Raw genomic sequence first — 72089 nt, forward strand, 5'->3', positions numbered from 1 at the left:
ATCTTTTGATTATACAGCAAGTAGAATTGATTTATTTTATTTCATTAGAAAATTTAAATTGAGCTACTGGTATATGCAACAAGACCCTTTAAGAAAAATGTAGAAATTAAAAGAAGTCCTTCTAATTTAGAAATAGGTGACATAGAAGTTCTCCAAACAATGGAGGAACTAGCTGGAGATGACAGTTGGGTAGAGAATCCGATTCTGAATTTAGTAAGTGAAGGTATGCAAATTAATGTAAATTGTGGTATGATAAGTGGTTTTAAACCCAAATCAACCTTCTGTCCTCAAATAGCAAATGGACCAATTGATACATTTGAAAAATGCGTGATCAAGGAATTTCATAGAATTGCTAAGAAAAGAAAATATGGGCACAAAAAATTGAAAAAGGAACAACTTGAAGCTATTAATGAGTTAAAAGCTAATAAAAATATTGTCATTAAAAAATCAGATAAAGGAGGAAAAGTAGTGATTTGGCCATTGGATGCATACTTACGTGAATAGCTCAGACATCTAAGTGATACCAGTCAATATGAGGTCACAACCGAACAAAATTTCTTGACAACTAATGAATATTCAGAGAGAATAAAAAATGCGAAAGATGAAGGTCTGATTGAAAGGGATGAGTATCTTTTTCTGAAATGCGACTTCCCAAAAGTACCTGTGTTGTATCTCTTCCCAAAATTGCATAAAGATTTGCAAATCCACTTGGGAGGCCAATTGTCTCCTCCAGGAGACTTTTTAAGAAGAATAGATGGCATTACATGGGAAGAACAGTATATATTATTATGTTTGGATGTAGAGAAAGTTTATATACCTGCATACCTCATGATTTGGGTGTAAAAGCAAGCAAACACCTTTTGAGAACTAGGTCAATATCATTTTTACACCCCACAGAGATGCTCTTACAAATGATGTATATATGTTTGACAAATATTTTTTTTAATCTTTGATAAGGATGTCTATAGGCAGATCCGAGGGTCAGCGGTGGGCACTTGCTTTGCTCCCAGCTGTGCAGATTTGTACCTGGGCTGATGGGAAGAGCAGATAGTGTATAACATCTGTCAATTTGACGAACAAGTCACACTTTGGGTATGCTATATAGACGATATCTTCTGCAAACTGCGAGTCACAAAACCGGATGTACAACAGTGTCAATGACACAGTCATTTTTGCTGCCATTCACAAAGGAGAAGGGGTCCCTGGGGTACCCCTTCCCGTTTGCGAATTGGTTAGCGCAAGTTTAAAACTGGTGCTAACTGGCATTGTTTTGTTTTGTGCATTCACAGTCACAAAACAATGCTACATCACGCTGAGACTCTCAATTAGGAAGGGAACACCCCTTCCTAATTGTGAATTGCAAACCTATTTTGCGATTCAGTAAATAGATTACTGAATCGCAAAATAGGGTCTGTACATAACAAACTGTTTTTTTCCTGTCGCAAAAGTTCCGATTCGGTGAATCGGGCTATTTGCGCCAGGAAAAATGGTACGTACATGTGCCCCTTTGTCCCTTTCTAGCTCGGTGTCGATTTCACTGTGCTAATCCTATGCTTAAGAACTGTGCTAGAAAAACAGACATTTAAGGTGAGCCAGTCTAGAGTGTCTCTGGTGTTGCAGAGTCCTCCTTCCTGGAGCTGCTCTCCACCTAAACTTGGGAACTACCCAGAGTTCTCTTTTCTTTTTTGCATATATATATATATATATATATATATATATATACGTGTTTGTGTGTATATATATATATATATATAAATAAATGTGTGTATATATATACAGTATATATATCTATATATATTTATAGTGTCATTCCAAGACTGCTCCTCAGTCTTACCTGGGTCAACTCCTAAAAATAACGACGGCACCCCCAAGTTGGCGATTTGAAGATTCCTTTATTTCATTTCATAAAGTGCTAAGTGCTAGGTGTTTATTCAAGAAAATGGCAACGCATTTCGGCCTCAAACCTTCTACTGGCCGTAGAGTTGCACATTACCAGAGTGTATTTAACATGTGTAACACCCGCTCTACCAATTAAAGTGTGATTACCACTGACCGCTAACCGCTTCTCCATGTGGATGTCCCTCAGTCTTTCTTCAGTGGTGGTGAGACTGTTTTCCTTATCTCATTTTTAATGCATGTGTTATAGTGTACTATAAGCATCATTTATCTTTATATAAAATGTATTTAATTTTGACTTAATTTGCTTATTTTTAGTATTCATGTACAACACAAAAGTTATTTGAACTTAAAAAGTAAAGTACTTAAAGTCCACTGTATATCAAAGTACATACCAGAGTGTTACATGCATTGCTACTTTCTATTCTCCCTTAATTTACCCAACCTTAAAACTGATTCTACACTTTTTTAATCTTGAGGGGTAACCACACTGGCTGATTTTGTATCAGAGACTTCTGCTTCTCATTCTCTGTCTTTGTAAAGTACCCAATTATACTCAGATTCTCTCTGTATTTAGCGATTCTGACATTTCTGTCTTCTATAGGCTTAGTAGAAGACACATAAATACCATAATTTTCTAGAGCCTCTGTGGGTGCAGATAAATATATCATGATATCAATCAATCAGGAGTTTTTTGTAGAGCGTGGGCTTGTCACCCCGGGGGTTCTCCAGGTGCTGTGGTGGTGCTGCGATTCTGGCCTGGTGGGAGGTGGCAGTCGAAGAGGTTTCCAGTGAGGAGGATATGCATAGGTAGAGGTCATTCCAGGACTTGGCTGCGAGGTAGGAGAAAGAGTGCCCTCTGAATCGTTTGCGGCGGATGCGGGGAATGTGGGCATGGTCAAGGGTAGCTGTTTGGAGTTCCTTGGTTGGTCGGTGGAAAGTGAGGCGGTTATTAAGAAAGATAGGTCCGACATTGTGGAGGGCCTTGTAGGCATGGGTGAGGAGTATGAAGAGCCAGTGGAGGGGCCTGAGGTGGGGAGTGATGCTTAGTTCTTCTGGGGAGATTTAGGATGAGTCTTACCATGGTGTTTTGAATGGTCTGGAGGCAGTTAGTGAGCTGCTTTGTAGTTCTGGTGTAGAGAGCATTACCGTAGTCTAGGCCCCGTAGATGAGGGTCTGAGCGTGACCAGTGGTTCTGGTATAGAGAGGTATCCAGTGGAAAATCTTGAGGAGCATGCAAAGGGTGAGGAAGCAGGGGGAGGAGATAGCATTGATCTGTTGCTTTATGGTGAGTTGGGTGTCCAGGATGATTCCAATGTTACTGGTGTGGCTGGAGGGCGTGAGAGCGGGGTCGAAGGCGGTTGGCCACCATGAGTCATCCCAGGGGGGAGGCTTGTATTGAAAGATTTTTTTCAGGTCTGTGCAACATCTGCTAGAGGGGTCATGTAGGCATTGAATATGGTGAGGCTGAGGGAGGAGCCCTGAGCAACCCACAGATGATGTCTGTGGGGGTGGAGATGTAGGGTGGGAGACAGATCCTCTGTGTTTGACCAGAGAGGAAGGAGGAGATCCAGTTGAGAGCATTTCTTGCATGCCGATGCTCTGGAATCTGGTGATGAGAGTGTGGTGGGAGACGGTGTCAAAGGCTGCGGATAGGTTGAGGAGGATGAGGGTCGCTGTTCCATCCAGGTCTAGGAGACGTCTGATGTCGTCGGTTGTTGTGACCAGGGCGGTCTCGGTGCTGTGGTTTGGTCGGAAACCGGAATGGGATGGGTTGAGCAAATTGTTCTGTTCGAGGTAGTCCTTGAGCTGGCAGTTGATGGCCTTTTTAAGGACTTTAGAGGGAAATCGGAATGGCTAGATGGGGTGGTAATTCCTGAGGTCTTCTGAGGGCTTCCTTAAAAGGGGTTTAACCTCAGCGTGTTTACAGGTTTTGGTGACGGTGGCAGTGGTGAAGGTGGTGTTTATGATTTCTGTGATGGGTGCTCCTATTAACTCCATTCCTAGGTTGAAGAAGTGGTGTGGGCATGGGTCTGTTGGGGATTCAGAGTGGATGGACGTCATGATGATGAGGGTGTCTTCAGTGGAGAGCTGCTTCTATTTGGTGATTCAGAGGAGATCGGGAGGAGTGGGCGTGGAGGTCGAGTGTGGTAGGCTGGGGGTCAAGGTTGCTGTAGATATTGACAATTTTGTGGTGGAAGTAGTCTGAAAGCTTGTCCCAGAGTACTTGGGAGGGATTAATCGTATTCTCGGTACCGGGGGGCAAGAAAATTCTCTGACTATGTTGAAGAGTTTTCAGGCATGGTTGGTGCTTTCATCAATGATGGTGGAGAGTGTTTTTTTCTTGGTCTATCTGAGTGAGCAGTGGTGTATTTTGAGGGCAGGCCTGAAGGAGTCGAGGCTGGCAGGTATTTTGTTGGAGCGCCAGTGTCTCTCTAATATCCTGCTATGGCGTTTGAGGGTCCAAAGTTCTAGTGTGAACGATGTGGTTTGCTTGGAGGGCCCGTTGATTGTGGTGTTTTTCAAGGGGGCAACTGTGTCTGCTGCGAATGAGAGCCAGTTGGAGAGGTTTAGGATGCTTAGTTGGAGGGTGTCGGCTGGGTCTGGTATCTTTGAGGGCAGTGATCAGGGAGTTTTGGTGACTTTGCCCTCCTTGCGGAGGGAGAGAGTGGGGGCGTCTGGTTGAGGTGTTGTGCCTTTTCTCGATGGTGAAATGTACGATGTGGTTTTCGGGCCATGTTGCTTTGTTGGTGTGGGAGAATTTGGCCCCGTCACTAGTGGAGAAGATGGGGTCCAGTGTGTGTCCTGTGTTGGGGGTTGGGGTGGTGGCCAGCTGGGAGAGGCTAATGTTCTTTAGGTTTTCAAGGAGCGAGGTGAAGTTGGCGTTGCTTGGGTCTTCTTGGTGGAAGTTGAAGTCTCACAGGAAGATGTAGTGGTTGGAGTCGATAGCCAGGGGTGTGATGAAGTCTGGGATGGAGTTGCAGAAGTTAAGGCGGGGTCTGGGGTTCTGTAGGCAAGGGTTCCTCTGATGGTGGTATTGGAGCCGGGTCTGATCTCGAAGTTGAGGTGTTCCATGATCGGTGTTGTGTCATCGTCCAAGGCTGTGCAATGGAAGGAGTCCTTGTGGAAGATGACGTTGCCTCCGCCATGACTGTTGGGGCAGTCAATTTGTATCCGGGGAGGTCGTGGTGATGATGTCTGGTGCTAATGCAGGGGTCAGCCATGTTTCAGTGATGAACATTATGTCAGGGCCAAGGGTGGTGATGGTGTTCCAGGTTTCAATGGCATTTGCAGAGAGATCGGGCGTTAAGTAACACACAGTGGAGTTGTGGTTTGTTGCTGGCCATCAGGTTTGTGGCAGTGTTGGTGTCTCCTATGTTGCAGGAGAAGCGTCAGTTGTGGCACGAAAAGGAGTCTTTTGTGGCCTGAGGTGAGGCGATGCAGCAGTTTGTGTTGCGGATCTTCAACATGAGGTTTCGAATCTCATCAGGGGAGTACTAGCCTTGGGCTGCAGAACCAGGGGTCCTGACACCAGGCATAATCCAGGCACAGATGGGCGCTCGTTTGGTGCACCTTCAGCGCACCAGCAGCGCACACTGCACAATTGTGCAGCGACCGCCATTAAGTCGGTCTTCGGGAGCATGGTGCAGTGGGAGGAGGGTGGCTGAGGTGGGTCGGGCGAGGTTAGAAACAGTGGGAAAAAGCGTTGGGGGGCTGAGGCGCAGGGCAGGAACAATGGGCACAAAAACTGGGCAAAACAGCACAAGGCAGCACAAGCAAAAGAGACAACTGGACGGAAAAATGAAGGAAATAAACAAGGAAGCACAGAGCAGAACAGACGGCACAAAAACTGGGCAGGAAGGCTAAAAAGAGAATACACAGGAACAGAACTGGGCAGGAAAACAAAGGGTCACACAAGGCAGTACAAAACGCAACAGACGAGGGCAAACTGGGCAGGAAGATGATGGAAACACAAGGCAGCAGAACAGAATCGGCCAATGGATAACACAAGGCAGCGCAAGCAGAACAAGAGCAGGCACCAGTGGGCAGCATAGGGAGCAAAAACAAGGGCTCTGCAGCGGGCGAGTGGCAGCGTGGGGAGCTAGGTACAGGGCATACATATATATATATATATATATATATATATATATATATATATATATATATATACACACACATATATATATACATCTAAATATATGTATATATATATATGTATATATATATATATATATATATATATATATATATATATATATATATATATATATATATATATATATATATATAGATAGATAGAGAGAGAGAGAGAGCGCTTAGGGCCTTGCCACTGTGAAAATACGTGGCCCAATAACACATTATTTCCAGCATTTCCAGCAGGTGTGCTAATAAATGCACATGCACAAATGTTAAGATTATGTGACATATGAAAAGAGCTCTGCTAATAGTCATGACCACTACTTACTGTTATTGCATGGATTTAATCCTTTTTATTCTCGCTCTGGTTAAATATCTTTGTTTATAAGTACCTCACATGACAAACTAACATGTCACAAATCATATCTGCAGAGCCACTTAGCGTAATGCACTATTTATGACTATTGCTGAGGGAGAGGAAGGTCAACTCAAGACTTCCTCCCAAAACTCAATTATAGACTCTGCTGAACTGCGCACGCCCCATTCACCCCCCCACACAAACACGTGCAAATAATATATATCAAGTACGTTGCTTGCTTTTGCGAAAATGTGGACTGCTATCAATGTTGGTGCTGCGTTTGATTTGACAGTTAGCAAGCGTTTGCTGCTAATCACCCAAACCTTTCTGTTGCTTTCATTAAAAAGGCAGCATGATGCACACTCTCACGATGTGCATGCGTGTTCTCTGGCAACAAAGTAATGCTCTTTAGGTCTATCAGTGGGCAGGTAAGAGACCCCCTCCCATTTAGGAGTTGGCAATGTTAAGTAGCAATGTGTGCCACCACAATTGAAGTCTGAAAGCATTGAGGAGTTACTGACCATCAACTAGGTTTTAGCTGTAACGCAAACAGGAAGCTGCCCTCGTGGTACGGCTTCCACTTTGTGAATGCTGGCACACCTTGGATTATCCACCCGATGTCTTTCCTTCAACGTGAACATTAAAAAGAATAATAATAATAAAAAATATATATATATATACATATATAAATTTATTCACTTAAAAAAGCAAAGGTTACAGGGATGTTATAGTTAGGCACACACTTGAAACATACAAAAGCATATTTGCGTGCAAGGAAGCAGATGAAAACTCTGCTTTATGCAAGGGAGAGCTGTTTGACAGCTCTCTCTTGCAGCAAGCGGACTTAGTTTGCTTTTGCTTGGTTGAAGCTGTTAAATCTCCCACCAAGCAAAAGCAAACAGCTATGTCCTGAGGTGGGCACCCTGGGAATTGGTAGGAGCCGGCCCTGGGACGTGGTGGTCCCCAAGACCATCAGTGGCCCCCCACCAATGAGCATAGCCCTGGGGAGGTGGTGGTTCCCCGGGGATGCGAGGGTCCGAAACGGACCCCCTTCACTCTTTTATCATTCCCCCAGAAAGGTGGTGGTCCCCGGGGCATCTTGGTGCTGCGTGGCTCCCAGCATCAAATTAGTTTCAAGCCCCGGGGAGGTGGCGGTCCCTGGAGCAGGAGGGGGGTTTGCAGCCCCCCTGCTTTAAATTTGATTTACGCCCTGGAGAGGTAGCAGTCCCTAGGACTGTGGGGGTGGGGGTCGGGCACAATTTGGTTACACTTCTTTAAAGTCCTGGCACCATGCATATATAATTGTTTTGCCCCAGGGAGGTGATGGTACACGGGCTATCCCCCAGGATTAAAATAAGTATGCTCCCTGGACTTGGCCCACCCGGGGGCTTCAGAATTAGCAAGCGTGGGAGCCTGCGCTTCTTTTTTTGTGTGTAATTTTCACTGCATCCTCGGATGCGCAGTGAATCGCAGCAAAAATGTAAAAGAAAAATGCTTTTTAACTCTGGGGGCCTGTCTGGGACCCCAGCAGCAAAGCTAAGGGGTAAGGGTGTCCCTAACTTGGCCCCTTTTGTTCTTTTGCGTCTTTTTTTCTCAGACTCAGCTGAAGCAAAATCCCACTATGGCTGCCAACAATTCCTAACTCAAGTGTTGGCAGCCAATCAGATCTCAGCACGAGATCGAGAGGGTTTGCAAAGCCTTTGCCTCCCTATATTTACAAATCTGAATTTTCTTTGATTTCTGTAAAACTACTGAATGGATTTACACCAAATCACAAAAAAGGTTGGTTCTGGTTTAGACCGTAGCTTTCTGCAAAATTTGGTGTAATTTCGTTGAGTGGTTTCTGCACTATCGCTGTTCAAAACCCCTATGGAAAAATGAATCGGGAAAAAGCATTTTGGGACCCCCTCCTTTTCCTCGGCTCACGCTTGAGAGATCACCCTGAAACTTTGCAGACATCAGCTCAAATGAGAAGCAAATTTTGTAGGAACATTTTGTGAAGATTCGTCAACCGGTGCAAAAGATACAGGCAAGTTAAAAAAATGCTTTCTCTATAGAAACTAGGGCCCATATTTATACTTCTGTTGTGCAGAATTTGCATCATTTTTGTAATTCAAATTTGGTGCAAACCTAACTCCATATCGTCAAAATAAAGGAGTTTGGCACCAGTTTTTGGATGAGTGAACCTACCATGTGTCAATGAGATGCAAGGTAGGTGATCCCATACAAAAAATCGTGGTATACTCATAGCCCCATATTTGTACCCCATGCTAAAAATGACGCACAGGTGGGAGGAGGGGCTAAATTATGATGCTAAGCTAGCTTTTGGATCGGACCAGGCATTAAGGCACCTGTGTACCCATTTCCATGGTTAAACACCATGGAATGGGTCCACAGGTCCTCTCCCAAGCCCCAAAAACACCCCCACCCCCAAAAGAGGAACACCAAAGGATGGGGGACCTCATCCCAGGTGAGTTTCTTATATTTTGTTTGCCATCGGGGCCCTAACTTGGAGGCCCCTGCATGTCACGGGGTGCAATGGCCATGCCCAGGGGACACTTGTCCCCTGTGCTGGCCATTGGATGGTGGGCATGATTCCTGTCTTTCCTAAGACAGGATTCATGTTTTTGGTGGTTGTGCGCCAGGAAATGGCGCTAGTCTGGTTATAGGCATTTTTTTGCCTCTAACCAGGCTAACATCATTTTCTGATACACAACCCCCTCCTTCCCTACCTCCACCCCCACCACCCCCACCCGGCTAGCGTCTTTTGTTGAGGTGCTAGCTCAAGTTTAGTGCCAGCTTGCGCCATTCAATTAATACGGCACCCGTCTGATGTTGTGAATTGACGCAAGCCGGCGATAAACTTTTTGCTGCATAACTGTGTTAGCACAGTTTAGCGGCAAATAGTATAAATATGGGCCTAGATTATAAATATAACTACCTAGTGATGCGGCTACATTATTCAAATTGCGAAATGCAGGGCCCTGCACAAACCAGTTGGTGTGGAATTTACACATCTTGGTCTGCAAAATTCCATTTGTGCATCCGTCTGATGGTGTAGCTTTCTAAAACAAATAAATGGACATAGAAAAATCATCAGTGCCAAGTTTGTAATTCATGTAGTTTATTTGTACTTTTAGGCGTTAAATAAATACAGTCTAACCTGTTTTGTTTGGATTACTATTTTTTTTCTATATTTTAGGCGTTCTCCAGAGAGTTGGCTTAGTTTTTCGCATTCACTTTTCAAACCATTGGCAGGTGCTGCACTGTGTATAGAGAAGGTGATAGGTTATCCATCCAAAATGAGATGGGCTGCCTCTCCATCCTTATACACCAGGCTGGCAGGCACACAATAAAGCAATTCACAGCATCTTAGTCAGCGTGCAAGAGAAAGTGATGCCATGGTCGACTGAGAATTTAAGGAGTCCTGGCAAAAAATATCTGACCAGCCCTGCTTCGTTTCTGTACTCTATCTAGTTGCCTTTTATTTCCATCCATCAATCCATCATCTTTTTTCTCTATGATCTTTCTTTACTTGCTCTCTCCTGAAGATTCCTCGCTCCCTGCTGCATTTAAGCTCACAGAGATGGCTCAAAATCCATCCTGCAATGACTCCAGCCCCCTGGGAAAATGCCTCATTAAATAAATGGTGAGTAGGCCACTGCGTGGGTAGACATCCTTTGAGAACTGGAGCAATTCGTATTCAAAAATATTCACGATCACTTGAATTTGCTAATCTGACTAACTCGTTAAGTGGTCACAAGAGGAAAGAAAGCCCATCGCTGGAAAAACAAAAATAATACTGGAAATCTCTCCACGGTAAATTATTCCATGAACTCCTCGCCCTTTTCAGCACTTTGTTTCAATTTAAAATACAGATCATAAATCAGCAAACATTATACAGCACAATTGAAAAATACATAGATTTTCTTCTGCTGTGATCTCATTAAAGTCGTGTACTCCCCTCGTGTACTGGACATGCATGAACATTTCTTCGTGTTTGCTGTCAGCAGTCATGCTCCACTGGTCCAAGATGCTGCTTGGATGACTCCAATCTCGACATTGTGACTGCTGTGAGACCAGATCAATGCAGTGTTTGGCGAAGTGAACTGCTTATTTCTCAAGGTGAGTCCTTGGGGTGTGACCTCTAAAGTGTGCAGGAAAAGACAGGCACAATCAATCAATCAATCAATCAATCATTCAGCTAATTCCAGGGCCGACTACTTTTCAGCAATATATGATGTTGCCAAGTTTCCATACCTGGAGCAGTATTACCAAAACTGCCCGGCGGGTGCAGTGGGTGTGTCGTATTTTAGGCGCAGGCATTGAGGCAAAAGAGCGGTCAGTGGACTCACTGACTGTGCCACTTAGATCTGGTGCGCAGTCAGTGTGCCCTGAGGGTACCCATTAACTAGGAGGAAAAGAGGTCTCATGAACTCCCCAGACATCCCCCTGAAGGAAGGTTCTGTCACTCAGTTCACCCACCTTCAGGGTATTTCTGTCCCACTTTAAAATTCAGACCATTTGGGACTTGCACAGTAAAAGGTTGGTCCAAACAATGACCGGTGCGCCTTTCAATAATGCTCTGGTCCAGAGCAGGCACGACTCAATGGCTGCACTGGGGCTAGGCACATTGGTGCAATGACCTGGCATGTGCTCAACACACCCAGTTAAAGAGGCATCATGACATAGAGGAGGGCAGTGTGCCTTATATATAATAATAATACGGGCCCTGAAGAGTTTCCCTGAGCAGAAAAACTGCAAACCAGTCAATTGAGAAATTTCAGTAAAAACAGGGCTGTACAGCACATGATTTGGCATCATGTTTTGCCTCCTCATACCATGATATTTTTGAGGATGGATGCAGGTGAATCTTTCATCATGAGAAGTGGAGCTCTGCAGTGCTCCAGGATATTCCTTTGATGTCTGCCCTCTAAACGCCAGCTGTTATTTCTTGAAGCAATCCCTTTGTCCACTTTTAATGCATTTTCCTTAATTTCCCTGATTGATGCAAAGTGTATCTTCAAAATTGGTACGTTTGGTGCATAACATTCTACATAGACAGATTTACAAAGGCATTTATGAGTATATGAAAGAGTACTGCAGCAGTGATGATTCATATTCACATTCAAAGTCTGCTTTCATACTTATTAAAATCCAATTCCTTGGTGAAGTTGGATTTGAATTAAATATGTTGGAAAGTGACGTTTAGAAAGTATACCTTTCCTGCCTGAGTCCCAATAATGCTAATTAGTATTAATCTGGAACAGCTGGCTGTCCCTTTCTCCATGAGGATTAGGTGTGAAAACTGCTCTCACAGCAGACTATAGTCTAGGTGTGGGGTGGTGTTTTTTTTCCCTCTTGCAGGATGAACATTAACAGTGGGCCCCGGAGATTTATTAACTTGAAAGGGACCAAGATGAAGTCTATTCTTTCACAAGAAGATATATAGTGAGACCTGAAGGAAGGCAAGATTTTGTTCACCCAGGCCGACACTAGCCAGACTGGCTCCACACTCAGTGGCAGGTAAGCTAACCCCAAAACCAGTTTGAAGTGGGCACGGGCGGGGCTGCTCATTTCCCTGGCCACACCTCTAGGTAGACACAAAGGCTCTGAACAAGTTTCTTCCTCTTTTTACAATACTTTCAAAGAGTCTAAGAAGCAATGTCCAAATTCAAAAACAATCAACTCGACAAAGTGGCTTATTTCTGCTCTAGTGTAATCTCTTGCCAATAATAGTTTTGATAAACTTGCTCTATTTCTGAACTCCTAATTCTCAGGGGAGCACTTGGAAATATGTCTTTCCTTAATGTCTGTGTAGTGGTATCTTGGATTACAACCCAAATGATAAATCACACTAGTTCTTATTGTTACAAATTATTTAAAAGACAGAGCTCTCTTTTGTTTCATTGATTCATTTGAGCGCACATTAAGCAATTAATCTTTCTTTACACTGAAGTGAAGTTACTTGCTTGAAAACTTCAGAAGAACCCAAACTGGGTTTTTCCCCTTTCTTATTTTCTCTCTTTTACAGAAAATACGGGATCATCAGCATAAGACGGAAGACGAGAGCTTAGACTCCGCAGGAAGCCGACCGGAGGCTGTCTGAAGGACGAGAAATGCTGGAACTCGACTGGAAGCTTGTCGGAGAATGAGGAACACTGGAACTCGACGGTAGGCAGTCTGGAGGACAAGGAACTTGACTTGCCCTGGAACTCGACTGGAGGCAGGCTGGAGGACAAGGAACTTAAATTGAATGGGGACAGGTAAGCGGAGCAATAGGTACAAAGCCAAGCAAGCCTGCAAACTCACAAGCATCCTTAAATCATCAATTGTGCACATGTGCATATTGGCAGTTGATTGCTTGTTAAGGAAATGACCAATTATACTCCTGATTGTGGCACATGTTCAATACAGATTGTGAAAAGCACGTTTTAGCAGTTACAGTTGGCACAGGTTTAGCAGGTGGGATACAATGTGCATAATCAACAAGTATTGGTTATAATAAATAAGACATTTAACAAGCATTGGTTATTGAAAACTTGATATTCAAGGATGTAATACATTTACACAAATAAGTCTGAATGTTGCAAGCAACAGCACCTTACTGTAACTGAGCTCTTGGAAGTGTTAGTGTACCCACAACAAAGGGTTACTCCATCTTGGATTTTGGTAGCACTGTATTCTGTGAAATTGCTGTAGAATACAATTTGGACTGTTCCTGTACTGCACTCCTGTTTAATAGAATGTCAACTGACACTTAATCCATTTTGAGTTAGCAACCATGAAGAAATGTCCAAACACAGCTATTCTCAATTATAGGAATAGTCCCATGGTAAACAATCTATCATGTAGTCACCTTTTATCAGGCTTTTAAGTATATGAAACACCTCACATAGTAATTTTTCAATTTACTGGTGGTTTTGGGGGACATGCTACATTTCAATAATGCGAAACCTTTTTTCTTGACTGTAATATGAAAAAAAATTCTTGACTGCAATGCAGTCAAAAAAATGTTTCCCATTATTGAGATGAAGCAAGCCATCCAAAAGGATCAATACAATGAAAAAATGCTTTGTGAATTGTGTAATGCTTGTTTCAAATACATAAATGTAAAGTACCTGTGTGCAGAGATTGTTTACAGTATGCTAGAACAGGTACTGCTAGAAAAGTGGGCAGGGTTGCGCCTATAAGCATTTTCATAATTGGTTGGGGAGGAGCCAGATGTCTCCCCTACCCATAAATGTGGTACCTTGAGGAACACTTTATTGACCTATGGAAGATCAGAAGAGGGCTGGACCCTGCTGGCTGTAACCTAAGAAGTGCTCTGAAGGTCTGAATCTGCTCCCTTTTGTATCCAGGACAAAGAAGTAGGCTTCAAGGTATAGTTGGCTTACCACCTGGGCGGCTACAGGGACATAAAAAGTTGAAGCAGCACATTTTACTGGATTCCCAATTGCCAAGACCCAAACGGACCTGCATTGGCCCTGTTCAAGGCCTTTGCTCGATCAAGCCCCAGAGCCCCAAGAGTATCCTCTGAAGTCTGGGAGCCTTAGGTAAAAAGCTGATGGAAAAGTGATGTACCCTGGCCAGCATTTGGGACTAAGCAAAATTCTGACTTCCAGATACGATTCAAGACCATTTACAGTGAGACAGAGGTAAATGGTTAGTACCATGTAGAGATGCAGTCTTCCACTGAACAGCTTCTTTTTAGCACCTTTCTAAATAAAAAAGAGGGCAGGGGTGAGAAAACAGGCTCCTGCACCCAGAGAGATTAATTGTTTCCCAAGTTATCCATCTTGGTGGGGGGCCGTCAGCCCACTCTACAGTTAGTATAAAGTCATCGATTGAAAGACAAAAGGGACCAGGAAAGGAAAAGTCAACCAACAGGGAGAGGATGGGATGAGAGTGAGCGTGAACAGAGAAAGAGCAAGGGAAAGAGGAAGTGGGCAGAGGGAAAGAGAGATGAGAAAGAGAGAGGAGAGAGCGAGAACCGGCAGGGGAATAAGGAAAATATAAGATGGAGGGGACAACAGAGAAGTGAGAGAGTGCAAAGAGAATGAATGAGAAAGAGAAAATGAGTAGGGAGAAAGAGAGAAGCAACAGAGTCAGAGAAAGGGCTAAAGAGGCCACGAAGATGAGAGACTGAAAGACAGAGATGGAAAAAGAGACACATGCCCTATAAATGTTTCGGTGTGGGGGGACAGACTTCTGGTTTGTGGGAGCCTTAGATACATGTCATCTTCGCCATGACCAGCTGTATTTCATTAATACTGACATGGCCTGTCTTCTGTACTGTTTGTGTATAATGATCACTGAGCTGCTTCATCTTTAGCCTGACAAGGTATCAGCCAGTTGCTCTACTTTGCCCACCATTGCACGACTGCTGGTACACATGTATGCAGCTCAGCCTTGCACTCAAAGTAGTTGCACACAAATTGTTTGGAGGTAGAGCAACATAAACATCATGCCCATACTGTACTGTGAGGTCTCCCGTGCAGGTCTTTTGGTAACACATCTGTTAGTTTTATAGGCTGTATTACTAACTCCTGTAGTGAAACCTGGCCCTGGAGAACAGGAGGCTGCCCATATTTTATTTTATGACTGTTGGAGCGTTGGTCTTTTGCGTAGTCTCAAACCCATACTGTTTCTTTTGCCCCAGATGTTCGCAGAGTTTTTGTGCAGGCAGCCATTCTATCATGCTTGGACTACTGTAACATCTTATACTTGGGAGCCAGCAAATCTGTGGTCTGTAGCCTTCAGCAAGTCCAAATTGCTGCAGTCAGGGTGTTGTTCTCCTTCTCTAAGTTTTGTTCTGCCTCTGACCCGCTGAACAATCTCCACTGGCTGCTGGTGGGGAAGTGTATTATTTAGAGCCCTGTGCATTGCTCATAAAATCTTGTTCTCACAGGAGGTGCCCATTCTGGTGAGTATGTTGACTTTTAATCAATCCACTCGCCCACTTCGCTCAGCCAGTCTCAGGCAGGCTGTTGTTCCCCACTTCAAGAGAGCAGACGAGGGAGGCAGTTTGTTTCGGATTAAAGCCCTGTGTCTATGGAACTCTTTCCCCCTTGCTACTAGGAATCTACAAAATCATCTGTCTTTTAGGTAAGTCTTGAAGACCTGGCTTTTCTCGTCTTAACTCCCAGGACTTATTTTTCTTAAGGTCTTTCTGCAGTAATTTTCTCTGGATGAGCGTTGATGACCAGCGTTGGGAAGCCCTCTATCTGGGCAGCTATGCGCTTTACAAGTTTTCTAATATAACATAACACTGAAGTGCGAATTTAGGTAATACTTTTAGTGATCGAGACATCAGCAGAAGGTGACGATTTATTTCTCATGTTTGATAGCCTAACATAGAAAGCTGCACTGACACATGTATTAAATGTGCTTATATTTTCATTTGTTGGTGGTCACAAATGTGCCTTCCTTATTAAACAATATGTTAGTGAAATACAAATTATGGTAAAGTATATTTTAAACGTTAGACTAATCGCTAGTATCAAAACACATTTAATTTTCTAATGTTTAATGTGTGATTTATGAGTTTAAAAGTGCGTGCAAAAGGTAGCAATTGCACTTCTCTGCCACATTTATTAAAATGTACGGACAAAGTTATCATCTAGAGTAAAATGTATTGCTCATAGTTATGAAATATTAATAGGCTCATTGTTCAATTGCACAGAGACTTTTAATTTAATGACCTTGAAAGGAACATCCTGGCCTGTAGACTTAATGTGAAATAAAATGTTACCACTATTGTACAGATTCACACGGATGAAAGCTGGCTCTCAGGGAAAGTCTGAGAATTTGATGGACTGTTGCAAATTTGGAATCACCCGTTGTCGATGATTGGATGATGCCCCTCTTGCGTGACCTGATGCGATTAAATTGATGAATCAGTTTGATTTATTTGTTTTATATTAGGGATGGACTTTGAAAGGTTAGATCAGATTCTCAGACCCTCATCAGACTTTTCGGCAGTTCTCTCTCTGCACCTTTCCTGATGACACTTCTGACTGAATTTTGCTGCTGATCCAGACGCTTTGTGGATGAAGAATTCCTGAATGCGTTTCCCCTGGAAAGGTATACCTCTCTCAGCTGATTGCAATTTCCCCTTGACATGTCCCTTTTTCTAGAATAGAATCTATCATGCTGACACTCACTCCTTTTATTTTTCTAGCTACTATTCTATGGTCGGAGATATATTTTTTGTAAATTATTTTTGTGTCCTTCTGTACTTCACCCGCATCTGTCTGTCCCCACACATGATATGCATGATTCTTCTTGAATGCCTAATTGTGTTAATGCTAATTCGTTTGAACTTGTTTCACCGCTTTGGGCAGCCTATGGTGCTTATATACCTTTATAATATGATTTAACGCACTGTCTTTATGTAAAATAAAGCTTTCAACTTTATTACGGATTGGAGTTTTCCTTCTGTGGCCACATTAACCATGGTGTCTGAAGTGTTGGGGTGGTATTGATGAAGATTTGTGTATGGTTCACCACACTTCTTTCTGGGTCAAAAGGCCCATCGACCTCAGTGAAGCGTTTGATTCCTGCGAAAAATGAAGACATGCTTGGAAGATTGGTAGTCTAAGTAGCAGTGTAAAGAGATTGTAAACTAGTTCTGAGGGGGGTGAATAGCAATACAATAACTATCACTAGCTAAGTTTGAATGACACCCCATGTGGCATTTAGTGTATTTTAGTGTATAAGGGGGTTGCTAATTATACCCTGTTTAAAGGGACAGCCCACTGCTTTGGTTGGATCACCCCTTGCATGATGTTGGCTCTTTCATGTGCTAAGAGGGCCATGGAGAAATGAAGAATGATTTGGATAGTAGAAAATTGCAGCACATTTATTTCAAAGACGATCCCCACTACCCGGCCCCTTATCTGGTAGATATGATTTATTGTAAATGATTAATTCACTATGTTAAATTCTGCTTTTGCACTCTCATTTATGTTGCAGACTTCATAGAATGAACTTGAAAGGACTCGGCAATGTGTATATGGACCCACATTTATCTTCACACAGCTTATTGGGGGAACACCTTGTAATCATAATTTGGATCCTTTCCCGAAATATAGTACTTTGATTATCATCAACCATCAATATTGTGATCACCTGCAACTTAGTACACACGAACTCAAAATATTTGAAACAGGCACCAACTGCACAGAAGAGATATGTAATAAATGAGTGTTGAATTCTGGAGGCTGTGCAAGGATTCATAAGGTTCACCGCATAAAAAGAAGAATGCCTCCCTCCTGCTCAATCCCTCTTGGCGAAGCCTGGAGCTTAGAGGCTTTTATTACTGGAGCCTAGCACCATATATTGACAGCATCTGTTATTGACATCTGAAAGGGTTTGATAACAAAAATAAAACAAGCATGGGTAAATAAAATATATCTCACGTTGGCGGCAGCCTTTTGACTTTGTCAATGCTTGCTTTTTGTCATGTTTTTTGCAATAGTTTATTGTTGTGGAGGTGCTGGGCTATGGACAATATAAAAAAGGAAGAAGCGGCTAGAAGCAAACATATTTTTGGTATAAAAAAATTAAAAATTGTTATCGTAGTCCCTGGTACTGAGGGGCACTACTTTGTTTTGTGGATGTGCGCCTTTGGAAAGAGCTTGGGCCCGTATTTATACTTTTTTAGCGCTGCATTTGCGTCGTTTTTTGACGCAAAAACGGCGCAAACTTGCAAAATACCATTGTATTTTGTAGGTTTGCGCCGTTTTGCGTCAAAAAGCGGCGCAAAGGCGGCGCTAAAAAAAGTATAAATACGGGCCTTAATGTCATCACTTATAGTGAATTTAGCAGATAGCTGAAGAAGGCTGACCCACTGCCCCATTCTCTCAATCACGTGTTATTTGTATAGCATGGCTTGTCATCCGAGTGGGAATCCAGGTGCTTGCGGCAGGTGTCTATTCGAAAAGCCAGATTTTCAGTCCCTTTTTTAAGTGGATCAGCGAGGGTGCAGTGATGGAGATGGAGGCGTTCCAGGCTTTGGCGGTGAGGTGGGAGAAGGAGCATCCTCCAGCATGGCAATGGCATATGCGTGGTTTCTTTGAGAGGGCGATGTGTGCCGAGCGGAGGTTTCTGGTCAATTGGTGGAGGTGAAGGTGGTGGTTCAGGTAGGCAAGTTCTTGGTTAGGGAGGGTTTTGTAGGCATGGGTCAGGAGCTTGAAGTAGCCTCAGTTTTGGACCGGGAGCCAATGCAGGTCCTTCAGGTGCTGGGTGATGTGGGTTCTCTTATGCAGGTTGAGGATCAGTTTGGCAGCTGCATTCTGGATCGTCTGGAGTCTTTGCACGACTTAGGTGGTGGTGCCTGTGTAGAGTACATTGCTGTAGTCCAGTCGGCTGGTGATGAGGGCTTGCGTGACAGTCTTTCTCGTGCTGATGGGGAGCCACTTGAAGATCTATAGTATGGTGAAGGCAAACATGAAGGACACAGCAACAGACCAATGGATAAAAGGCTAGCTAAAACCTTTAGAAGAAACCATATTAAACATATAATTTACCATACCTAATTAATGTATAATAATATTAACAATTTCATTGACATGCTGCGCATGCTTTGTGCAGCGTAGCAAGTCGAAAGATAGAGGCTGCTGATAGGCCTTGCAGCACCGTCATATGTGCTCTTTGTGAAGAAGACTTGCTGTGGTACAGACTAGTTTAGAAGAGCAGGGTGAAGTCCAGCAGAGAAGTCAATTGATGAACCTTAGAGGGCACACCCATCAAGGCTTAGTAAAGACATTTTATGATTCAATTTAAAGTCTGAGGAACATACAGACCCTTCCTATAGTATAGTGTGCTATGTAAATGCAGATAGTTAATTATTCCATATTTCAATGAGGGGAAAATAAAAGTCATTTTAGAGGGGCTCTCTGATTACATTTGCAGTTTCCCCGAGGGGATAGATGCGGTGCGTTTTAAAATATACTACACACAAAATTTCGAGCTTAAGGCAAAGGTAGACCCAGGGTGTAGAATATCCTATATGACAGCAGAGGCAAGGCCCAGCAGGTAAATATATATTATGGAGGTTGAATATTCTACTTTACAGAGAAAGGCCAAGGTAGACATGGGTGTAATGTGTAGAGTATCCTGTATGATGGAAATGGCATTGCTTCAGCGGAGACAGGTATGGTGTGTGTGAAAGAGTGCGTGTGTGTGTGCGTGTGTGTTCTAACATCCTGGCCCTACATAGTAGAGTCTCTTGCAGTGACAGTCAAAGTGTGTAGAATATTCTGCACATTGGAGAGGTCAAAGCAGAAATAGTCACAGAGTGCAGAGTATCCTACTCAACAGAGATTGAGTCCCATGTGAAAGGACTGAGTCCCACATAATATAAAGTAGGCCTAAGGCAGATATCAATTCACATGTTTGTGGAATATGTTTCACCAATCTTAGGAGAAAGCAGTGAGGATCTGTGCATTTGTTTGTGTGCGTATGTGTGTTCTTCGGTTGTGCACTGTCCTTGTCACGATGTAAGTGGTACTGCCAAATTAGGCACATGTGGGACTACTACGGCAATGTCACTATCAGTGTCGAGTCACACAAAGCAATAGGAGGCAAACATTGTAAAATTAGGCATATTTGTTATGAAAATCAAGGCAGAGTCTGGACGGTAGACTGTCTGAAGAGGCTGAGTGCCATTGACAATCAAGCATATTATCTGAATGAGGATTTGAGTGCCAGTAGCTGATGCAAACAAGATAGAGGATGGTCATGTGTGTTGGCATGTCCCTGGGGAGACCGGTTGGTGATAAAGACTCTGGGCCCTATTACAAGCCCCAACATTCCGAGGGTGCTAGGGGGGGCCGCCTATGCAACTCGCCACGCTTTCCACTGGGCTGGGCGGCCGGCACCTTGGTTTCCACCGGTCAGCCCATTGGAAAACCCATAATGGGGACAATGGGGAGACAGCTAGCTCTACGGCCGTCTCCTCACCACGGGTCTGACGGTCGGGTTTTTCGACTGCCAAACTCGTAATCAGGCCCTAAGACTGTCATAACCAGACTTTAAAACTATCAACCCTGAAAAGCTGTTGTCTTGTCTTGGCTGTCTACCAGTATAGGCCAGGCAGTGTGCTCTATCTGGAACTTATTCTTCTCTTGGACGCTCATTGTCAAAAATGCCACCACTCAAGTAACCCTGCCCTGAGGCTCCATGCAAGGCATCAATGTGATGATTCATCTTCCAGCAATCAGGAGCAGAATATTGCATCTTTCATGTCACTTACAACTTACAACTAACAATATCTATGATATCCCCACTTCTGTCAGGCCCAAGCATGTACAACTGCTTAATCTGTTTTTATTGTTTAAGATCCATGTTATTAAGTAGTAGCCTATAAGATGTGTTTCTTAGGCCTGTGAGAACAAACCTTGCCAAAAGACTGCAGACAGCTGTTTAGGATCAAACATAATCATTGGCTGTTAGAGGGGTAGGCAGCTTCTGAGCCTGGACTTAGAGTGTGAGTTTGCTGTCATGTAGTGCTCTTTAAAGAGTTGTGTCACTCTCTAGCTCATTTTTAGGAAAATTGTTTTGTGCAATCTACAAATATGCCCTCCTGTTTACAAATATTCTCATAGGGAATACCCAACCAAACCCCCATAGAAAGACTTGTGCTCTCTAACTCGCTCAGTATTGTTAAAGGTAGGTATTTATGCCCAATCACTTTAAAAGTTCACCAGCCGCCACTGCTTCCAGGTCAAATAGACTTTCCTGCATTTTTGTGCTTGTCTGTCTTGAAGGTGTCTCCTCACTTGAAAGCAGCAGTTCCAGTTCCCAGTCTCTACAGGAAAGTTAAGACTTTTTTCATTTAATTGGGCTGTTAAAACAACTGAACATTTATTTGTGGAATTTCAGCAAATGTATGTGTGTCATTTCAGAAACTGGGCCACCCAACTTAAAATAAGGGGTTGTATGACTGAACATCAACCACCAGAATATTATGGTATAAGAATATCAAGGACAGAATATTGAGGGACAAAATACAAAAAGTAAGTGCATATGGGAAAGATTAGATTGACTAATTCTAACTCCATATCTATATATCTTAAAGATATATATACCACGTTGGCACATACATTAGGTATAGAAAATCAAGACTTAGGGCCAGATGTATGAAAAAAGCCTTTTGCGAATCGGAAATGGCGATTTCTTAAAAATCACAAATGCTATTACCGAATCGCAAATTGCGATAACGGCCCCCATTCGCATCTACGGGCCTGTCAGCCCATATTTGCGAATATTTTGCATGTCCCAAATTGCGAATTCCTAACTGGAATTCGCAATTCTGGGAAATGCAAAGTCCAGGGTGCTGGGGGCCTAAGGCCCCCTCTGCTGCACCCCAAAACATTTTTTAGCAACATGAAAGGTGCACACATGCCAAAAGGGCATGTGTGCTTTACATGTAAATTTTAAAAATGCATTTTAAATGCATTTTTAAAATTTGCAGATGGTTACCACCAAGCTCAACTTGGTGGTAATAGCGATTCCTTAATGCCCAATTTGCATTAAGGAATTGCTTCATACATGTGCTTTAGAAATCGCAAATAAGGATTCCTTATTTGCGATTTCTTATTTAGAGAGTCGCAATTTGCGACTCTCTAAACAGGGTCGCAATTTTGAGGAATCGCTATTTTAGCGATTCCTTAAAATTGCATTCAGAATGCCTTGGATACATTCTAAAAGGGCTTTTTGCATTTGCAAACGGGCATTCGCAGCGTTTGCGAATGCAAAAAGCTTTGATACATCTGGCCCTTACTTACCTCTTGATATTTCTTTTCATTATTTTGTCCTCAACATTTTGTCCCATCGATATTCTGGGGTCGATATACAGTGTGCACACAAAAGTAAGCAAATGGCACCTAAACAATTCTACTCAAACTTTCAGTTTCCTACTGAAAGAAAACAGAATAAAACAATCAGATTGCTCACCGAAGTCAAATAGCTACTGAAACCTGTGAGGAAACACGTATACTGAGAAATAAACAAAAGGACAGAACTGTCAAACTGACCAAAGACTACCTAAGCTGCAGGACACCTATAGAAATGTAAACATTTCTTAACAGTGTTATACAAGGTGCTGCAATTATTCCTTTCCATCCCTCCAGCCTTAGCCAAAATCCTTCCAAAAAGCATCCCGCCTCAACACAGTAATTCTATTCTTAATGTACTATGCAATGCCTGTCAAAGATATCACAAATCTTACTGATAGGAACCAAGAATCTAATCACAACAAACGAGCCTCGTTCACAAATGCATTGTGTAGTACCAAAAGCTGTAGTACAGTTGTACTACACACTAACTACATAATGTACTTCACAAACCTACAAGTGGAGATGTCCACCTCTGCCTCTCCTACCTTTTCTGTCAGATCTGTTCCCCAATGAAGGAGAGCTAAGCACACACAGGTATGAGTTATATGGAGAATAATTACTAAAAAATGGGTGGGGCAAAGGGGAATTTCAAGAGGGGTTTGAGATGGACAAGCTACCATAAAACACACACCTACATAAGAATATGATCATTACAATTCGCAAAATACACTTCTGAAGTTACTATGCCTCTGTAGGGGTTAAAACAAATTAAATATACTTCAGCCCAGCCTTGGAGTGAGTCAAGCACCACACATGACCGACCACTGGTCCTGCAACACACTCTCATAGGATGAGGTGGAGGCAGGGAATTAAACTAACAACCATAGGAATTACATTTTAATTCTAAACCTTATCACCAGTTGATAACTACCATTGTCCTCCCCATCACAATACCTTCAGACCTCCATTAATTAGTTAACTGATCTAAACCATAACTACAACATGATTACCTTCGCATACAGAAGACTACAGGTATTAACATAACCTGGTATCTATTTTTCCTGTATTACAGGCACAGAAGGGCCATGATCCAACAACTCTGAGCACAACATAGCATAGTCCAGACGAAGTAGCACAGGCAATATGTAGGCATGAATTACCAGCAAAGGAACCCCTGGGATTCCCAATTTTAGTGAGCACCTATGCGCATCAGCAAGATAATCGTCACGTATTACCAAGGTGCCTGAACCTACTGAGCCTCAGTGAATCCCTGGGATCGCTGGTGCATGCCTGCACAGCAGGGTGAGAGGGATCCTGTGGATTCCCAAGCCATATACATTGTTGCCAGGTGCGGAGTCGGCCAGACACCATCATGCTGCTATCTGGCCCGCCATTCTCCAGTCATGACCCCGTATAGGTAGGCAGTAGGCAGACTCAGATGGTCATCACAACCCTGGCAGTCGATGTTAAAGCGGCGGTAAAGAAAATGGAATTACGACCGTGGCGGAAACCGCCAACATAGATAGCCACTTTAACACTCCGACCGCCACGGCGGTACAAACAAACACCGCGGCGGGAACCGCCAACACACAGGCGGGAGACAATGTACCGCCCACAGCATTACAACCCACCAATCCGCCACCTTTTCCGGGGCGGATTCACTGCAAACATAAACATAGTGGAAACAGGACTTCAAAGGGAAAACGCTTACCTCTACACATCCCACGAGGAACCAGGAAGCCATGGAACCAGAACTTCAGATACTCCCAGCCTTTATCTTCCTGCTCCTCTACCAGGAGCAAGAAAGCCGGCGGCGAAGACAACGGTGAGTACTGCACCTACGACACAGGGGAGTGGGGAGGGAAAAGAGAGTGACACACATGCAACACCCCCACCCCTATCCCCACCCTCACCCACTACAACACACACGCTAATACATATTGATACATCACAGTTACACCCCCAAACCCCCCTGGAAGAAAGCAAGGACAAAAGGAAATGAGTTGAATAATTGTGATATATTCAATTACATACATCAAAAATATTTACAAATATATACATGTATACTATATACAATTATATAGACCAAGGGGCATATTTATACTTCGTTTGCGCCGAAATTGCGTCAAACAATTTGACGCACTTTCAGCGCAAACGTTGCCCCATATTTAAACCTTGACGCCCGATCCGGCGCACAAGGAAAATGGCGCTATGTGCGCCAGTTCTTGGAAGCGGCACCCTGCCCTTGCGTTAATGACATGCAGGGTAGGCGTTCCCGTCCAAAAACTGACGCACACAGCGGTGCGTGGTATTTATGCTTCCGGGCAAAAATCACTCCCGCGCGGCAGGCGGCGCAAAAAAATCACGCAAAACACGAATATCGTGAAATTTTAACGCCTGGGTCAGGGCAGGCGTTAAAATGGTGCAAACACACCTGTACTTAATCAGAACACACAGAACAAACAGCAGAGCAGCAGAACAGCAACAGGGAGACATGGAGGTGCTTTTTCTTCAGCGTGCACGTAGACGCAGAGCCCTGCAGCAACAACAGCAGCTACAACAACAACAGCAGGGACCCCAAAGACAGCGCAGAAGGCAGGAGAGGATATTCCGCACAAGAACAACCCTGCATGGCCTCAGGGAACGGGACATCATCCAGAGGTACCGGTTGAACTGGCAGGCCATTCAGCAGCTGCTCAGAAATATTGAGCAGCAATTGGCCCCCACTTATGTGACTCCACGTACTATCCCAACAGAAACAAAGCTGCTTGCCGTACTTCACATGCTGGCAAGTGGCTCCTTTCAGACAACTGGTGCCCTGGTTGGGGGAATATCACAACCATCTTTCTCCGCATTCCTGCCGAAAGTACTGGATGCCATCATTGGACTGACACCCCGCCACATTTGCTTCCCTAACACACCGCAGAAGCAGCAGGAAACCAAACAGGGGTTCTACGCCATCAGTGGCTTCCCGCATGTCCTTGGTGCAATCGACTGCACACACGTACGCCTTGTGCCACCTGCTGCGACGGAACACCTCTCCCTCAACAGGAAGCACACACATTCCATGAACGTGCAGGCCATAGTCGATCACCAAGGATTGATCAGCAACATTGTGGCTAAATATCCTGGAAGTGTACATGACGCATTCATCTTCCGTCACTGCACCATCAACCAACACTTCCAGGATGGACGGTATGGCAATGGACTACTTGTTGGTAAGCACAAAATTCTACTTATATACTCACTGCACAGCAACCCTCTAGGACAAACAACCCATACACCACAATAGCAACAACTAGACAGGAACACACTGAGGTACTCACATCACTAGCCATGTTTCACAAGTCACCATTGAACCTCACACACATTGGAATGTACTCTACAGCTTAGTGTGAAGACAGTAATGACTGTGGTTGCCTAAATGTCACCTTGCAAATTTGAAGGCTCACAATAACCTGTACACTAATACAATGCATACTTTTTAAGGGATGGGATGGCCTGGGTATGTACATATGAACGTTTCTAATACACTTACATGTTTCAACTCTGCATGGAACTATCATCACACCCCCAGTGAGGACACACGGACACCTGTGTCACAAGTCACAATGCAAGGGAGGGCACACTGTACTTGAGAAACCAATACATCCTGCTGACAAACAGTTAGCCAACAAACACTTGCCCAGCCAAGGAAAAAAAAAAATTCCAAAGTTTTCACCAACAACCATAGGTTGTCACATTAGTACACAAAAGAGTCACAGACAACACAACACAACTACTGCCATCAAAGATACGTACAACAGTTCTTCCTACATCTAATTGATACCATTCTGTGTTTCTCTTTCAGCTGATCAGGGGTATGGCATCCAGCCTTGGATAATGACACCATATGGGAAACCAAATACTGCTGCTGAGCGGGCATACAATGACGCACACAAGAGGACACGCAGCATTGTGGAGCGGACCTTTGGGATCCTAAAGTCAAGGTTCCGCTGCCTTGACATCACTGGCGGTAGCCTACTCTATTCCCCAGAGATGGTCTGCAAGATCATACTCACTTGTGCCATATTACACAATATTTGTGTGAAAAGGAACATTCCCCTCCTTGAACCGGACCCAGACATGCCTGAGGATGATGATGAGGAGGATGCTGGCCTGCAACAGGAGGGGGAACAACTTAACACGGCAGCAGGAGTGCGTAGGCGCCAACAGCTTGTCAACAATTTTTTTACCTAAGTTATTATATTCACTTGTATTCCACATTTGTAAATAAACACAGATAACAAACACCACATCATGCTTTGGCCTATTCATTTCTGACCATCTTTACTTTGAAATTGCTGAAGATGAATGTCGTCTCATTGAGCAAGAATGCTATAACATTCATCACAACAAAAATAAACATCACAAATGTATGCACAGAGGGCAGGATGTGACATGATACATTACCATACACAGAGCCCAACAAGAGTACACATGTGACAATTACAGATGCCGGATACAAACAACTGAAACAGTCTCTCATCCAGGCCAAAATTGGAGATCTTTTGAAAGTCACATCACACGTGTTCAGAGACATGGTGGAACCATCCATGTGTACGTGACCATGTCATCAATGGCTTCTCTCAAGTGTGTGATATGACCAATACACAATTGGTACAACATCAGCTGCCAGTAACTCAGGAGGAGACCTTGAAGTTACAGTGATAACATACACCCAGACAGGTGATAGTGGATCCACATTCCCACACACATGTACACATATGTCATACAATCAACCTAATATTTGAAAGTAGACCATCACAGTTGTGTCCCAGTATGGACCTAGCAGGAAGATTGTAACATGACACTAAACAAGTTTATGCAGAAAGGGACACAGACAACAAAAAAATTATTCTCATTATCACATCGGGAACGCTGAGAGTCTTGCAAACATAGTCATAGGAAAATGGTATGCAAGTTAGCTCAAATTCATCATTACTGCAAATGTCAAATGGGCTAATGAGATGAATGAATGGTCAACAGTCATTCATACCATCTGGCCTTACATTAGCCTGCTGCTGCAGGTTTGCCATGATATAATAAATATACTCCATGGATACAGTAGCTATTCGGGATGGTCAAATCCTAGGGTGCTGGGGGCCTAAGTCCACCTCTACCGCCCCCAAAACATACAAGAATCATGTACTTGTGAACTAAACACATGCATAAGGCACATGTGTGGCCTCCATGTCATTAGTCCAACACAAATCTGAAACACAAAATCATGATGGGACATGGTTAGCCCCATCAAAACTGTAAGTGACTCTTCCACTCCCTGTTAGGACTACAGATAAAAGCATCACCATCATAAATGTGGACACATTTTGGAGAAGGAATACATCATGGTATCCCATCCATCATTTCAAAATAGCCATCAGCAATTACACCAAATATGTCGTCAAATATGGTCAATACATTAGTTAACGTATCCCAAACATTACAGTGTGAATGCCTTCCATACATAAAACAACGGACATGTGTCATATCCAAACACAAATGTGTATCACATCGCACCGTTTGACCATGATAAGTCACCTTTCCAAAGGTAAAAACATGAAGACATAAGGATAAATGTGCTCCATATTCTACGCATACAGCATGGGCGTCATAATTTGTACACGTACATGAGCGCACACAATGCAGAGTCAAATACAAAGGTATCCAAAACTGTCTTAATATTTTGCCTTCAAAGTATAATTTACATCCACAATATTTTTGAGTCCGCATCATGTGCACTACTGTACGTGTAAAAAAAATGACGCCCATGATGTATGCGTGGTCAAAATGACGCTACATGGACATTATAATGGTCATCTCATGTACATTTAAAAATATCAATATTCATATCATATTTTTTCACTCCACATCATGTGCACTACTGTACGTGTAAAAAAAATGACGCCCATGATGTATGCGTGGTCAAAATGACGCTACATGGACAATATGTTGGTCATCTCATGTACATTTAAAAATATCAATATTCATATCATATTTTTTCACTCCGCATCATGTGCACTACTGTACGTGTAAAAAAAATGACGCACATGATGTATGCGTGGTCAAAATGACGCTACATGAACAATATGTTGGTCATCTCATGTACATTTAAAAATATCAATATTCATATCATATTTTTTCACTCCGCATCATGTGCACTACTGTACGTGTAAAAAAAATGACGCCCATGATGTATGCGTGGTCAAAATGACGCTACATGAACAATATGTTGGTCATCTCATGTACATTTAAAAATATCAATATTCATATCATATTTTTTCACTCCGCATCATGTGCACTACTGTACGTGTAAAAAAAATGACGCACATGATGTATGCGTGGTCAAAATGACGCTACATGAACAATATGTTGGTCATCTCATGTACATGTAAAAATATTAATATTCATATCATATTTTTACACTCCGCATCATGTGCACTGTAATGCGGCAAAAAAAATGACGCACATCTGTGTATGCGTGAAAATATGACGCATTACGCGAAAATAAAAACGGCGGCCATTTTATGCAGGAAGTGATGTAATAGGATATCCTGTTTACCAAATCTGTACTGGGAGTTGACTTTCACTTTCACTTTGCAGTCTCAGAGTTATCTAGACTGTGTGGTTGTGTGAAAGGTGTTGTCCTGTGTTTTACTGCTTTAGTGTCCTGTGTGCCTTGTATTTTGTCTTTGTGTCAATCTTTTATTGTTGTATAACATTGTCTCAGTCTGTTTAGTGTTATTTTGTCTATACCTGTGATAGTTTCTATTGTCTGTGGGAGTCTGTTGTGGGTAGCATAGTTTGGGGGGTTAGTTGGGCTATTTTTCTCCTTCTTTTTCTTTCACACCTCTACCTTTCCCCATTTCCCACTTTTTCTTTCTTTTTTCATTAGTACATTTTTACACCTCTCATTATGTCAGGTAGGCCTCGCCTGTCCAGGATGGGTGAAGACGAATTGGGGGGGTTCATATGGCTCGTAAGCCATTTCCTCCCACTGATGCTGGAGGCTGGGGGCCGTGTGATACAGGGGTATCACACGGAGGCCAGGAAAATCCGGTGGGAGAAGGTGCGCCATCACCTGGTCCGGGTCTACGGGAGTCTGAGAAATGTACATCAACTCAAGCACCGCTGGGCAGATCTGATCTCCAGGGAACAGGACCTGCAGGACCACCTGGGACTCCGGATTGGTGGCTATGTTGGTGAGTACAAATCAATTACATGGGAATAATAGGAATGTGTGTGTGAACATGTGATGATTGTTAGCCAATCTTCAAAATTAGTAGCTGACTGCGTGTTATGCTAGGGAAACCTAGGCCCATGGTTATACACATAAATCCCCATTTTTGCAACACATGTACACGCAATAACAGCAGTAAAATCCAACATCTATTTGTATTTTGCTAAGTAGCCCCCTCTCTGCGTCACAAAATGATGCAAATGCTGCGCTACAAAGGTATACATATGTGTCCGAATGTGTATTTGTTGCAGGATGTGTATGAAGACCTATGCTACCAGGCCGATGCCTCATTTTTGCAACACATACCAGATGGCTGTATCTGCATGTAATGTAGTGTTGCATTTGTGTCTGAAATGCAACACGTGAACTGCTCTATTTGTACTCTACTGGTCATAATGGCCAGTGAGTACGTCATGTAGAAACAACATACCTACATATGTAGATGCCATAGCTAGACAGAAAATTGCAAACACATGATGATGCTATACATGTGTGTTGCCTTCACGTCACATGAAGTTAGTCATGTTGTCCACACATATGTCACATGTGTGTGTGGTTGCTGTGTGTTGAACCTGTCCACATAGCCTGTTTGATTGTGAGTGGTCATGCAGTCCTCATGGAACCAGTTGTGGAATGTCTCTCTGGGATGCACATGCTGAGATGTATGGATCACATTATTGTTGGGGCATACTAATGGAGGATTAACTTGGACGACACATGACTGTCCTGGCCACTGCATGAGTGTAGTAGGGTGTGTCACTGGAGCAGGAGACTCATCCAATGATAATGTTGAATACAAAGTCAGCCAGGCAGGATGAGCATGTGTGAAAGTGTATCATTACCATGTCATATTCACACAGTGTCATTGTAACTGAAATTATTTGTCCGTTCACCCAGTCTGAGTATATTCTTCCTTTCATGCTTTACAGGTGGACCAGCCCCGTACACCGTGGGAGAGGTGGCCCATTTTGACGACCCCGATACCTACAGTGAGTGTCACCTAAGTGCTATTTTCATTGTTTGGAAATGAAGCATGATGGATTACTGTGTGTTCAGGAGAATTCATGATTTGATGTGCTGGCCGTTCATTGGCTTTGTTGTTTTGGTGTGATATCAAATTGGAATAATGTTTCTGTAAAACAATACCTAGTCATCTCTCAGATTGAGGGGCAGTAGGTCATTCAATTAGGGCGACAATTGGGAATGGTATGACCCATTTTGAATACACTGGTCAATGTTAGACTTGGTCAGGGACTTGCCATTAACTGAGTCTGCATATCAGACTGACAGTCTCCCAGATAGCTTAGGCACATGGCTTTGATGACAAGTGCTTCTTCCTAGTTGAGGATGGACTGTGTACACTGTAGGTCGGATCTTCCGGGGGCATGTACTTCCACAAGGTGACCTCGAAGTGTGTGTGACTTGAGTGCAATGGCCTAGGTGTTCTGTTGAATCATGTGAATGGGTGTTCTACCTCCTATGTGTGTGTTGTAAAACATGCCTCACTAATAGTATGTTATGTTGGGCTAAGTCATATCATTTAGACATGTGTGGACCTGGGATGTGACAAGGTTGGGCTGACTCCAACGTGTTGCTAGCCCTTCATAGGTGTTGTGTGTGAAGGCACATACTTGTTGAACTTTCTGTACACTCCTGGGTGTGCATTGATCATGGGATTGTTGGTTGTTCTTCCCACACCACCCACAAAGACTGGGATCTTACTGTGAAACAGGGTACCTAGGACTGTAGCAACCAGTATGTTACACGTACTTAACACCTTTTGTGACTTGAGTTCGTACCTAGGGCCAGATGTAGCAAAATGTCTACACATTGCAAATAGCATAATTTGATGTTAGTGAGTTGCAAACGTCTGTTTCGTAATCCAAAATGTATTTGGTGGTCATGTACATATTAGCAAAATGCTTTTCTAAATGCAAAAAATAAAGGAGTTTACCAGCCCTACTTGCAAATCACAGTGGTAGGCAATCCCATTTGCAAACGAGTAAGTGGTTGCAAAGTGAGTAGCTGTTATCATCCACTTGAAGTGGATGGTAACCAACTTGCTGACTGGAAGGGGTCCTCATTGTGAACCTTCACCTTTGTGAGTGTACCAAAATAATCCTGCGCAAAACAGCCAGTGGTCTAAGGGACCAATAATTATTGAGAAAATTTCCAAAATTGAATTGTTGTGATTTTAAACAAATTGCAGCTCATTTTCCTTTCAGATAAACGGCCTACACTTGGTGAAAAATAACTTGCTTCATTTAAAAGCAGTCACGTCTATGGAGTTCTGCTGTTCCCAGCAGGCCTCCATCCCGTGAGTGCCCATAGTTGCTAAGGTGGGGCAACTTGGAACCCACATCATTGATGTTCATGAGGTGGGATTTAGGGACCCCATAGTGACTCGCAGACGGTGTCAGAGACACCGTTCAGCTTTGCAATTTGCTAGTTGATTTCCCACTATTCATACATCTGGCCCATAGTGTCGACATATGATTCTGGGCCAGGGGTTCAATCTTAGCACACAACTATTTCGAAATGCCATTGAGTGAGGAGTGTGATTGTTATCACATAGAATGACATATGTAGTGAAGTCAGTATGCGGACGAGCTGGTGCCATAATGTCTAATGCCTTAGGTATGATTTGTATGAGTAGTTTAGGGTGATGTCATCCATCATGTAGAGACATGGATATGCTATGTGTGATATGCCCTTCAGTATGCATGATTCACATGTACTTCCTCTGAGCCTTTCCGTGAACTACGTTGTAACAATTGCTGCAACCAATACATTTCTAGTAATGGACAAATTACCCATTGTGGTATTCAACCCACTGTAAATTCTATGCTCAATATTTCCCTTTTCTCTTCACAGCTGCAAACCTGAGTGCCGCAGCTCGCAACCATTTTGAGCGCCGTGCGATGAGGTACAGCCACATCCTGCAGGTGCAGTGTGGGTATCGGAGGATGGCCCGCAGATATAATTAGGAACGGGCCTCCGGGGCGTGGTATGCCACACCACAGGCTCCCCCAACGGTGCCACCAACAACCCCCGCCACTACATCCACCAGGTCTGCCCAAGTGGACCCAGCAACGGACCAGGCATCTTCATCCAGACCTGGACCCAGCCGTGTGGTGGGAGCAGGGCTGTCCCGTGCCCACACAACTCCACCAACAAAATCCACCTCCACCGGCATGCAGACCTGCACTGACCCTCCTATCAACCCAGCGGACTTCCACGCATTGTCCAGGAAATTGGACAGGTTGATTGGCAAAGTTGACACCCTGACGGAGGACATGGCTGAGGTGAAGAAGAAGGTGCGCTCCATCCGGCGAACACTACGGAGGGCAAATCTGTAGTCATTTTGCCCTCCAGAACTTTTACCCCTCCCCTCTCACCTCTTTCCTATTTCACACTGTTAGTTGGGTTTGGGGGGTTAGTTATAGGATAAGTTTAGGAAATTAGCTTAGTTAGTGTTAGGTAAGAGGGTGGGCGGTCCTTCTTCTTTCTATCTTATATTTTTGTGTGGGTGGGTGGGTGGGGGGCAATGTTGGGATTCCTGTTTAAAAAAAATATATATATATATATATATATATATATAAAAAAAATTACAAAAAAATATATGTTTGTTTAGGATAGTGTAGTATGTGTGTAGGTTAGTAAGTGTTGTCCTGCATGTGTCTTGTCTCATAATGGTGGGTGGGGGGTTGATGTTTAGATCGTTTCGTTACATGTGTAGAGTAAGTTTAGCTTAGGTTAGTTAGGGACAGTTGTGGGTTAGTAGTAGTCAGGTTAGATTAGTGTAGGTTTACCTTTCCCTTAGTTGCCTCTTTTATTACTACTTTGAAATAAAAAATTTGTTAACCCTTTACCTGATGTGTTAGGTGCTACCTTTTCATGGCCTTGACATCAGTGTAGCAGAAAGTTTTAGTATGACATTTGTGTCCTATGCTCGCTATCCCCAGGCTATTGAGGTTTAACATGCCAGCTACCCGTGTGCTAACTTGGTAAGTATCCACCATGTGGGAGAGCCACCATTGGTAGTGTGCATTGATCATCAAGATTTGGGGTTGGTATGTATCCTACTTCACAAAGAGTGCTTCCAGACTTGATTTTGTAGGTAAATAGATAGGTCGGACAGCATTGTGAAGTTCAGGGAGAGCTTTGTAGATGAGGATTTGTTCACACTCTTGTCTTGTTGCTGTCATTGCTGACCTACATCATGTGTGTACTGCTTGAGCATGACTTTCCTTCATGGTAGTATACGCTGTAAGGGTGATTGATGCAGTGTAATTTAGTTATCATTCCTTTCATTTTACAGCATAATTTCTGATTTTAGTATTGCAAGGTGCCTACATTTCTCAGCCACCATTAGTTGTCTAGAATAGCTATAGATGGTGCATCATTCTGTCCAACACAGCATGATTGTGTGTGCTTAGTCCCTTCATCAGTTATTTTCCTCAGTATAGTAAAGCTATGATGCAATCCTGGCCACTGCACAGATGTTTCAGTATACATGAAATCAGGACAGTAGTATAGAGAATCAACATGGTTGCCACACAGCCACTTTGGAGTTATGTACTGCACAGTTGAAGTGTGAAATGACACAGAGACACAATAGGTGTGCAAGTGATATTTATTTTTAGGTGGTGTAGTGCAAAATGTCCATTAACAATGTTAGGTGAGTCCGTTCTGGTGCATTCTTAAATGGTGATCCTATTTACAGGGTGTGGATGATGCTCCTGACATGCTGGGGTGATGACACAGACGCTGCAGAGGAACAGGAATTGCCAAATGGTAAGAGAGAAACATTCACAGCCAATGTGGACAAGTTATACAGTGGATTGCCGAACAGTCATTGAGGGTAGTTGGAGTGAGACTGGCATGTGTCAAAACGTAGGACCTTGGTCAGAGTAGGCCATGGTGCAGGGACTAGGGCTTCCGGGTACTCTTGCGTGTGAATGTTATCTGTTCCATGTCTTCTTCTTCTGATGTGTGTGTTGCCTGGTGTGTCCTTGTTGTTGTTGGTTGTGAAGGGGCAACACACACCTCAGTGTTAGAAGACATGGAGGCAGACATCCCGGGGGCTGATCCCTGTCGAGTAATGAAGGGCAGTACTGCAGCAAGGAGGGCCTGCTGGTTTTTCAGAATGGCAGCCACATCCCGATGGTAGGCAGCCAGGTCGGCCCTGAGGGGTTCTATGTTGCATTCGTGCACACGTTGACTGGCTTGCTGTTGGAGTTGTTGTGTCAACTGGATGACAGCTGTGCAGATTGCCTTCTGTGTTATTAAAAGTTCCTCCAACAGCGATGTTCTGGCTTGCATTGCAGCTGCCTGATCAGCAGTTGACAACATGCACGAACGCACCCCCTCAAGGCTGGCTGCCATAGTTTGCATCCCCACCCGCACCTCCTTGGCCAGCTCCCGCTGGACCCCAACGACTGTTCTTTCGAAGCTGGTGCCAGTGTCGTCAGAGTCCTCAGCTGTGTTGGAGCTGGCAGGTCTTACAATTGGGGTGGCGGGTGGTTCTACTGTGGTGGCTGCTTCTTCTTGGCTCCTCCTTGTGACTGAAGGTGGGGTTTGGAGGCTTTCAAGGACCATGTCAATGGTCTCTTGTGTGAGGTTGATGGTCTCGTCATCCATGTCATCAGGGAACTCATGGACAGGCATATCGGCAGGAGATCCGTGTTCCTCTGCAAAGAAACAGGGTACAATTAGTGTGTCTGTGTTGAGATAATTTTGCACTAAGATACAAGCCTTTGGATGCCTTAACTTTGTACTCTGTTTTTGTCTTGGTATCTGCTGTCCCTCATAGGGCATTGTTGTAGGCCTATGGCCCACCTGTGTGTCACATGTATGATATGGAGCTATCATACATGTCTGCCAGGTCATCTCTAGGTGTTGCTTTGTAATTATTTTGGAATATGCATTTTTTTGTCCTACTCCTCCCTCGGTGTTTCACTATTGTTATGGAGGGACATTTGTTTGGGTGGGCTCTCATTATCCTACATGTGATTCTTGGCTTTCTAGGCAGCAGGATAGCTAATGGTGTGGGGGACTAAGTTTGACCCACTTGTAAATAACTCTGTCACCCAGATATTCCATTTAGCTCAGACAGACTAGCAGTGCCTCTGGTCTCCCACAACAAAGGAATGTTTAGACATCCGAGCGCATGACATCTTTGGAACTTCTCAGGGAAGTGGTGGTCACTCAGGTCCTACACATTTCTATCTTTTCCGGTATGTTCCCATACACAAATGACACAGACAGTATTTGTTTGATATGAAGTTTCATTGTACAACTGACTTGTAGGAATTTAGGTGTGAGCCCCAATAACCCAAACAATACACACAGTTAGAAATGAAATAGTCCGCAGGAGAGTAATACATTAGTACACAGCTATCATGGTGCCTAACAGTTTCTACTCTCCCTCTGCTTGTTCTATGTATAGCACAGCATGTTAAGTTTGGAGCTTGGCTGTCTGAATCACATGGGAGACATCATCCCTCATATCAGAGGAATGGGCTGGGATCTGGTTGTGCATCAGCAGCAAGGCAGGCAGCATCTAGTTGTGATTTTCTGTTTGGAAACTCCCCCATGCGTGTCTTGGGACGAGGAAGTGAATTTAAAAGACATATGTCATTGTGATGACAAAGTTTCCCTACGCAGGAATGGCAAACCTTAACCCCTACCACATCTATCATCACCGTACCAGACGGTATCCTTGACTGGGGCACAGAGTGAATATGTTCTGGCTAACTCCAGTGCAGAAGTAGGCTAAACAGTGTGATTTGACTAATTGACAACACCTTAGGACTGACTATTTGCTACATTAACTGATGGGAAGGGCAATGAGAATCATTTAGTGCAAAGTGCTCTGAGGCACTTAGATGTGAGCAAATGAGTATAAGTACATTCAGGGTAAGATGCACAAAGGCCTCCAGCCTGAGGCTAGTGCGCAAAGTATACGTTTCACTTGCCACGCTACACTTTGACTGACTGTGGGTGTTGTGACTGCCCTGCCAGCACACTTGCCTCTCAGGCCCTGCCCCATACACTTTTTATTCACATTGCATGATCTGTACATGTTAGGTGGCATTACCTATGTATGTCAATGTTAGGATGTGGTATGGATGTAAACATTGTTGATGTTTGTATATGATGGGGTATCATGTGTGTCTTACTGGATTGGCCTGTTTATCGTATGAATGTCCTATTTTTTGGTTAGACTGTGCAGATGTGTTTCAGTGACCAGTTGCCTGTGTCCCCTCCTCAATGTTGTTGTCTGAGCAGTATGACATTTGTGATGTAGCCTTGTTAGGCAGGCACGTGAGGGACCCTGATGTATGCAGCATCTGTGTCTCGTTAGTGCTGTGTGGCTCCTATTGCTGTTTACTTAGGCTTATGTATGTGTCAGTTATGGACATTCGGCATTTGAGTGTACTGGTACCTTTATCTTATTTCTAGGAGTAGTTGCAGATGTCATCCTCACCCCCTAATTTAGGTATGTATGTTCCAGGGTGGGGTTCCTGCCATTTGGTACTATAGCTGCACAGAGATGAGAGGTGTTATTGTCAACTGTGGTGGCAGTTAAGTTGCAGTTGTTGTATTTGCTACTGCATTACAGGTAGGGACCTAGTTGATGGGGAATAGTTTTTGCAATACAAGTGCCTGGATGTGGATTTGAGGTAGTGTCCTTCCCACCTGTCACTGGTTTCCCTTGGCTCTCTTGTTGTAATTACAGGATGTCCCCGTGGGACTGTTGTTGTTGCTGTATTTTGTCGTGCCCCAGCTTCGGTCAGTACTGGGCATTCCCCCCTGCCGGGCCCCTTTCCCCATGCCACTTCATATATGTGCTAAGTTACATGCATTGTGTAGTAGGTATCCCCCCCATGCTTACAGTCCCCATTATTGCATTGTAATTCCCCATGCGACTTACCCTGCATGTGCGTAGTGTCGTGGTAGTCTGCGCTGTCCAGTCCTTGAATCCCTGTGACGATCTCCTCCGGGATGACGGCTGCGACCATCTCCTCCATGTGGTCCAGGGCCTCCTGGTGTGCTGGACTCCCCCCTCCAGTCTGCATTGCTGCCTTCCTGTTCCTGGCCATTTTCTCTTTGGTCCTACGTTTACAGTCATGCCAGCGTTTCTTACACTCGGTGACTGTCCAGCGTTCTTCAGCCACACTGTTTATCTTGTCCACAATTTCTTTCCAGATGGCCTCTCTCCTACTGAGTGGCAATTTTGAGGAGATGAAAAGTTGGTGCTGGTGTTCCGTCACCTCTTTCACCAGGATTTCCTGCTCCTCTGCACTGAAGCGACACTTTCTTTTTTTTTTTTTTTATGTCCTGGTTCCTGTATGCTTCCTCCTGGCTGGTTCCTGGTCTGCTCTCATCCTCCTGGGGTCTGTTGGGGCATCTAGGATCCATTTTGGGTCTCCTCTCCTGAAAGGGCAGTTTTTGCGCAAAAATGTCACGCAATAGCGTGAAAAAAAACGGCGTTTTCACGATTGCGCTGTCGTAAATTGACCCACAGTGATTTGCGTCGCTTTTACGTCGGTTTCCCTTACGACAGACCGACGCTGTGTGCGTCACAAAATAATGACTCCCACCTGTTGGTTGCGCCGCCGTACGTCAAAGTATAAATTTGACGCCCGAATGGTGCATCCAAATGGCGTTAGACGGCGCAATTTTTTTTTACGCAAAACTGCGTTACCGCAGTTTTGCGTCAAAAAGTATAAATAAGGCCCCAAGAACACAAGTCCAAGGGAGTCCACCATCATAGTCCATGGCTCACTGGGCCCAAAAGGCATGGGAGAGGACCACACAAGATACCCAAACAAGACGGAGAGAACACTGCAGGGGCATCAGATAGAAGTAAAACAGGCACCTCAGGGGGAAGGGAAGGGGGGGGGGCACCTTAGCCGGTTGAGTGCACGACGCTAAATCCACAAGGGGGCCCCATGCCCACTTTTCAATCCTGGGGAGTGCAAAGCCACAGTCTCTCAAGTCTCTACAGTGGGTGGTTTGCCCAGTGCTATATCCTGGGGAGTGCAAAGCCACAGTCTCTCAGGTCTCTACAGTGGGTGGTTTGCCCACTGTTCAATCCTGCGGAGTGCAAAGCCACAGTCTCTCAAGTCTCTACAGTGGGTGGTTTGCCCACTGTTCAATCCTGGGGAGTGCAAAGCCACAGTCTCTCAAATCTCTACAGTGGGTGGGTTGCCCACTGTTCAATCCTGGGGAGTGCAAAGCCACAGTCTCTCAAGTGGATAACAGTCTCCACTGATTCTGGAGGGTGCCTTGTGGCCAGAGTGCTTCATCCTGCCAAGGACTGAGGTAGTGGATGTCAATCTACACTGGTTCTGGAGGGGGCATTGTGCCCAGAGTGCTTCATCCTCATCCTGCCAAGGACTGAGGTAGTGGATGTCAATCTCCACTGGTTCTGGAGGGGGCCTTGTGCCCAGAGTGCTTCATCCTGCTCGTGGCGGCCTCAGTAGCGTCAGAGCTTTTTGCGCTCATGGGCCTGCGGTGCTTGTGGCTAAGCTGCTGGCGGTCCTGTCTGTGGCAGTAAGGCTGCTGGCGGTCCCCTCCTGGGCAGCGGTTCAGCTGCTGGCGGTCCTGTCTGTGGCAGTGGGGCTGGTGGTGGTCGCCTCCTGGGCAATGGGGCTGCTGCTGGCGATCCTGTCTGGGGCAGTGTGGCTGCTGGCGGTTGCCTCCTGGGCAGTGGGGCTGCTGCTGGCAGTCCTGTCTGTGGCAGTGGGGCTGCTGGCAGTCGCCTCCTGGGCAGCGGGGCTGCTGCTGGCGGTCCTGTCTGGGGCAGTGTGGCTGCTGGCGGTCGCCTCCTGGGCAGCGGGGCTGATGGCAATCTTGTCCGCCGAGCTGATCTTCCCAGACTTGCCGGTTTTCTTGTGCCCCTTCCCCACCTTGGATGGTGTCGCAGCTGTCTCCACAATCTCAACTTTACCCCTGGGAGCGGCTTTAGTGGCTGGTGTCTTTCCCTTCTCCCGCCGGGCACTGTCCAACTTTTTATGCTTGACAGGTGGGGGACTGTCCGTGCTGTGGCTCCTTGCCACACTGCCTGCCCTGCTGCCTGTTGCACTCCATAATCCGGTGACTACTGGCACCACTGGTCCCGCCGATGTTGTGGCTGAGGTGCCAGGTTGGGACCTGGAGAGTCAGGCCCTAGGAGACTGACGGGCTGGGGGAGGTGAGGGAAAGAGGTCAAGGCTGAACATGAAAAGTTTCTTAGGAACACTGGGACGGGTAGCTGGAGGGGTTTTGGGAGTGGTGGAAGAGGTTGTGGTCGTAGGAGGTGTACGTTTGCTGACTTTTGGGTGAAGGTGCATGGGCTGGAGGCTGTCGTGAGGTGGATGGCTGTTGGGTGGGTGTGTGGCTGCGTTTGTGTACCTTGGGAGGTGGCTTCACAGACACACTGGGAGAGGACACAGGAGATGTGTGGAAGGTAGTGGGGGTGGTGACTGCACGTGAGCGGGGTGTGGTGGTGGGTGTGCTGGTGATGGACGTAGTGGCTGAAGATGTAGTGCATGCAGGTGTGAGTGGAGACGAGACAGGGAGGGAGGAGGGAGATGAGGAGGAGGGGGACACAGTGGAGGCAGTGGATGTTGGTGTGTCTGCATGTGTGTGATGCTTGCGTGAGTGCCTGTGGGATGTGTGGTGCTTATGTTTGCCTGAGCTTCCTTTGTGTGTTGAGGTGTGTGCATGCTGGTCTGATGGTATGCTTGGGATAGGCTGAGGTACAGGGGTGTGGGTCTGGGTGGAGGAAGTTGGAGAGGGAGGGCTAGAGACAGGGACAATGGCTGCCATCAGTGCTGAGGCCAGAGTCTGAAAAGCTCGCTGAAGGGCTGCCTGACCAGAATGAATGCCCTCCAGGAATGCATTGGTTTGTCGCAACTGCCTTTCTACACCCTGGATGGCATTCAAAATGGTAGACTGCCAAACAGTGAGGGATCTCAGGAGGTCAATGGCCTCCTCCCTGAGGGCAGCAGGGGTGACTGGGACAGGGGCTGAGGTGCCTAGGGCGAAGATGATGCCCACCCTCCTGGGTGAGCAGGCACGGGGCAAAGGCTGAGGGGCTGCTGGGAGGGCGGTGCTGGTAGGGGGGGTGGCAGCTGTACCTGTAGATGCGGGGGGCACAGATGGGGCCGCCACCGGAAGGGAGCTCCCATCAGAGGAGGAATCCGCATCGCTGGTGTCAGCTCATGTCCCCGCCGTGGAGCTCCCTTCACCCTCCGACCCACTGGTGAATTCGGAGTCCGTAGTGTCGCCCTCCAGGGCCATGTGGGATGCAGCTCCCTCCTGCTCCGGTGCCACTGCTCCTCCTCCTGATGATGCTAGTGCACACAAGTACAGGAAGACCACAAAAAGGGGGGGGAGACAGAAGAAAGACATCTTGAGTGCATGCAATACCCCTACCGTTGGCGGACACGACAGACACAGAAGCCCCCTGCACTACGCCGCGCACTTGGGGTCCACTATTCAATCATGGCTTACAAGGCTATGGCTGATTTCTGCACACATGGATGTCACAGGAGCCTGAGTAGGTGTAGTTGGCACTGTACCCAGGTGGGGTGGGGTGCCACAGGGACTGCATGACAAAGGGGACTTAACTAGCAAACTCGTCCTGGCCTAGGGGAACCCACAGCCCACCTCCCCCACCCAGACACCTCCAATGCGCGCTGAATCAGCTGAATGAGAGTGTACTCACCCCCTTGTTGCTGCTGTGATGCCCTCAAGCGCCCATCCAACTCCGGGTACGCCACCGCCAGGATCCTGAACATCAGGGGGGTTATGGTGCGACGGGCACCCCTCCATCGTTGGGAGGCCATCCCCAGCTGGGCCTCCGCCGTCTTCTTGCTCCAGCGGCAAATGTCCTCCCATCTTTTCTGGCAGTGGGTGCTCCGTCTGTGGTGGACCCCCAGGGTCCGGACTTCCTTGGCGATGGCACGCCAAATATCCTTCTTCTGGTGGGCACTGACCTACAGGAATTGTACAGGGGAAAAAAAGTAATTACGAACTGCACCGTCACAGTCATTGGCCCACATCCCTACCCTTGCCTTGTGGCACATGAACTCACCGTCGTTTCATGCACGCCTCATCTTTCATCCACCCCACTCCACACAGGCATTGCCCATACAGCATGGTAACGGTGTACTTACCTGTTTGTCTGGAGGACCGTAGAGTAGCGTCTACTGGGGGAGGACCCCATCCATGAGATTCTCCAACTCCTCCGTGCTGCAGGCAGGGGCCCTTTCCCCAGATGCACGAGCCATTTTCTCTTCCAGACTGAGGTCACAGCAGCACTTGCAGTGTAGGTCCTCTACTGTCGAAGATCAGGTATCGAGTGATTGAATAGTGAGAAAATGTCTGTCACGTCTGTGGCGCTGTGTACCGTCACTGCCGGCGTACATCGTCATTGGCTCCTGGGACCCATAGGGTCCAATGTTAACCAATGCAGAATTGCGACCGGCTACTGCGACGGTGTACAACGCCAGCGCAGTTACCTCATATTCCATTGTCCCACTTTACAGGTCAGGCAGCCACCATTTCAGGGGCCCACATGGCTTTATTTTTGACTGTGTCACACATACCTAGGCCTTGGCTAAACACTTATACAGGCAAAATTCGGTTTATGAATGGTTTTCGGAGTAAGCTGTGTTTACGTACCTCAGAGTTGGTTGACTGTGCTCGCTGTTCTCCTCCATAGGCACCGTCCGCTGGGGCATGTGAGGAGATGGCGGCATCCTCCGGTGTACAGACCGCTGGTGGACCTGTTGACAATGGAGGAAAGACATGTGATCATCACCTACAGGCGTGATCGTGCCACAATCCAGGAAGTGTGTGCCCAGTTGGAGCCAGACCTGATGTCAGCTATCCGCCATCCCACAGGAATCCCCCTCTAGTGCAGGTGCTGTCAGTACTGCATTTCCTAGCAAGTGGGTCATTTCAAACAACAGTGGCCATAGCATCAGGGATGTCCCAGCCTATGTTTTCCAACGTGTTGTCCAGAGTGTTGTCTGCCCTGCTGAAACACATGCGCAGCTACATAGTTTTCCCTCAGGTGGAGGATTTGCCTACAGTGAAAGGTGATTTCTATGCCCTGGGACATATCCCCAACATCATAGGTGCCATTGATGGGACACATGTGGCCTTGGTACCCCCCGCAGGAGTGAACAGGTGTACAGAAACCGGAAGAGTTACCATTCGATGAATGTGCAGATGGTGTGTTTGGCAGACCAGTACATCTCCCAAGTTAATGCAAAATTCCCTGGCTTAGTGCATGACGCTTGCATCCTGCGGAATAGCAGCATCCCTTATGTGATGGGGCAACTACAGAGGCACTGTGTGTGGCTATTAGGTGAGCACCTGGAACCAAATCAGTGGGAATAGTTGTCTGGGTCTGTGGATGTCCCTAAGAGTTAGTGTGTGTTTAACACTTGTCCCTCGCCATTTGCAGGTGACTCTGGTTACCCCAACCTGTCATGGCTACTGACCCCAGTGAGGAATCCCAGGACAAGGGCAGAGGAATATTACAATGAGGCCCATGGGTGAACTAGGAGGATTACAGAGCGGACCTTCGGCCTCCTGAAGGCCAGGTTCCGGTGCCTCCATATGACAGGTGGTTCCCTATTCTACTCACCAAAGAAGGTGTGCCAGATCATCATGGCCTGCTGTATGCTTCACAACTTGGCTTTGCGACGAAAGGTGCCTTTTCTGCATGAGGATGGTCCAGATGGAGGTGTTGTGGCAGCTGTGGAGCCTGTGGACAGTGAAGACGAGGAAGCAGAAGAAGAGGACATCGACAACAGGAACTCGGTGATCCTGCAATACTTCCAGTGAGACACTGAGTTGTCACTTTCCCTTACGATTTCACAGATGTGGGTCCCACTGTGAGACATCTGCTTTGTTTCCTCATCGACTAGAGATGTGTGACATAGGTATGTTGACATTACATTTGAAAGAGCATTTTGTCACTGTAATTGCTAATACACTAATTCGAAATCACAGACAGACTCCAGATTGTTTTTTGCTTTAAGGGTGTTTATTTAAGTGCTCAATATTGGAGGGGTTGTAAAATGGTGAGGGGTGATGGTGGAGGAATGTCCATGGCAGAGTCCAAGCTATTAGTCTCACAGGTGCATTATCCAAAGGGACATAGGAAGTGGAGCTGGAGCAGTTTGAGGATTGACAGGGTGACAAGGTGGGACAAAAGGATGACAATCAGGGTGGTGTTATTTCTTGGCGGGGGTCTTGGCATCGGTCTCTGTCTTTGTCCTGGATCTCAGGGACCGTTTGCGGGGTGGTTCTCCATCTGCAGGGGGTGGGGTGCTGGTGTGGTGGTCCTGTGGTGGTGCCTCCTGTCCACTAGCGCCGGCGGAGGTGGTGGGCAGTTCATCGTCCAGGCTAGTGTCAGGAGCCCCTTGTTGTGCCACAGTGTCCCCTCCTGGTGTTGAGGACTTCCTCCAGCACCCCTACAATGGTGCACAGGGTGGAATTGATGGATTTGAGTTCCTCCCTGAAGCCCAAATACTGTTCCTCCTGCAGCCGCTGGGTCTCCTGAAACTTGGCCAGTACCGTTGCCATCGTCTCCTGGGAATGATGGTAGGCTCCCATGATGTTGGAGAGGGGCTCGTGGAGAGTGGGTTCCCTTGGCGTGTCCTCCCCCTGTCGCACAGCAGCCCTCCCAGTTCCCCTGTTTCCCTGGGCCTCTGTCCCCTGAATGGTGTGCCCACTACCACTGTCCCTAGGTCCCTGTTGTTGTTGGGGTGGTGGTTTAGCCTGGGTTCCTTGTAGTGGTGGACACACAGCTGATTGACGTGTCCTGGGGACAGAGGTATGGGCCCGCTGGGTGGGTGCTGTGCTGGTGTTTCCAGAGGGCGGGAAGCTCTGTGGTGGCCTGTGACTGTGTGAAGGGAACCGACTGTCCCGAGGTCCCAGATGGGCCGGGCTGGTCGTCTAGATCCAGTTGGACAGAGCTGCTGTCATCACTGTGGGCCTCTTCTGTGGGTGGTGTGGACATGTTTGGACCCTCCTGTCCGGTGACGTTGGGTAGGGGTCCTGCAGGGGTGTAAAAGCATGATTATTGCATCTGTGTGTGCCATGGTGTGCAATGGGTGGTTGACCGTGTACCCCAGTGCTTGCATTCCTGTGTGGGACCTTGTGTGATGATGGTTTAGGGGGGTGTATGGGTATCTGTAGTAGACATTCTTTGGTGATGGGTGTCCATGCTTTGGTGTTGCATCCAGGGCTTGATATTGGGATGTGTGGTTTGTGATATTGGGACATTTGTGAGGAGTGGGATTGATGGGGGTGAGGGCGAGGGTGGGGGTATGTGATGGCATGCAGGTAGGGTGAGGGATATAGTAGTGAAGATTTGACTTACCAGAGTCCATACCTCCAGCTATTCCTGCGAGGCCCTCAGGATGCAGAATAGCCAAAACCTGCTCCTCCCATGTTGTCAGTTGTGGGGGAGGAGGTGGGGGTCCGCCGCCAGTCCTCTGTACCGCGATGTAGTGTCTTCACACCACGGAACGCACCTTCCCCCCGTAGGTCGTTCCACCTCTTCCTGATGGCATCCCTATTTCTTGGGTGCTGTCCCACTGCGTTGACCCTGTCCACGATTCTTCACCATAGCTCTATCTTCCTAGCTATGGAGGTGTGCTGCACCTGTGATCCGAATAGCTGTGGCTCTACCCGGATGATTTCCTCCACCCTGACCTTGAGCTCCTCCTCAGAGAACCTGGGGTGTTTTTGCCGTGCCATGGGGTGGTGTGGGTGATGTGTGGGTTGGTGTGTGTTGTGATGTGTGGGGTGATATTTAGTGGTGTGTTGTGTGAGGTGGGTGGATGTTATGTGGGTGATGGTGTTGAGTGCCTGTGGATGCTCGTTTGTAGATGGTGGTGTCTCTCTCTGGCCTTCAGTCGCAGTTGTTGTCGTAGAGGTTTGTGGGTGATGTGGGTGTGTGTTTTATATTGTATTGGGAGTGGTATATGTATGTGTATCAGGTGTGTGTATTTGGAATTGTCCAATGTGGATGTGTTTTGTAAGAGTATGTGTATTTTGAGCGCAGCGGTGTGTACCGCCAATGGAATACCGCGGTTGAAAGACCGCCGCGTGGATTCGTGGGTCGTGATAGTGTGGGCGTATTCCTGTTGACGTGGCGGTGGAGGTTTTGTTTTTGCCAGTTTATCACTGACCTTTGGTGTGGCGGACTTGTGTGGGTGTCTAAATTTTGGCAGATTCCGAGCTATGGGTCATAATGGCCGTGGCGGAATTCCGCGGCCGCGGCGGTGTGTTTGCGGTCTTCTGCACGGCGGTAAGCGGCTTTTACCGCCAATGTTATGATGACCCCCTCAATCTTTCATCCTTATAATGTTGATAAAACTAGTACTTGTGTTAGGACATTTTTGGGAATGACCGTTGATGTTGAGCAGAGAATCTGAATTCCAGCTTCCTGGCAGGAATCTAACACTTCTGAACAGTTTTGTGGGCTGGCACACACGAGGTGCTGCCAACTGCACGGGCAGGCCACTGGCCACAGTATGACTTTACAAGCCAGGACTGTGGCTAGGGCAGTCACATGGCAAATGGCACATCCCTCCTTCCTACAAACACTGCTGCCTGGCCCTCGCCAGACACTCTGTTTCTCTAACAGCATCTTTCTTCATGGGCTTGATACCACATCCATCAAACATGAGGCCTTGTGCATTATAGCAATTTAATGCACCCAAGTAAAAAATTAATCCGAAAATGATCCACCTGCCATTATACAAAAAATCAAATTCATGAGAGCTGCATCTGCTAATTAGAGGAACAAGCTCAGTGGCTGGACTAGGAATTAAATTATAAAGGTATTCGAGAAGACAAAAGCTAACCTCAGACATTAATACTGTAATTACTTCAATCTTTTTATGACATGACTTGGTTTAGAAAGGAGGGGCCCCGCCCATTCACAAACCATCAGCAAACACTTTATGTTCCCATGAGGAACAGAACGTCTTGGCCGCTGACATACTTACAGTAAAAGCAATTACATTCTGCGTCCCACTGGACTTCCAAACAATTATTAACTTTTCTTCATCATACTTTCAGACCCAAGAAATTGTCGGTAAACCAAATAACCTCCTCTTCCGGGCCAGCAGGGAATTGATTTACCCCTCCAAGACATTTTTCGCATCAGGGCAATCTGATTAATGTGATTGGTTTGAAACCATATCAATATTGTCTGTGTCAAAGTAGACAACGAACCTTCTTGAGTGACGCTGTATGTGGCCTTATGAGCTGGAGGGAGGCAGCGTTTCCTTGCAGTGGTAATTGAGTTTTAAACGACGCATACCTCTGGGAATGGAACGCCAGCATGGCGGGTCCACGAACCAGTCCCTGATGAGGACACCTCACTTAGGGCCAGATGTAGCAAAGGTTTTTACTCATTCTGTGTCTATGGGAAAAAGTGTTTGTACATATGGCCCTTAGACATGTGCACAACATGTTCAAAGGGGCAGATGTAAAATTAAGAAACAAGCCACTGAGATTAGTTCTTGGCTTGGCTGTTGTGGTAGTGTAGCCCTACTGGGCTGTCGGACCCCGTGTGGGGGCACAGGGGGTAGGTAGGAGCTGCTGGCAGGGTCGTAGCGCAGGCAAGGCAGGGTGCAAGTTGGTTGCTGACCCTTCAGGAGCACCTCAATCCTTCCAGGGGCCCGATTTATACTAAGACCAATGAATACTGGGAGGTATGGGGGAGTGAAGGGCCGCTGTTCACATTCTGCAGGGGACCCCACCATTTTGCCTTGCGCCACTGGCTATGGAGCCGCAGCCATGCGGGATGGGGTTGGTTGCCTCTACTGTCCCGGGAGCCGTCCTGTTATGGGTTTGCAAACTGAGCCAAGTACAACCGCTTCAGAAATGGACTCTCGGTGGTAGCGGTGGAGAGCAGACACAGGCTTCAGAGGGCGGTAGTGCGGGGACGCCTGAGCTCAGAGCTCAACAATCATGCAACCACAGAATAAATGAATGTCCAGCCCAGTGCTTCTGTCTTATGAAAGAAAAGTACTTTTATGCATACTAGAACAGAATAGTACACACTATTACGACAGATGGGTTACTCTGTCGCAACAGTGATGAATATCCCGTCCGCTGGAATCTAAATCCCATTACATCCTATTTAGATTTTGGCAGATGGGCTATCGTCCCCGTTGTGAGGGAGTAACCCGTCAGCCCAAATCTAAATCAGGCCCTTAGGGGCTGATTTAAGAAAAGTTGCACTGCACCTAGTGCATCGCCACTTTCCTTGTGCCCCTTAGCGCCCCCTAATGCCACCATGTGTATGCCGTATCTAAGATACAGCACACCATGGTGGTAGTTAGGGAAACTAGTGCCAACATTTTTTTTTGTTAGTTCTGAGCTTTGCAGGACTAGCGTAAAAAATGTTGACGCTAATCCTGCAAAGCCCATTGAGGCCCATTGAAAACTATGGTGTGCCTCCTTTTATCGCCTGCTCAGAGCAGGCATTAAAAGTGCAGAAAACAATTACACAAAGAAATCTCTTAGATTTCTTTGTGCCATTTTTTCGGTCCCCCTAACGAGGGAACACCTCCTTTGCATACATTATGCCTGACGCAGGCATAATTTAGCACAAAGGGTTACAAAGTGGCGCAATGCGTGCATTGCGCCACTTTGTAAATTTGGTGCAGTGATTTTGGACTTGTTGGCCCACATTAGCCTAAATAAATGACGCTATTGTGGCGCAAGGAGGCACTAGGGTGTCTTCAGTCAGCCCATTAGTGTCGTTGGGCACATTCAGGTAGATCTGAACCTCTATTCACTATCCTCATCAAAAGTGTGGGTAAATGGCACATTGTATTGGTGTTAGTATGGCACACTGCACCTTTTTGCATCAAAATCGAGTTTGTTTCCCTATTCCTGACTCAAGAGACACTGTTGGCTTAAGGGGAAGGCTTAAATGTAAGGTAGGTAGGTGTGTCTGGAAGTGATTGGGTACTGTTCCTTGAGTTGAGCTGAGCAGAGTTAAGCTGATTTTCGTAAAGAACACTGCTACCCGAAAACAGCGTCCTGGCGGAAAAGAATGCTATTTATTGTGCCAAGTCAAAGGAAGAGAAGTTACCATTTGAGAAACCAAGAGCCATATTCACAAGTGACTTGCGCTGCTGGTTCCTTACTTTTTTTGACGCACTAACAGTGCAGGCTTCTGGCCCATATCTACAAGGCCACGCAAAGTCACATTGCGTGGCTTTGAATGGCCTTGTAGATATGGAGTAAGGCAATGCTGTTCAAGTCGCTGCGTTGCCCGCTGTGTCAAAGAGACGTTCAGTGGGTGTTGTGGTGGCTGTTTCCACTCAACACCCATGGATTTTGATGCATTCACAGATTTAAAGGATTGGTACCCTGGGAATACATCAAAAGTCTACACCTCCAACGGGGAGGCTTAAGCAAGGTGCAACGAGGAGAAATACCTTGATTTCCCCTCTTTTTTAATTTTTCTATGTGTGCTGCTTTCTGAAGCTCACATAGAAAGAGGAAAGCGCCTCCTGTGATTGTTTTTGTGTAGTGCAGATACTTGCACCATGGTGCAAGGGTGCCTGCATTGGCTCATGGCAGCTCATTATGCTCCAAAGCAGGGGAAAAGGACACGAATACGCAGTATCTTATAGATATGGCCCATTCTTGTCCTTTTTTTTTAATGTAGGTCAGTGCAGCAAAAATGCTTGTGGCACTGCCCTGAGTCAAAAGATTGTCAATATGCCCCCAAGTTTTAAATTTCTTTATGAACCATAAATTTGTTGAAGTTATTCTGAGCTCCTGGGAAATTACATTCCAAGCTTTTGCAACCAGTTAATAGAAAGAACATTCACCAAGATGGCTATGAAGAAATCATGGTGTTCAAAACAAGTTGGCATTGGAGGAGTATTAGAAATTGGAGCTCTAGCGGGCAGGGGTATGCACCCAAGCAGGGACCACAGTTCTAGTCAGGATAAGCCAAATACATGACCTAAATTAACATCTGCTTAACCTCTGATATCTTGGTTCAGAGAAGGACAAGCTACCATAAACACACACCTACATAAGAATATGATCATTACAATTCACAAAATACACTTCTGAAGTTACTGCACCTCTGTAGGGGTTAAAACAAATTAAATATACTTCAGCCCAGCCTTGGAGTGAGTCAAGCACCACACGTGACCGACCACTGGTCCTGCAACACACTCCCATAGGATAAGGTGAAGGCAGGGAATTAGAATTACATTTTAATTCTAAACCTTAATATCATTTGATAATTACCATTGCCCTCCCCATCACAATACCTTCAGACCTCCATTAATTAGTTAACTGATCTAAACCATAACAACAATATGATTACCTTGGCGTACAGAAGACTACAGGTATTAATATAACCTGGTATCTATTTTTCCTGTATTACAGGCACAGAAGGGCCATGATCCAACAACTCTGAACACAACATAGCATAGTCCAGATGAAGGATAGCACAGGCAATAGGTAGGCATAAATTACCAGCAAAGGAACCCCTGGGATTCCCAATTTTAGTGAGCACCTATGCACCTCAGGCAAGGTAATTGTAAAGTATTACCAAGTTGCCTGAACCTGCTGCGCCTCGGTGAATCCCTGGGATCGCTGGTGCATGCCTGCACAGCAGGGTGGGAGGGATCCTGTGGATTCTCAAGCCATATACATTGCTGCCAGGTACTGAGTCGGCCAGACACCATCATGCTGCTATCTGGCCCGCCATTCTCCTGTCATGACTCTGTAGAGATGGGCAGTAGGCAGACCCAATCATTCATCCTTATAATGTTGATAAAACTAGTACTTGTGTTGGGACATTTTTGGAAATGACCGTCGCTGTAGAGCAGAGAATCTGAATTCCAGCTTCCTGGCAGGAATCTCACACTTCTGAATAGTTTTGTGGGCTGGCACACACGAGGTGCTGCCAACTGCACGGGCAGGCCACTAGCCACAGTATGACTTTACAAGCCAGGACTGTGGCTAGGGCAGTCACATGGCAAATGGCACATCCCTCCTTCCTGCAAAGACTCCTGCCAGGCCCTCAACAGACACTCTGTTTCTCTAGCACCATCTTTCTTCATGGGCTTGATATCACACCCATCAAACATGAGGCCTTGTGCATTATAGCAATTTAATGCACCCAAGTAAAAAAATGAATCAGAAAATGATCCACCTGTCATTACACCAAAAATCAAATTCATGAGAGATGCATCTGCTAATTAGAGGAACAAGCTCAGTGGCTAGACAAGGAATTAAATTATAAAGGTATTCGACCTCAGCCTCGGTATGCGTAACCTCTGATATCTTGGTGCAGACCACAAAGGCTTAACTTAGAAGGTAATGTGTAAAGTATTTGTGCAACACACACACAGTAATCACAACGGGAGCACCCCAAAAAGACTCCATACAAGTGTAGGAAAATAAAGCTTATAAGTAAGCAAAGAGATGATTAAGACTTGGGAAGAGGTGTTAAATACCAAGTTAGTGTGGCAGTGAGACTGCACACACAAGCTCTGCAGTGGCAGGCCTGAGACATGTTTACAGGGCTTTCCTGAGTTGGTGGCACAATCAGTGTTGCAGGCCCACTTTAATTTACAGGCCCTTTCGTACATGTTAAACCACTTTACAAATGTAAATTAAATATGCCAATTGTTGATAAACCAATGTTAACATGTTTAGGGCGGAAGCACATGCACTTAGCACTGGTTAACAGTGGTAAAGTGCTCAGAGTCCTAAGGCCAACAATAACATACAGCCACAAAACATGAGGTAAAAGGCAAAAAGTCTGGGGTAAGACCGCCCTAAGGATGCCAGGTCTAGCAAAGAGTAATATGCTCACACCAGTAATAGGGCAAGATTTTTTCTCTTAAATTGATGGGTCACGAGTTTGCAAGGTTTTATGACTTATGTAGGAAGATCTGAAGATAAATCTTTTGCCAACCATGAGCCAATGAAGATTGGCAAGATGGGAAAAGACCGAGTGCCGCTTCAGTAAGTTGAGCAGGTGGTGGGCTGCAACATTTTGCAGCACTTGAAGCCAGAAAAGGATATCAAGAAGGAGGCTGGGACACAGAAAGTTGGCATAGTCTAGGCTTGGACTGATGAGAGGCGCTAATGCCTTTATTTTTAGTAGTGCATAACAGCTGTTACTACCTGATTAAACTGGTTTGTAAATCACAGACTATGTTTAAAGATTACTCTCATATTTCTGGCAGTAGAGTCAAGAACAGGGGTTTTTCCAATAAACCATGGCCACCAGTGTGGTAACCACGTGGACGTCTGTTTGCTGAATATCAGGACTTCCATCTTCTCTCCATTAAGCCTAAGGCAGTTTTAACCGATCCACTGGGCCACAGACTTCATGCAGGCATAGAGCCTGCCCTGTGCCAAAGTGATATCATCAGAGAAATTATAATCTATGTGTCATCTGACTGTGGATACAATCTGAAAAATAAATCATCAAACTCAATGAGCAAGTGGTGTTAGAAACATATTAAACAGAATGGGGCTCACAGAAGAGGCTTGAGGTACCCCATACAGAATATAATGTGGATATGAAATAAAAGGAAGAGAGATTGGGTGCAATTAGAGAGGAAAGATTGAAACTAGTCTGATTTTGCCCTAGATTCCAGTGCAACTGAACCAGGAGATTAAAGTTGTGTAGGGGACCGTGTCAATTGCAGCAGACAGATCCAAGAGGTTTAGGATAACGGATCCCCCTTTATCAAGAACCTGTCTTAAATTTTCAGACACAAGAATCAGGGCAGTCTCTAACCTATATTTATGTTAAAATTCCGATTGGAGTTATTCAGTATCTTACTAAGCTCTAGCACAGAGAGAGAAATTTGATTACACAAGTCTCTAAGATCTTAGGCCCAGTTTTACAAGAAAATGACGGAGCGCAATGCTGCGCCAAATTTGCCAGTGCCACGCAAAATCATTTTCAAAACACAGGGATGCACCATATTTACTAGAATATGGCACACCCCTGTGTTGCCCCTGTGCCGGCGCTAAATTTACTGCCGCATAACAACGCAGCCACCCTTGCGCCATGGTGCAAGGATGGCTGCGCTGCGGGGGAGATTGTTTTTGTGCAGGAAGGAACACCTTCCTGCATAAAAACAATTTTAAATGGCCTTTTGCTCTTTCTATGTGTGATGCAGACTGCACCATACATAGAAAGAGCAAAAAAACGAGGAGATGTGAAAGCATTTCTCCTCGTTGCACCATGCTAACGCCACCCCTGGGGTGGTGTTAGATTTTGGCACTGCCTCAGATTTACGAAAACTCGTAAATCTGGGGCAGTGTCAAAATGCAATGCTGTGGAACGCCCGCAGCAACACCCATTGCACGCCCCTTCCACATAAAGTGCTGCGTTCGAAGGGGCCGTATTTACAAGGTGGCATTAAGCCACGGAAAGTGGCTTAATGCCACCTTGTAAATTCGGCGCAGTGCATAACACCACAAGAGCATCACTAAAAGTGGTGATAGGGCCTCGTAATTCTAGCCCATATGGTGGAAAGAAAAACAAATGTGATGATAATTGCACATGGTAGAGGACACCGCTGTAGGCTTTTCTAAGAGTGCTTGTTTCCTGGTATCTGGAACTAGAGCAGTGTCCTGAGAGGAATCTCAAATATCAAGCAAGGCTGGGGTGATGGTCACTTGGCCCAATGGAAATAGCAAGAGGAAATGAAGGGTCGGATGGAGATCCTGATTTGATGTGAGTCATAGCAGTGATTATGTCCTCAAAATGAAGGTGAGGGGACTCAGGCCCTAATTTATACTTTTTTAGCTCCGCTTTTGCGCCGCTTTTTTGGCGCAAAACGGCGCAAACGTACAAAATACAATTGTATTTTGCAAGTTTGCGCCACTTTTGCGTAAAAAAATGACAGAAATGCGGTGCTAAAAAAATATAAATATGGGCCTCAGTGAGGCTGGTGCTAACTTTGAGCAAGGTGTAAAGTTACACGGCCCAGAATTTTCTTTAGGCGACTGATTCAGAGAGGAAGGATACGTTTTAGAGATCTTTTCTTGAAAGTGTTTAGCAGGTTGTCACAGTTCTTCAGAGGGGGCGATGGTACTATTGTTGGCACTCGGATTCAACAGATTTTTTTACGATCGTGAATATTTCCAGAGATTATTTTTGTTGAAGAATCAATACAATTAGCAGAAATAAAGTGTTTGCAAGTTTTGCGGATTAACCCTGATAACCCCTAATAATTTCCTATATATGCTTTAGGTTTGAGATCATAATCTGATCTCTAGGATCTTTCTAAATGTTCACATTTAAGTTTTGCATTATGGAGGGTGCAGGAGGTTTTCTCCAAAATGAGTGTTGATTGAGAAGCGGATCTATAGTACAGATGGCTGAGTTGATACAGGGGTTAAACTAAACCAGGCAGCTGCAACTGATAAGTCACTGGAGGAGGATACAGGAATATTCATTAGAGTTTGACTAAGATTGAAAGCGTTGATTTTAGGGATATTGTGCGAGTTGTATAAGGAATGTTGTAGATAAGAGAAAACATGGTCAGATGGGTGTCCCACTTGGTGTGTGGATAGATGCATAAAAGAGAAAATCCTAAAACATTAAGGCTGCTACTAAGTGGATGTATTACTTTTTCTCTACAAGTAGCATGTTTCTCTACCCAGTTAAAATTAAGGTTTTCCAATTAGGTGAAGAATGAAAGGTGTAAAACGAAAGAGTGTAGAATATCTAAAAGCTTTTTATGGTAATCCTGTGATGGCCCAGGGTGTCATGCCAGAAATCCTGAGAAACTGAATAAGAGGGTTAATTTGGAGTGAAAAGACCATACTGCGCTACTGCGCATCCTGTATAGTTAGTAATTGTGAAGAATGCATTCATTTGAATGCTAGGCCACACTCTCCTCTGCTTAGCATGGTGATCGCAGCTTTGAAAGGTATATTCATGAGGGGAAAAGTATCCAAAAATGTGGGCCAGGGTTATCGCTGAGCCAGGTCCGAGTTAAAAAAAAATAATCTCTGGTTGTTGTGTTGCGAACAACATAAAAATGCTTAGTTGATGTCTTAGAAGAGACCGAGTAATGAGAAGTTTATCAAGGGAGCATGCCAAAGAGAATTTTTATAGTGAAGAACAGAGATGATTGGATTGGTTGAAGGTGGGAAAACCTACAAGACATAGAAGCTTAGGAAGGGCCTGGGGGAGGCAGGGTAATTTAGTGACTTACTGTGTGGTTGTATCACCTTAAGTATTTCTTTGGAATATATTTTCAGGCTCTGGTGCTGTGTGCAGACAAATTGTAAACAGGCGCAGACGAGTTTGCCTTTGTCGCAACTTTGATATGACACTGGTGCACCCAACGTGCATGTCTGTTGTGTGGACAAGGAGGGGCATCACAGACATAGCCTCGATGGAGGAGGTGGCATTGCCAGGCAAGAAACTAGAGCTTGCGTCTTCGAATGCTGCACTGAAGAAAATGAGGGTGTTTAAAAAGAGCGAACAAAAAAACCCACAAACTGGAACTCAGCTGCTCCTGGGTCCAGTTCCAAGTACCTTTGGTGCTCGTACTGAGAAATAAAATGGAATTAAAACAGAGGTGAGAAGACTTTTATAATATAAAATAAGCAAAATCTAAGTGCAGGCAGTAAATCGATGGTCTAATGACTCCTTGTAGGAAGACGACGAGTGGAGCCAGGCAACTCCAACAATTACAAGAAACAACAAGCAATAGGTTCGTCTATGAGAGCTACTGTCTTTGCAATGTTTTTTACTTACGCTGTACAGCAGTGCTGATGCTTTAAAGAGTGACTAAAGGGGGCGTGGCCAAGATGGCAGACGGATGAGATGTCTTTCCCTGTCTCTCCATCGCTGCCACCCTAAAGCTCTTTCCAGCACCTTGTCGGCTGGACAAAGCATCCCCGACTGGATATAGGGGACAACTGTGGACCCCCCATACCTAGCGGAGTCGTTGGGGGTCTGGCTCATGCGGTCTCGGCTGGGGCCAAAGCACGCAACACTCCAGCCTGGTGCTCAAAATGGTCAGGACAGACATGCCTCCAGCCCTCCCACAGACCCTGGGGATTCCTGAGTCCTAGCGGATTCAGCAACACACAGTGGTCCCTGCGGGAGACCTTGTGGGACTTCCTACCTTGCGGTCTGTGGATAGGGCCTGCAAAGCTGACTCAGTGGTCCGGCCCAGGCCTCAAATGACTGCAGCACTGTGGGCCGGTGTGCTACGCCCCATCGGAGGAAGGCAGTTTGGGGCTTGGTGCACCTCTACTGGGGGACGTTGAATGCTCCTGTGATTGGAGATGGGCTTGGCAGGCGTGCACAGGCAGTTAGAATGCTGAAACTCAGCCACGCAGAAGGTGCACTGAGCGCCGTGAAGGCGCATATTAGACCTTGCCTGCACACCTGGGCCACCTAGAGGCATCCCAAAACAGCCTCTGATGCCTCCCTGAACTGCATTGCCTTTCGCAACTGCTTGGATCAGCCTAGGTCCCCCCGGTGTTGCACCAGTGACCAAACACATTAGTCATCCACCGTGCTGTCCACGAGGGGCAGATGGGAATGAGTTGGGCCTATGCCCCATGGCCTGCGGGGCCAAGCTGGTGCTGCCCTGTGTGTGAGACCAGTGAGGGAGTTGGCTCACTGTCGGAGTCCTCCACCATTAAGGAGCTGCTCCACATCTTGGATTTGCTCCATGTTCTCCTTATGGGCTGTTTGAGACTGCTAGAGGAGAGACACTGAGGGCACCATCCAATTGGTTTAGCCACGGCCCATGGGCCTTTACTTTCCTGGCACTGTCCCAACGCATTAGGGAGCACAAATGCTGTGGGCCTGGGCTCCCGCTCCAAGTCTTCTGGGGTTGGCAGCCCTGCAGCGCACCTCCACTCTATTCTCTTGCGTGATGTGGTCGCCTGTGAGGCACATCGTGGGCACTTGATGGAGAAAGCAGTGGCCTTTTCAGCAGCTAGAAATAAAAAAGGTTGTTCACTTGGTGACATGCTGACGAAGTCTGCAGGAGGACCACAGGGTGGGAGGACCCCCTTAACAAATGCCAAACACCCCCAGGATGCTGACAAACCAGAGAGCCCAGTGACTCGCTCCTTCATGGAGGATTTGTTTGAGTTGATCTGCAAGCTGTTAAAAGGGACCTTTACTTGGACCTTCAGGAGGTGCAGAGAGCCCTGGATGAGATAGGAGAGAGGACTGTGGCCTTGGAACACAAGCATGAAGGCCGTAGCCAGGAGATTGAATGTCTTCACCAAGAAGTACTATGATTCCAGAAACAACAAGTCGACCTCTAGTCACATGCTGAGGAGCTCGAAAACCGATCGCGGTGGAACAGTGTCCGCATAAGAGGGGCCCGACCGATACAGAAGGGACTGACCTGGAGGGTTATGGAGTACCCCTCTTCAGCTTCATCCTAGGAGATGCAGCGCCCCTGGAGGTGAAACTGAACTGGTTCCAACAAACTGGATCACCTAGACAGACAAAGGGTCTCCCTACGGACGTTTTGATTTGTGTACATGACTCCCAAGTGAAAGAAACTGTTTTGTGCAAGGCCCGGGAGCTCTATCCACTCCAGTTCAAGGGCCATATATGCTTAGTGTACCAGGACCTCACTGCCATCACCCTTCAGAAGAGACGTGGCTTTCGTCCTGTCATGGCTCATTTGAGGAATGTGGGATATCCTGCTCGTGGGGGCAACCGTTTCACATCATATTCCGATTGGAAGGCAAACTCTATCACATAAGGTCCCTCAAAGATACCTGAAGTGTGCTTGTTCTAGCCCTTCTACTTCCTCCAAGATAGACTTTCTCCCGCCTGAGATTGGTAGGACTGGTCCCCCCCTATCCATATGGGCCTTAGCCTGAACATCTTCCCATATTGTTGGGTTTTTATGCAATAGTTGTGTTTGTTTTCTTTGTTTGCCGAATTTATGGGGTTGTTTGTCTCCATCATACCCCCGGGTCTCTTCTAGGCTATAACTAAGCAATGTAGCAGTGGTGCAGCACTGGCTGGTTTCCCACTGGTGGTGCCGCCCTTGCCTTTCATTAGCCCTACTTGCTACGATGCCCTCCACTTATGACTCATGGATCTTAAAATTGCTAGCCTTAATGTACATAACAACCCTACCAAAAGGTTGGCTGTCCTCTCCATCCTCAAGCGCTTTGGAGCCGATATTTGTCTCCTTCAGGATCTGAACAAATGTTCCACAAAACGCAGTCCCGCTGGTTTCCCTGACATCTGTGGTCCTCCTGTCCTACAAAGAAAATGGATGTGGCCCTTCCTTTCTCTCTGGGATTTAAGGTGAGATCTTGTCGACTCTGAAAGAGATCAAGTGGTGTCTCTTGGCAGTTCATTTTCGGGCAGTTCACGGATTCCTTGGAGGCTACCCTCTCAGAGATCCCGAAGCCAGGTAAAGACCCCACTCTTTGCGGATTATACCGACCTATTTCTCACTTGAATGTTGACATGAAGCGCTTTGCTAATATACTGGCGCACTGCGCTAATCCCCTAATTCCCCAACTGATAGGCCCGGACCAGGCAGGATTCATACTCATACGCCAATGCAGCAATAACACCAAGCGTATATTACACATAATAGATTAGCTTCAGAGATCACAAAAGAAGGCTCTATTATTGTCCACAGAAGTGCAGAAAGTGTATGATCACGTTCATTGACCTTATCTCTGACACTCTCCACAGGTCTGGCTTCAGGACATGCTTCTGCAAGTGGGTGGGTAGCATCTATAGCATTCCCCGGACAGCTGTTGAAATCAACGGCACTTTATCACCATTGTTCTCGATCGATTCAGAGAGGCACACAACAGGACTGCCCCCTGTCCCCTCTCCTTTTTGCATTCTACTGTACATGGAGCCCCTAGCACAAAGGTTGAGGGATAATCCCGCCATTTGTGGCATGCCATTCGGAGGGGCCCAACACCTAATAAGCCTTTATGCTGACAATGTCATCCTTTCCCTTACAGACCCCATGAATTTCCTCCCGGCGCTATCAGAAGAGCTCCAAGCATTTAGGGTGGTGGGAGACTTTAAGGCCAATGTGCAAAAATCGCATATACTAAACTTTACACTTAGCCCTGCTTATGAATCCGCCCTGCATTCCATGTTCCCATTTCAGTGGGCTCCTGACACCATCCCACACCTGAGCATTGCTTTGGCATGGACTGTGCACAAAATATCAACCATTAATTACTCTAATCTTATTTTACAGACACGCCAAGGCTTGATGTCCTGGAGCGGTCCCATCTGTCATGGATGGTCAGGATTGCGGTGATCAAGATGACCATCCTTCCACACATTTTGTACATATTCCAGACCCTCCCCTTTACCCAACTGCCACTTGTGATAAGAGCCCTACAGCTAGCTAATAATAAATTCATCTGAGATAGCAAGAACCCACACTTGTATAGACACTTGGGCCCATATTTATACTTTTTTAGCGCCGCATTTGCGCCTGTTTTTGACTCTTTTTGACTCAAAATTGGTGCAAACTTACAAAGTACAATTGTATTTTGTCAGTTTGCGCCGCTTTTGCGTAAAAAAAAGACGCAAATGCGGTGCTAAAAAAGCATAAATATGGGCCCTGATCTATTGCCTGAAGGAGAGTGGGGGACTGGCAACTCCAATATGTGGTGGAGTGGAACCGCCCATTATCGGAGAAACACTGGCCATTCATCGACCAATCTGTTGCTAGCTCCCACGTTTGGAAGGAGGTTTGGCTTCCTCTCTGACATAGGGCCTGGGGCCTCTACTCTCCCCCAGTGACGAGCCCGACATTGTGCGCCTGCGACCAAGGCAAGCCTTACGACTTTTACCTCTCACATGACTCGATCTTGGATAACCCTGATTTCACACTGGAACTGGATCAATTCGGGCGCTGGCTGGAGAGTGACTAAGCTCCTGGGCTCCCTCTTTGACCTCACAGGAATAATCCCCTTCGACCAACTAAAAGACAACTGCTCTTTGGACAATTCGGACCTCATCCGCTGTCTCCACCTCCGCCACTGGGCGACTGGCCCAGGGATTCCTACCAGCACGAGCTGGCCACTGTCTCCTTTTGACCAGTGGATAACTCTCAATACTGACAACAAGCACTTTAGATCCAACCTTTTTTCCCTGCTGGGGAGGGACATGACTCTAACCAAATCTAAATGGCAATTGAGGTTGGAGGCAGAGCTGGGCAGAACCCTCTCCACTAAAGAGTGGGCTGACATTTTTTACACATGACACAATACATAGCTAGCACTGAAACTGCTCACAAGATCACCTCCTACTGGTTCTTAACCCCCCGACATTGCAGAAATGGGTGTCCCGCGGTGTTGGCGGGGTTGCAACAATACCGGAAGACTGTTACACCTTTTGATATTGGGATCAAGTCCTAAACAACATTGACCTAGCTTTTGATACATCTATCCCGAGGTTCCCAGCCTTCACTATCCTAGGGCTACTAAACCCACTGACATACTCCTTGCAATCTCTCAGACAGATGGCCTTGGCCCTGAATGCTATCCAGCAGATCATACTTTCGAATTGGGGCTCCGATAATAGTCTTGACCATATCTCCTGGTTGCATAAGCTGTGGTTTATGGTAGGTACGGAGAAACTGTCCTTGGCCACAGACCCAGACCACTTCCAATATGGGGATTTGTGGGCTCCCTTCATACGCCTCCTCTCAGTTGAGCTCCGGGAGCTGACTTGTCTGCTTCACTTGATCAACACCTGGTGCAAAGTGCATCTGAAAGTGGTGCTGAGGATTCTAAGCCCTCTATGTGCAAAGCTTGACTCAATTCACTGCCTTTGTTACTGACCATTATGGTGTGGGGTTGCTTAATTTACTTGTTTTCTGTGTTTTTGAAGAACCTGCCTGCTACACGCTGCCGGCCCCAGGGTTGTAGGTGAACAGCGGTGTATATCACTGTACCTGTCTTTGCTCTTTCAGGCAGCTGGACCATGGGGTTGTAGACAATATGTTGAAATCTGCTGTTAATGGCGATTATAACAAACATAAAGAGAATTGTTCCATAAAATGTGACTAAACTAAGTTAAACAAGTGCTAGGCAACAGGCAGGGCGAATGCGCTTTTAAAAAAATTATTAAAGTGCATTAGTGCTGGATGCATCTCAGTCCTCTTTAGGGTCGAGCCTGCGTCACATGCGCTTGCGCATGCGTATCGCTTGCGAGGCGCTTTAGGAATTAGAAAAGGGCTCGGAGCCCCGTCCACGTCACGTCAGTGTCTTTCATTGGTCCGTGGGCTTGCCTGTTAAAATCTGCTTGCTTTCATTAGTGGAAGGCACGCATATGTCATGCCTTTTCCGGTCGTTAGCCCTCCTCGAGCGCAGCGACCAAGTACCGAAAACATGCGAGGTTTGCTGTTTCCCGTCAGGTTTGTGGACTACTTTTTCTCTATTTTCGCAGCGCGATCTCGCTGGGCAGAAGTCGAGCGCTTTGCATGATATCGACCTTGTTACATAGTTAATTGCACTTTTGCCGGTTACGTACATAATTGCACCTTTGCCGATAGGTTTCATTACAAGTGAACTGTAGCAGTGCGATTGCGCAGTTTTTTTCTTTCAACGTGGCTTGTTATAATACCAGAAAAAGCACTCCATCTGCACTCCCGCCCTCCTTCCAATCTTGGTGCCAGCTATTTGCCCAGCAGTGCTCTTGTTGCACTTGCTTGAAACTGCCGCGTGTTAGCAGGCTGCCGATGGCGTTCTCTTACTGGACACTATCATTTGCAGTCTTGTTTCTTTTCCGAAGCCAGTCCTGGCTGACCATCAACAGGAAGTACTCACAAAGAATTGCTCAACTGAGGCCACAAACTGAAAGCAACTGAGGGAAGGCTGTTAGTATTTAATGGAAGAGCAACTCTGCTTAAACAACAACATGAGTTTCCAACAAAGTTAAAATATGATTTAGTGTAATATACTGTGGCTGAGCTCACAATAACATTCGGCAGTTCATTGGAGTTTAACTGTCCACAATGAGAGTCTGGGATTCAGGGAGAGTTATTCGATAGCTTAAAACAGCGCGGCATCTAGTTTACCATCAGCATTTTGTCCTGCCCATGGCTGTAATTGAAACGCTTTATCATTACCCAACACAAAAGGTACTCACAGGGTTTAGTAACTCAGGTACCATGCCGAAAACAATTGAAGAGGACATGCACTGAACAGAGGTGAGCTGCATGGAAGAAAGGAGCAGTTTCACCAAAGTAAATGGAAAGAATGAACATTCCGTTGAGTTGATGTTTAGAGCCCCGCACCCCAACGCCCTCCCGGCCCCAGACGACATATTTTAATATCTGGAGTCCATATTTTAATATCTGGAGTTCAGTACTATTTCCCACGCTCAGTAACCCTCACTCGTCCCTGATTTTGGTGAAGAGATATAAAAGGATTGAAACTAGTAAGCGAATGTATTTATCGTGCTGGGACAGCTCCCGGATTATTTTCTCCTCTTTATAGGACGGCGCAACAGTTTGTCAGCGTTTCTACCCCACTGACATCCGTAACTTAAACTTGACCACCAATGACATCGTGGCTCTGCGTAGTTAAACACAGGAAGTGCGTGGTTACAGCTACAACCATTCAAGGGACGTGATTGGGCACTGTAAAATGTCACCTGTGCAACAGATTTCTTTTACTTATGCCGATTCACACATAAAATGGCACTGCGCATGTCTCTTTTTAGGTTTCTGGACAAGAACTGTGGACGGTTCGGACTTCACATAACACGCGGGATATAGTTCTATTTCACTGTTCTCTCTAAAAAAATAATCCATCAGAATAAAGCACGAATTACAAAATCAACAAGGAAGATTTGCACCTAGGCTGCCCTAGAGGCACCCCCCTTGCAGGTGAAAATGTATGGACTAGACAGACTAGATTAGGCGTGTTGTCTTCTTTCAGTTGGATTTCTAGTTTGTGGAGAGTTATTCTTTCTCAACTGTGATTCAGGGTAGTTTTGTTGCCTTACTTTTCATCATCTGCATTCATTTATCCCTTATAGGAAGAACCCAAATGCTGCATGTGTGTGTGTGTATTAAAAGAAGTAGCATAAAAGTATTTTTAATTTCACCAGAGTTACAGGCCACCTTTTCCTTTATTAAAGTCCTGCTGATTCGTGCATTTTGGTACTTTCAATCCCACTGAACAGATAAATAAGAAGTCTCTTTCACAATTAGAGAGATTTGGATTTTTTAACTAAAATACACCTGAATTGCACAATTCCGGGGCTTCTAAGGCGAAAGTTAATAGGAAGTGAGAGAGGCCACTTCATTTTTCAAGTATTGGATAGCATGATAGAAGTTAACAAGCGTGGCAAAGCCAATAGATCTGGCTTTCATGTGGTAATACATGCAGTCACAGCCATGCACACATGATGTTTTCATGAGATTACAGTCTTAAAACTCGTCCTATTGACTTTCCCAATACTTGTTAGTTTTGTAATGAACACCTTGTAAGTTAAATGTAATTGTGTAATTGTACTTGTGAAAGTGCATTACTTAAAGGGGTGATATGAATGTATTGGAACAGCTGTGTGGCTGCCATCTGCATGTTGCCTATAGATTACTGAAGATAGACATATCTTGGTTAAGGATTCTGTAGCTGAATTAAACTTTAACAATTTTGGTGCCCTATATGACTTACAGATAATGCACTATGTAATCTAGAGAGACCTGTTAATCCTTTACAGCTATATGATTCCCACTTATTTAGTGCAAAGTGCCACTACCTTACATTATCAAACAAGCAATGGCAAAGTAAATACTCTGGAGTTCATAAAGCCAAGCTATTGGCTTTGTACAAGATTTTTTGACTGTCATTTGCATGGAAACACGTGCATCATAATTATGTTCATGGCAAAAGCATTGGCAAAGTCAATAGGTTTCGGATCTACAAAATCTATTGGTTTTGTCAATGTTTTTTAAACATGTCACACATGTCCTTAAATTTTTTTAAAAAACGCTATAACGTGGCCAGAATTGACTGCATTAAAGTTTATCGGTGACCGCGTGATAATTGTTTTAATTTGTTAAACTTTAAGACTTGCTGCACAGCAGCTATCGCTACTGGGTCACATGCCTGAACAAACAGTGACAAAACCAATGGATTTCACAGAGGTGAGCCCTACTGGTTTTACCAATGCTTGTTTTTCCTTTTTGTCTCCTTTGTGCTCACGCTCAAGCTCATGGCGGCTCTGGCACTTTGAATTTACCAGATTATGTCAACTGTTTTCCTTTTCCTATTCAATTTATGTGGAAAGAAAAGTCAAGTTAGGAATATACAACTCTAATAGCTTCTACTCGAGCAAAAGCGAGACCCGTTGCATTGCAAATGCTTGTTTAATAGTTTTAGCCGTGCAGCACAGCAACCACACTGCTATACAACATGGCTTCAAATCATTGCCTGTGTTGGCAATGCCCATGCTGTATAGCATGAGCAAAAGGCAATGGCAGAGCCATTAATGTTAATGCGAGACCTTCCACTCTTGCCAGTGCTTATTATGTCTCAGCAAAGCCCCCCTGTGAATTCTGGCTTATCAATCACCTCATGCGTGGCAAAAAATCCTATCACTTAAAGAAAGCAATTGCACCCAGGTCCATACATTTTGGAAGCAGATAACATCTTTTCTCATAATAAAAGCAGATAGCATCTGTTGTCATGATAAACTTCCATTTCAAAGTAGAAATGGGCATCTTTGATGCAAATGGCAAGAGGTTCAACAAGGATGACAGGGAAAAAAGGGAAGAATTAAAAATAAAAGTAGTACCTTAATCACGGAGTAATCAAGCTGAAGCAATCAGTATTTGGTCCATGCTCTAACCAAAAGAAGAGGAAGTGAAGCCAGCATTCAGTGGCCAATCAGAAGGCAACATATAAGAGTGACAATGAAGCCAGCAATGTTAAGCAATGGTCAGGCTAAGCCCCTTTTTGCATACAATATCTCTTGTGAACAAGAAAACATGCAACTCATGCGCTGTCGTGGGCAAGCTCTAAAAAGCATCTGAGGAGAAGTCAGGCATAGGTAAAGCTCAGGTCCATAGAGTGGCAGAATCCCGTAGAGTGGCAGAGTTCTTTTGAGTGTCTGTTTGGACATCCAGTGCATGGCCCACTCGCCTTAGTCAGAGAAGGGTGGGATGGAACTTTTAAGTCTCCTTAAATGTATGTGGTGGACTATGTGATTGACCTCAGAAAGTGCAATCAATGAGGCAAGAGACGAAAACCTTCAGGCAAACTAATCGAAGCAATAGTGTAGAGGCTTAGTCCTGTTCTTGGCTATCTGGGGCCCTGGATCTGTTCTGTGACCTGGAGTTAAAGTAAATTATACTTGCAGTGGACGTAGGTGCATCACTGTGATATTTGTATTGATTCTCCATAGCAGCTACCACATATGGGAGTTTTGGCTCAGACATCCATATTCACCTTCGTGCCATGGGCAGCAACATCACACAAATGATCTCACTAAAGCTCTAAACATCTTGTCTATCCCAACAACGGGCCCAAATTTCTTACAAGCCCTATTACCATTGTGATCCTGTCTAACATTCAGTTCTCCCATGTTATTAGGTTTATTGTTCCTATGTTTGAGTGAAAAAGATGGTTACCAAACCTGAATTGTAACTTTGCCTTTTAAAGCAGCCTGTTGATCAGAGTTAAACTAGTGGTGAGGAATCATCTCATCACAGATATGGGTGAGCTTGTGGAAAGCCACCAGTGAGGCCCACGTAATAGCCATGACAGTAAAAGATGGAATGGTGAGAGAGGAAGTTTCTGAGGTCTAGAACATGTCAGTCTGGCTACTTATGAGTAGTGAGGTCAGCGGGATGGGACTCAGCCAGGAAGCAAAGTATTGGTTCCTTGGCCAAACTATACAATGCAGTATGTGAGCATGAAGGCTGGCACCTATTATTAAACAATAATTGGCAAAGCTAATAGTTCTGGTGTACATTTAGGTGTACATTTAGTGTACATTTAAAACCTTTTTATGGAAGCCTTCTGCAGTGGTATAACAAAACAAAAAATATGTTTTCAATATAAAATGCATTTCTGAGCTAAAGGCTTCAATGTGGATGTATTCAGTGCACTTTTGGGATCTAAAATAATCTATTGTGCTGCAATGCAAGCGCAGCAGAGGAGGCATAATGATATACCAAACAGCCAACAGCATGCGGTGAGAGTGAACTACTCCTCTGGGCTGGACCAAAGCCCACTCTGCATGTTTTAAAGGAACGGTAAAAGTATGTCTTACAGACAGCTGCACTGTCAAGTAAGATATAACAAGGGCGGTACAACCCACCGTACAAGAGTGTGTTATGGCACCAATGAGAGACAAGGGTGTAGGTGTGACACACTGCAAAATGCAGTCTCTAGGGTGCACAATGCCTTTAGTTCATAAAGCTATGGGGCACTATTCACTGTGGAAAACGGGAAACAATACAAAATATAGTTCTTAGTGGTTCAAGGGGCACCTATCACTAAAATGGTGAAAAAAAACTAAATGCAGTACATGAGAGTGGCACCAATCTCTGAAATGGGAGGTGTAACATCCTCTCCACCCCGGGAACACACAAAGACCACACCACACACAGAGCTCTTGATTAGACGTCTTTATTCCTCCTCATACAATCACACACAAAAACACACTGATTATGTTGTAGCCATTAATAACCACACCGTAACACCTGCCAGCAGGTTGTGCAATATCTCCTCTAAGTCTGCCCAGAACTGCAAAGATCCTAGCGCACCTAGTCTCATGACACTACATCTCCCCTCTTGTTAAATAGAATGTACAAACAAAAATTAGATCATATCTCTTTGATGAGCTGTTGAGGCACTCCTACTGGTTAACCAGATCTATGATGCAAGGTGATGAAAATGCACTTTGATCAGGCATCAATGGTGCAGTGTCTCATGCTTTATGTGGGCTGTCCGGTAGAGACTACTAGAGGTGACGAACATCGAGACAGGTCTCTGTAATGTGATGAGTCCTGTGTGATGCTTTTTTCCTGGACGCTGGGCCGACACCATATGTCCTTTGCAAGACACCACTTTCAGAAGTTCGACATCTGCTTTTGCTTTTGTTTAACTAGGACCCAGTCATCTTCATAAAAAGACTGTTTCCTGAGCTCAGCGATGCCGATCAGTGTACGTCTTCATCTTGCATTCTCAAGAAGTGTCCAGGGTCTGAACCTTATCTGCATCCAAAGGTCAATCCCCTAACAACTGTGGCAGTTTGGTTCAAATAGCTCTCCCAAACAGTAAAGTGGCTGGACTATCACCAATTGTGAAGTGAAGAGTTGAGCTATAAGCACAGAGAGCTTGGCATCAGGCTTGTCTCAGGTCAATGTCCTTCATTGCCACTTGCTGAATTACTTTTTTGAGGGTGCCCAACAATGCCATTAACTTGAGGCCACAGAGGTGTGCTTTTCTGATGCTTGACGTTCAACTTCACAAGAAACTCATTGAACTCTTGACTGTTGAGTGGGTCGCCACTGTCTGATTTAAGAATGGCGGGTATACCCCATGCTGCAAAGATGTTGTCCAGTACCTTATCATGAGTGGTCGATCACATTTCCTCCACTAGTTGAAATCATGAATACTCATTGGTGACTACCATGAGTTAATGTCTATTCCTCAAGGGCCCAAAGAAGTCAACAGCAACTCTTTCCCAAGCCTGGGTAGGGAGGTCAGACATGGTCAATGGGTATTAGGTCACGTTAGGGGAAAGACAGCTGCAAAGACGGCCCTCTTTCAGTTTCCCTTCATGCGTTTAGATGTGGGAGCCATACCCAGTCTCTCAGGGCTCTTTTGGTGGCTACAATGCACAATGTTCTTCATGAGCCAGTTCAATGACTTGCTGCAGGAGGCTCAAAGGTATCACTGTTCTCGAGCCTCTCAGCACAACACCTTCCTTGGTTACAGACAGTTTATCCTGAACATTTTTACAGTTTTGAAATTCAGTGTCATCTTTCAGAGGTCGAATGCTGTTCTTCCGAGACGGGGTTGAAATGATGTCTTTAAGAATGAGCATGTTCGTGTCAGCATTCGTAGCAGCAATGATTTGTGATCTGTTGAATGGATAAGGCTGCTGGTGTACTGGACCTTACATTAAAATTAATGTACTCTCCAGCTGTTTTAGATGTCGAGCTGTGTTTGTGTAGAGCGACTCATGAAAAGTAATCGGCAGGGTTCTGATCTTTGCCTGGCCTGTGCACAATCACAGTCGTACTCTTGAAGTCGCAAGCCCCAACTCTCAATGTGAGGGGTCATCTTAGCTTTAGGGTTCCCTGAAACAGTAAGTAGAGCTTGGAGGTCTTTTACAAGGGTGAAGCGCTTTCTATACAGAAACACATGAAAATGTTCACAGACCCTGACAAAAGCAAACTCCCCATTTCCCTATGCCTCTGAGCATTTCGATGACCATTATGTTGAGCAAGGATCCCTCCCCAGACTCACCAGCCCTTGCATTTAGAATGCGTTCAGTCTCTAACTCGGGGGTTGAAATAGGCCATCTCACTCGCATTCTCAATCACGTTTTAATTTTTTAAAATTCAGATCACAATCTACAGACCACTGAAAAGAAACATCTTGTTTTGTCAGTTCTCTCAATGGGGCAGTCACTGTAGCAAAGTCAGAAATGCATCTTGAACAATAATGGGCCATGCCCTGGAAAGATCACAGCATGGTGATGTCTTATGGGGGACACGTAGCTGACAGTTCTTGCACTTTATCTGGCTCATGAGTCATTCTCCCGTTAGACAATATGTGCTCAAAGAATTTAAGTTTGCTTTTATTAAAGTCACACTTTGCTGCGTTCAGAGTGAGACCTGCATCGGCAAGTAGTTTGCACACTTGTGTAAGAGTTTTGTTGTGCTTCTCCTGTGTTGCTCCAAATACCAATATGTCATCACTGTATTGGAAATCATGCATAACTGGTTGAAATATGCAAAGAATAACATCCTGAATTATTACTGCAGCTGATGACATGCCAAAACCCAATATTTTACATCAGAACAAACCAACATGAGTTGAAAAAGTGCTTATGTACCTACAGTTCTCTTCCAGCTCGAGTTGGTGAAATCCTCAGTTCAGGTCAAGATGAGAGAAGAATTTGGTGCCTTTCAACTCCATGATTATGTCCTCTATGTGTGGCCTTGGATGTTTTTCTCTCTCTCGATTGCTTTGTTGGTCTGACGCATATCAACATAGAAGAGCACTGAGTCTCCACTTTCCTTGTTGGGCCCCATCATGATGTGCAAAACCCATGGTACAGGACCAGTGGAATGCTTGATGATGTCATGTTTCAGCAGCAGTTTTAAGTCTTTCTCTACAGCTTCTTGGAAATGAAACGCAATTCTGAGGTGCCGCTGAGCAACAGTGCAAATGTCTCTTTCTTTGTTCTGAGTCAGTCAAGGCCATGAAATAACCTCAGAAACTAAATTACAATTTTGGTTTGAGTGTGTAAGTTGTGATTGAGAGATATCATTCCCATTTCAGCAGCAGTAGCAAAGCTGAGCAGGCATGCACTGGACGAAGTTCCTGGAAGTATGTGAATCAGCGCTTGCCAGACACTGCTTTATATTTCATGGTTGCCATTACTGATCCTTGACTTTGCAACTGTTTGGAAGCAGCCCACATCCACACCTTTCTATTTGACAGGTTAAGTCGGGGCACAGGAGACAGGCTGTTAATCGTCTTAACTGATGTTAATCAATGCACAACTGTATATGATGAAGGTTATGGGCCAACTGTTACCCTTTATTGTGATCTTGCGGCAGTGCCCAAATGAACTGGGTTGTTCAGCTTGATAACTTATCTTTGTTACGTGTTCTGTCTCGCGTGCAGCCAACCCATCAGCATCACACATCTGTCTTCACTGGCTCTGGAGGTTGATGTTGAGGAGACTTTGCAGGATGAGTTTGATGATCATCGACTTTGTTGTGTTTCTACTTGTCGCAACTGATGTTGCTTCTTGGCCTTGTGGGCATGGTGAAAATGTTTCTGGAACTTTCAGATGTCCCTTTTCTCTTCTCGCTGTGACACATTTGGTTTCTCTTTTACCTTGCACACTGTCACAAAGTGGTTTTCTTTTCCACAACCTGTGCACATCTGGCCTATGGTTGTAAATTTGCTCTTGTGGGGATATGAAAACTCACATCAAAAACACACCTTTTCCTTCTTTCAGGGCATCAATTTATGTGCATCTGTGGAGAGCCTGTACTTGCTTTTCATGACTAGCGCTGATTCATCTTTTGCTGTTCCAGCTTTCATGTCACCCACTTGTCGTTCGGCTCTTTCTTGAACTCTTGTGACTATTAGTATTTTATCTAAACTGAGTGTCTTTCTCAACATGCATCTTCTGAAAGAGTTTGACAGACAGTCATCGATGACTCTCAGGTGTATGGCTTCCTCATCATTTAATTCACTAAGGGGCAGATTTATGGAAAGTGGCGCTGCGCTCCTTAGCACCCCTCTACCGCCACCATGTCTGCGCTGTATTTAAGATACAGCGCACCATGGCGCAGGGTAGAGGGCAATTTTTTATGATGCTATTGATGTACCCTGCAGGAGTAGAGCCAAAATATTGGCGCTACTTTCGCAGAGTACATAGGGGCCCATTCTCAAGAATGGAAGCCCCCATTTAATGCCTGCTATTGAGCAGGCGTTAAAAGGGCCGTAATAAATGGCACAAGGAAATCTCATAGATTTCCTTGCACTTTTTTTCCGGCTCCCATAACAGGGGAACGTCCCCTTTGCATACATAATGCCTGGTGCAGGCATAATGTAGCGCAAAGGGTTACAGAGTGCACAATGCATGCATTGCGCATCTCTGTAAATAAGGCACAGGGATTTTAGCCTTGTTGGGCCACATTAACGTCAATGTAAATGACGTTGATGTGGCGCAAGGTGGCACTAGGGGCCTATGAATAAGCCCCTACATTTATAGCATTTGATGAGCAAGTCAAGTTTTTCAACAAACGCATCCATCATCTTAACATCTAGCTTCCTTATCGGATTGAAAATGTACCTTTCATACTCAATGTTTGGAAACGGATTGAACTTGCTGAAAGTGGTATTCAAAGTTTTCTTGATTTGACAGTATGATATGGCCTCAGTCTGCAAAATTTTCTTCAAAACTACCTTTACTCCATCTCAGGCAAGGCTCTTTAAGTATTTAATGATTTTCTTATCGTCTACTTCTTCTAGAGCATCTATGAAGTCATCGAACGCCTCAATCCACATGGTCCACCTGGTGCCAATTTTCTGTTTCTTGGAGGTGTCAAATGGCGTTAGTGGTTCCAGAAATTCAGCTGCATCGTACTCTGTGCCCTTTTCTACAGCCGCTAGGGTAATTGCTGTTCAGATGGTGGCTGCTGCTCACCAGTCGTAACTGCAACTTCTGCAAGTACAGGCTGCTTATTTAGCCTTGGGTTGCCTTGTCTGAAGTAGAGGTCGTAAATCATCGTCCTCTGTCTTGAAGGTAAGTATTGGATCTATTTCTCGCACTTGATCACTGTTGCACTTAGATTTTTGTATCATACCTGGTTGTTGCTGCCATTATTGTTTTGCTTGCATCAACAATGGATCTGTGTTATGGTCATTCTTTTGATCATTCTCCTCCACAAGGCCTTCCACTCTTTGAGGGCTGTATGAGGGCTTGAGCGATGCTTCAATTCCACATGTGCCAACTCTGATCATTTTCTGACTGAGTGGAGCACATGAGGAACATGCGAGCAGTCTGCTGGGTCGTTGCACGCACTCAGAGAGAGCAGCCTTGTTTCTTTGGTGCACGTATCCCCTTACTCGTCAGCCGTTGTAGTGTCCACCCCAGCCCAGGAGCATGCAAATACCATGCAACACAGAGCTCTTGTTTAGATGTTTTTATTCCTCTACATACAATCACACACTAAGGCCCTTATTTATACTTTTTTAGCGCTGCGTTTGCGCCGCTTTTTAACGCAAAAACGGCACAAACTTACAAAATACAATCGTATTTTGTAAGTTTGTGCCGTTTTTGCGTTAAAAAGCGGCGCAAATGCGGCGCTAAAAAAGTATAAATATGGGCCTGCATCACTAATTACATCCCAGCAGTTAATAACTACACCTTAACACCTCCTAGCAGGTTGTGCAATCTCTTCCGTAAGTCCACCCAGAACCTCAAGGGTCCTAGAGCACATAGTCTCGACACTACAGGAGGTGCAATGTTTAGTCAGGTGTACATGCAGTTACATGTGGGAAAATTACTTAATTTGGGCCGTAGAATTCAAAATGATATACACGAGGGTGACGCAAATAGAAATCACTCAAAGACTGGAATATACAGCAGTACAGGAGAAAAGTTATAGGATGCAATGCAGGTCACAAGTTACAGCACCAGGGAACATCATTGAATCAAAGACAGGGGTCAGTACGTGTCACAGGGAACAGGTGAAGTGCCTATTGCCCCTTACAGATGATTTACAACATTAAATAGTGTCCAGAGGGCATTAGACGTAGAAGG

Source organism: Pleurodeles waltl, chromosome 1_1 (genome assembly GCF_031143425.1).
Source record: "Pleurodeles waltl isolate 20211129_DDA chromosome 1_1, aPleWal1.hap1.20221129, whole genome shotgun sequence".
Taxonomy (NCBI): domain Eukaryota; kingdom Metazoa; phylum Chordata; class Amphibia; order Caudata; family Salamandridae; genus Pleurodeles; species Pleurodeles waltl.